Source organism: Gallinula chloropus (assembly GCF_964237585.1).
Source record: "Gallinula chloropus genome assembly, chromosome: 2".
Classification (NCBI taxonomy): domain Eukaryota; kingdom Metazoa; phylum Chordata; class Aves; order Gruiformes; family Rallidae; genus Gallinula; species Gallinula chloropus.
The window spans coordinates 163,813,113-163,865,286 of NC_140086.1; the positions used below are offsets into that span (position 1 = coordinate 163,813,113).

At 54.0% G+C, this 52,174-nt stretch overlaps 1 protein-coding gene across 1 annotated transcript; it reads right to left on the bottom strand.

The window, feature by feature from the left end:
* Nucleotides 1-2,014: 2,014 nt before the first annotated feature.
* On the bottom strand, nucleotides 2,015-40,426 carry SMARCD3 (SWI/SNF related BAF chromatin remodeling complex subunit D3). The gene is made up of 13 exons (XM_084260127.1): nucleotides 40,288-40,426; nucleotides 29,480-29,697; nucleotides 26,398-26,440; nucleotides 19,950-20,072; nucleotides 15,144-15,266; nucleotides 13,312-13,407; nucleotides 12,778-12,879; nucleotides 11,797-11,958; nucleotides 9,398-9,495; nucleotides 7,986-8,121; nucleotides 5,160-5,282; nucleotides 2,516-2,617; nucleotides 2,015-2,404 (listed from the first exon to the last, which is right to left on the bottom strand). The coding sequence occupies exons 1-13, from the start codon at nucleotides 40,363-40,365 to the stop codon at nucleotides 2,351-2,353; spliced, it is 1,458 nt and encodes a 485-aa protein (XP_084116253.1). The 5' UTR covers nucleotides 40,366-40,426; the 3' UTR covers nucleotides 2,015-2,350.
* Nucleotides 40,427-52,174: the final 11,748 nt, after the last annotated feature.

The window sequence follows — 52,174 nt, forward strand, 5'->3', positions numbered from 1 at the left end:
GCAGGGACACCAACCTCCAGGCCTGGAGCTACACAAGGGTGCCCAGGGCCCCAGCCAACCTGGCCTGGAACACCCCCAGGGACGGGGCACCCACCCCCTCTCTGGGCAGCCCCTTCCAGCCCCTCACCACTCTCTCTGCACAGAACTTCCCCCCAGTCTCTCCTCTCCCCCTTCCCTCCTCCAGCTTCACTCCAGCCCCTTGTCCTGCCAGTCTCTGCCCTTCCCAAGAGCTGATTCCCCTCCTGTTCCTGGGGTCACTTCAGGGACGGGGAGGCTGCACTGAGGTCCCCCCACAGCCTTCTCTCCTCCAGCTGCTCTGCTCACCACGTACAGCACACGTTTCACACATGGACAGCATGCAGACACCTGACACAGCAGCAGAACACACATGGAAGCACAGTAGCAGGTGACCCCCAGGTTCCCCTCATCACGCTCTCTTGCTCGTAGTCCAATCAGTGGAGTCCTAAAGTGAGTCAGATTTCCAGTCACTCAGTGCCTGGCAGCCTCACAGCCCCTCACTGAGCTCAGTTTAAGGCTGCAGGAGTTCCTGGTTTGCTTTAAAAAGAGGTTTTAACACAAGGGAGTGTAAACAAACCATTCCTGGCACCAGGCATCAGGCAGAGAGGTACAGGTGAGGTTCTCCTGATGCCAGGAGCTCTGCAGGGTGCTGCTGCCATCACATGAATGGCACTTCTCCAGGACACAGTGGAGAGAGTAAAAGCCATGGCACTGCTCATGTGGAAGCAGAGGGGTTGAATAAAGGAGGGGGAAGAGAAGATTCTCTCTCTCCTGTGGCTGAAGAAACTTTTAAATTTAACTCAGACAGAACCTGGCAAAGGCAGCAGGAGGGAAAGGACAACACTGCAGCACAAGGCATTATGCAGAACCATCTCCTCTCTGTGCCACCTATGGACTCCATTCTCTTTCCATGGAAGTGAAAGGAAGAGGAAAAGGAGTAACCTAGAGGGGGATTCTGGACACCACATCTTCTGTACAAAGGCTTTTGGAGCTGGTTTTTGGACTAGAAACCATGTTGGGCCATGAATTACAAACTAGTCTATGCACTACAGAAAATGAGGGGGTGGGAGGAGGATTTAATAAAGATTTCCCTGCTCCCAAGTAACTATGGTGTGAATTCCCTTAGGCTGGATTTGTTGGACATTTACAAAGAAGGTGGTTTCCAGGGGACACGTTCTCTGTGCTGTTTAAAGCTGATAGTGCTTTAGAACTCAACAGCATCCTCTGTAACCAGGGTGTTATCATGTATGGGGGGGTTAAACAATTAATAGCAAGAGGTGGTTCACCTCTGATCAAGTGGTGAGACCAGTCCAGGGACTCTGGTAGCATCTGGGAGGAAAAACGGCCACCTTAGAGGAGTTAAGCTTCTTGCATTCTGCACCAACTGAACAGTTAGTGAAGTTACTTTCAGCACACAGAGAAACAGTTAAGAAATCTCCTGTTTCCCACCTGTGCCTGCTGTCAGCAGCTGGTCTGCTCAGGACAGGAATCAGCAAAGCACCACCAAGTTATCTGCATCCTCTCCAAATGCCTCATTTCTTGCCTCAGCTTTGCTGATACCACTGATACTAATGGTGCCTAAAAAGGTCTTATCCCAGGGCTAACCCTCCTCCTCTCAGCACAGCACATTCACCATGCCCACCCAGTGACATCCAGTCTACCTTTCACTGCAGGGGCAGGGGAAAGAGGAAGTGTTTGGAGTGTGCAGATGAGATATCCTGACTCTGTGTCCTCCTTCCAGAGGGGCTCTTCATTCCCCGAATGAAAGTCCTCCTAGTTTGCTCTTTCACAAGGTGAGATGGCTTCTTGGCACTGCTCCAGCTGGAATAAAACCTCCATTGGTGAATACAAAGCATTCCACAGCTATGGTAACAACTATCTTGCCTAACTCCAGAGAAGTTGCTCTCTGAGACTCTTGGGTAGCACAGGATAAGAACTCCATTTAGTTCTCTAACCCTGGAGTCTCCTATTCCCACCCATCCCAGCCTCCCCCATCGATGCCACCCAGGATTCTCTGCACAGCCCATCAGGAGGTGCTGTGTGGTGTCTGAACTCCCCACTAGAGCTGAATGATGTGTGCTGATGAATGAACCTTTAATCTTCTACAACACTGACACTCGTGCGGCGCCGTCTCCGGGCTGGGGTGGTTTGAGGCACCATCCCCTGGGCAAGGTTTTCAAGGGTCACTCTAAAGCTGGTGTTCTGACTGGTGGGTGGCTGGCACGTCCTCACCCAGTCAGGAAGCAGGTCCATGTGTTAACAGTGAGCTGGGTAACACTGACAAGTCCACTGGTCTGGTGGTGGTGATGCCAACGGGGTCCCTGAGCGGGGTCTATGTGTTGCGCACGCCCAGGGACTGCTCCAGCTCCTGACGGCGCTGCTGGATCTGCGAGGGACAGAGAAGCTCTGCAGCTCAGCACACCCAATTGTCCAGTGACAGGAGGAATAATGTGTAAGCCAGGAGTTATCCCCAGCAGTGGGGGGAACTCCTTCCTACCTTGCAGTAGAAATATCTGCTCACAGCCTCTTGGGACCACGGCTCGTGGTAGAATTCAGCTCTGCGTTCCTCCTCTGGGTTCCCAACCACATCAGTCATCACCTGTGGGGAAAACATCCTCCACTGCAGCTATTCTGCCACCTAGAGACACATTCACACCTACCTAGAGCCAAAAGGTACCTACAGGAGCACATCTGAAGTGTTCAGGGCTGTTCTCTGCAGCCCAAAGCAAAGGGACAGGGACTGGCACGTGTGCTCACCACCAAAACAAGACAGGGGCAGGTCAAATGTGACCTGTGAACAGCTCCCAACCTCTGCTCCTCACCCGTGCCAAGGAATGATTCTGGACACCAGCAGCTGCCCAAGCCAAGTGCCAGGATCTCCAGTGATTTAACATCATGCACAGTCTAGTTCCAGTCCCCAAGAGAGGTTCCCCTGCGCTGGGTGTTTCACCAGCCTGTGTGTTCAGAGAGTGACCCACGCACAGGGGAACAGCTCGTCCCATCAGGTGGAAGAACCACAACTCCATGCCAGTGTGGCCCTTATCCCAAAGCAGGCCTTACCTGGACTCTAAGGAACCTTCTGAAAGGGTTAAGAAAGAGTAACTATTGGAATGCAAAGAACAGAAACTCCCAGGAATTCCAGAGCAGCCAAGGTTCTGAGCTGATTTCTCAGCCTCCCCACAACCAGCAAGATTTGAGAAAGCATCAAATTGTTGAAGGATTTGGTGGCTGGGACCAGCTGGAAAAGTGCCCTGAGGGACAAAGGAGATGGACAGAGCTGGCACCCCTTTGAGGATGACTGAAGGAGTTCTGAATTCCCATGTGTAAGAAGCTGGGCCAGGAAGAGGAGAGACTGGCCTGGCTCAGTCAGGACCTCCTGGCCAGATTAAAATGTAAAAGTAAATAAAATGCCCAGGGAGTGGATCCAGGGACGTGTATCTGGGATGCTGGGGAGGTGCTGGATGCCCCATCCCTGGGGGTGTTCAGGGCCAGGTTGGCTGGGGCCCTGGGCACCCTTGTGTAGCTCCAGGGCTGGAGGTTGGTGTCCCTGCCTGTGGCAGGGGGTTGGAGCTCTGGGACCCTCGGGGTCCCTCCCAACCCAGACCAGGCTGGGATTCTGGGATTCTCTGATGCTGCCTGGGGTGAAGGGATGGGCTCAGGAAAGCTAAGACAAAGCTGGAGCTGAATTTGGCAAGAGATGCAAACAATAATAAGGGCTTTTACAGCTCTGCTGGCCAGAAAAGGAAGATGAGAGAAAAGGTTCCACCCAGACCCCTGTCATTCAGACAGGAGAACCAGTGGCAACCAGTACAGAGAAGGCTCAGGTAATTAGTGACCTTCCTTTGCCTCAGTTTTCAGTGGTGATCTCTCTTCCCACATCTCCCACCCTCAGGGGTGAAAGAAGTCCTTCCTGCTGCATGAGAAGATCAGGCTTGAGAACACCTGAGGCACCTGAAGTCCAGAACCTGAAGAGATGCATCCCACAGCCCTGGGAGAACTGGCTGGTGTAGTCACTAAGGCACCTTCCAGCATCTTGGGAAGGTCACAGCAGTGAGGGGAAGTCCCTGGGAAATGGGAACAGGGAAACATCAGACTCCTTTTTACAGAGGGTAAGGAGGAGCCTGGGAACCCAGGGTGAGGAGGACCCAGCCTCACCTCTGTGCCCAGTAACAGGATGGAACAGATCCTTCTGGAAGACATGTCAGAAGATAGGGAAGGCAGGGAGGTGACTAGAGACACCCAGTGTGGCTTCCCCAAAGGCAAACTGGGTGTGACTAACCCAGTGGCCCCCTGTGATGGAGTGACTGCACGGTGGGCAGGGGAAAAGCAAGAGGGGTCAGGGCAGCCCTCAGCACCAACACCAGACAGAGGGTCACAGGGCTGGGAGCAGCCCTGCAGAGGAGGATTTGGGGATACTGGTGGACATAAAAAATGAGATATGGCCTGGGAATGTGTGCTTGCAGCCAAGAAAGCCAACTGTATCCTGGTCAGGGAGGGGATGCTGCCCCCCTCCTCTGCTTCTGTGAGACATGGAGCTGTGGGAGCAGGTCCAGAGGAGGCTAAGAAGATGATCCCAGGGCTGGAGCACCTCTGCTATGGAAACAGGCTGAGAGAGCTGGGATTGCTCAGACCAGAGAAGGCCCTGGGAGACCTTACTGGAGCCTTTCAACAATTCAAGGGGTCTTCTAAGAAAGACTGAGAGGAGCTGCAGCGACAGGACAAGGGCCAGTGGGTTCAAGATGAAAGAGGGTAGGTTTAGATTAGATCTAAGAAAGAAAAGTGAACTCCTTCACATTCAGTTTGTTATGTATCTCAAAGCTAAGCTCAGATGCACCAGAGACTCTGGTGTCACTGGGGGTGCAGTGCAGTGTAATAAGTCAGAGAGGGGTTTTTCATTCTGTGCTGAGTCTGTTCTGCCTGTGACTCTGACTGTGGAATGGTCTCTCCCTGCCCTTATCTCCACTCCTGAACCTCTCAGGATCTATTTTCTCCCCTGTCCAGCTGAAAAGGACAGTGATGGAGTGGCTTTGGTGGGTGTCTGACCCCAGGCAGGGTGAAGGCACCACAACACTCTATGTACATGGAGATAAAATCCTTACATCCCAGTCCCACTCTTCATTTCTCTTACAACCTGAGCTCACCTTAAGATCCCTGCTTTGGGACCGAAGAAGGTCTTGGATGTATCCCTTGGGATCTTTGGAGAAGCTCAGCATGAAATCACGTTGGATTTTTAACTGATTTATGGACTCAATTGTCTCATGAATCTGAAAGGAGAAACAAAGCAGATGTTACTTGATTCTTCCCATGACCCTGTGCTCAGCCCCACTGGCGTCTGCACTTCTGGTCATGTACAAAGCTGGCAGCTCCACCCAGCAGCCTTGTGCAGGTCCCCAGGGTGTTTCTCCCTTCAAAGAGGGAGTTAACTGCAATGACAGCTTGGTTCCACTGGTGCTTCTGCACTAGGAGTGTGCCCAGGATGCTTCTCTGCAGCGCTGGACGTGCTACATGTGATGCTGAAGAGCTGAGTCAGGTCACTGAGCAGTGCAGTCATCTCCTGGGTGCAGTCAGGCTTATGCAGTCATTTGCTGGGGATAATCAGGCTTTCTGCCCAGTCTGGGACTCTTCAGAAAGCTGCTACCTTAAAGACATCAACCTGTCTTTAAGCAGTGCCCAGTGCAAGGAAGCAGTTGCTCTCCTGGCTGATCATCTCTGTATCTTCATGCCCTGCTGTGCGCCTGGAAACTTCCAGTGACTGATCAATAACACATGAGATGAGCTCACAGAAGGCATGGCTTCTGGACTGTGAAGCCTGTTCAAGCCACTGTCCTGGTTTGGTCAGGCTGGAGTTACCTTCTCCTGCAGCAGGGGTGGGATGCTGTGTTGGGTGTCAGGATGGGCAGTGCTGGTAACACCCTGATGGTTTCAGTTGTGTCACAGTCAAGGACTTTCCCAGCTCTTCCTATTTCTCTGTTCATGAGAAAGGAGGGGACCCAGCCAGGACAGGTGACCCAGGCTGGCCAAAGGGGTATCCCATGGCAGTGACACCCTGCTCAGTGTAAAGGGGGCTGGGGGGAGGAGCAGGGTGGCTCCAGGACACAGGGGTTTTGGGGGACGGTCGGGTCCCGGGACGGCTCTGGGTGGCTGGGCCTGAGCTGTGGGGTCGGTGGGAACCTGCACTGTGTGTCCCAGCTCTGCAGCCCTGTCAGCACTGTTAGATTTGACCTCTCTGCTGTTCCAGTGAACTCTGCTTATCCCAACCCACGGGCTTTGGCTTTCCTGGGTTTGGGGTTGTTATTTGCCCCTTCCTTTTCCCTTCCCTTCCCTCACACTCCCCCCTTCTCCCCCTCCTCTTCTCCTTTAAAGATCAGGCAGCTGTGTGGGTCTCGGCTCTCAGCTGGGGTAGAACCACCACAGTCACCATGGCTGCAGCAAGGAGCATGAGCAATGAGAACCCTGCAGTATGGAAGGGTTATAGAAAATAACTCATCTCTCTGAAATATTATGAAGTAAATGACCATTATCCAGCAGGGAAGGATGATGATCCCAAAGAGATGGTCCTATAACCATCCTGGATATATATTCATCCTGGATAACAAAATCCAGCTTGCTCATTGGGAGGACATTCAATGCATCATTCCCACACAGACACAGGGCAAAGCAAACCTGGGCTACCCTGTTCCCCTAAGATTCTACTTGGAGATTGTAAAGCCAGCATGTTTAACCTAAAGAACTCCTATATCCTGCCAAAAGAGCTGATGGGGCCAAGCACATGGGAGAAAAGAATCCTCCCCTGTTTGGGGTATGACACCATGGCCACTAGTGACCCCTGTGTGTTCCCAAGGCCACTATGGGCAGTGACTGCAGCAGCCCAGCCCTGTTTGCCCAGAAGCCACTTCAGCAAACACAGGGTGTTTGCAAAAGCTCAGAAAATGGGTGACACAGACATGGGAGAAGGTGGGAACTGAATCATCCTGTGCAGGCTGCACACAGGCTTATACAGGCTGGGAGCCAAACGGCTGCCCTGCTGCAAAGGCCCTTTCTCAAGAGCCACCACAAAGATGCTGCAGTAGGTACCAGGATCCACAGGACTTCTAGTGCCCAATCCCTCTTTAAATCTGCATGAGGACCAGAGCTTGACATCTTTTCTGCATCATAGGTAAACAAAAAGAACCTGGGCCTCACTGTCTACCCCCTAAATCACGTCTGGTCCATAATGTCCCACTGCTCCTGCCCTTGCACCCAGAAGCCACTCCTGTTTATCACTTACCAAGCCAAATCAGACTCCTGTTTATCACTTATCAAGCCAAATCAGACTCCTGTTTATCACTTATCAAGCCAAATCAGCCACTTACACATGGCAAACTCCACAATTTGAGCCCCCAGTGTGGCCTGCAGAGCTCAGTGCTGCTGTAGGACAGCAGAGCTCAGTGCTGCTGTAGGACAGGAGAGCTCAGTGCTGCTGTAGGACAGCAGAGCTCAGTGCTGCTGTAGGACAGCAGAGCTCAGTGCTGCTGTAGGACAGGTTCTGCTGTTTGGGATGCTCACAATCCTCTTTCAGTGACACTCAAAACGAATCTCCCAAACTGCTCCAAGGGGTTTTCCTGCCCTGCAGTTTCCACATCAGCACCTACTGCAGCTGCTCTGCAGCTGTGGATGCACAAAACACACCTGGAGCACCAGAGTGTCCAAGTTTTGCCTTAACAGCAATTTAGCAAGACACCATGGCCTGTCAGCAGAGTTACAAGCAGTTCAGATGGTTCTTCCCATTAGACTAGCTCTGAAACATTTCCATAACCTTGACAACTGTGTCAGACCATAGATCAGGTCCTGAGTGGGACTGACACTGCCCCCTGTGTATTCCCACTCCATGTGGCTGATTCACCCCTTGAAAGCACACCATGACCTCTGCTGTGTGACACACACAATGACAACAGGTGCCACGTGGTGCTTTACTCCTGGGCTAGTACCTTGTTGTCCAACGCTGTAATCTCCTGTTGGTTGGCTGTGGAGAGAAGAAAACTACTCATCTGTCCCTTCAGTGGGTCTTCAACTTCTACATCTATGTCATAACAAGCCGTCTTCTTCTGATCGTTGGGGTCAACACTATGGAGGAGGAAACAGACGATTATAAGAACTGCCATAAAGAATCAGAATAAACACCCATCCAGCCCAGAATACTCATCAGTAAAGCCTGTTGCAGATGCTGTGAGAGGAGTTTAAGCACAGGGTATCTTGATAAATTTGTGTATCATAATATATCCTCCCAAGGGTAGGATGAGGGGCAGCACTGCCTCACACAGCCTGGGCAATCCACTCAGGGTAAGGAACTACTTCTTATCTTTATCACTGACCTGGGTGAAGGGATGGGATGTTCCCTCAGTGGGTTTGAGGGGGACACTGAGCTGGGGGAAGTCTTGATCTGCCTGAGGGTGGGGAGGCTCCTCAGAGGGACCTGACCAGGCTGGATCCATGGGCTGAGCCCAAGGGGATGAGGTTCAAGCAGGCCAAGGGCAGAGTCCTGCCCATGGGACACAACAACCCCCTGCAGCTCCAGGCTGGGGAGACTGTCTGGAGAGCTGTCAGGAGAGCAGGACCTGGGGGTGTTGGGTGGCTGCAGGCTGCCCACGAGCCAGCAGTGTGCCCAGGGGCCAGGAAGGCCAAGGGCAGCCTGGCTTGTGTCAGCAATAGTGTGGCCAGTGGGGCTGGGGAGGGGATTGTGCCCCTGGGCTGGGCACTGGGGAGGCTGCAGCTGGAGTGCTGGGTCCAGTTGTGGGCTCCTCAGCACCAGAAGGACAGGGAGGTCCTGGAGCGAGTGCAGAGAAGGGCAACCAGGCTGGGGAAGGGGCTGGAGGGCAAATCCTCTGAGGAGCGGCTGAGGGAGCTGGGGGTGCTGAGCCTGGAGCAGAGGAGGCTGAGGGGAGCCCTTCTCCCCCCTGCCCTGCCCTGCCCTGCCCTGGCAGGAGGGTGCAGAGAGGTGGGCGATGGTCTCTGCAGCCAGGGGCCAGGAGCTGGGAGGAGGGGCAATGGGCTCAAGCTGCCCCAGGGCAGGGTCAGCTCAGCTGGGAGGGCAAAGTTCTTCCCTGGCAGAGTTGTGGGGCTGTGGCACAGGCTGCCCAGGGAGGGGCTGAGTCCCCAGCCCTGGGGGTGTTGAACAGAGGGGAGATGAGGTGCTCAGGGATCTGGGTCAGCACAGGACAGGGACAGTTGGACTGGATGGGCTCAAAGGGCTTTTCCAGCCCTGTGACTCTGGGATCCTGTGACACAGAGAATGAACCCACAGCTCAGCCCAGGGTGTGGGAGTTACACACACAGGCTTCTGGCCCCTGTTCCTGCAGCTGTTCCTGTACCTCCTGTGGTGAGTGTTGCCTGGGCAGCTTACCTGATGATGTGGTTTATCACGATGGGGTCTGGAGGCAGCAGCAGGTTCGTGAGTCGCTGAGGGATCTCGGAGAACTTTAGCCGTGGGCAGTCAAAGATCTGGAACACAGGAAGGAAGCAATTGTCATCCTGTGCTGATTAATATCTTCATCAGCGACCTTGATGAGGGAACAGCATCCACCCTCAGCAAGTGCTGAGGATCCAGAGCTGGGAGGAGTGGTGACAGGCAGGACACTGAGCTGCCATCCAGAGAGACCTGGCCAGGCTGGGAGCTGGGCAGGGAGAGACCAGCTGGGGTTCAACAACAGCCAGAGGAGAGTCTGGCCCCTGGGAAGGGATAACTGCTGGGATCAGGACAGGCTGGGGGAGCTGCTGGAGAGGAGCTCTGGGGAGAAGGACCTGGGGGTGCTGGTGGGTGACAGGGTGGCCATGAGCCAGCAGAGTGTCCTGGGGCTGAGAGAGACAATGGGATCCTGGGGGCATCAGGAAGAGTGTGGGCAGCAGGTGACAGGAGGGGATCCTCCCCCTCTGCTCTGCCCTGGCCAGGCCCCACCTGGAGTGTTGTGTCCAGGTCTGGGCTCCCTGGGATCAACCAGCCAGGGATCTCCTGGAGAGAGTCCAGAGGAGGGACAGAGATGCTGAAGGGGCTGGAGCATCTCCCCTGGGAGGAAAGGCTGAGGGAGCTGGGGCTGTTCAGCCTGCAGAGAAGAGCCTGAGAGGGGATCTGATCAATGGGAATCAATAGCTGAAGGGTGGGAGCCAGGGGGCCATGGGCAGCCTCTGCTCAGTGTCTGTGGGGACAGGACAAGGGGCGATGGGCTCAAGTTGGAGCCCAGGGAGTTCCCCCCAATGTGGGGAAGAACTTCTTGCTGGTGAGGGTGAGGGAGCCCTGGGACAGGCTGCCCAGGGGGTGTGGAGTCTCCTTCTCTGGAGAGATTCCAGCCCCTGTCCTGGGGACCCTGCTTGGGCAGGGGTGGGATCCCATGGGCTCTGGGGTCCCTTCCCACCCCTGTGATCCTGTGATTCTGTGATTCTATACCCACGTTGGGCACTGGTGATGTCCTGCTGCAAGGAGTTCCAAAGTTTAACAGCACTACCATTCCTTCTGTTTGGTTTTAACTTACTCCCTGGCTGTTTCAGCTGGGGGCCTCCAATTATTCACCAGAAAAAACAGGAATTATTCCTTCTTCCTCTTTTCCATTCCACTCATGATTTTTCCAATCCTGTTCTCCTCCCCTTTTCCATCTCCCCTTCAGACTAGCACAAACAGATTGAGGCTAAATTGGCAATAGATGAATAGAGACTGGAAACAGAGCAAACAGCTTGGTCATTTGGCCAAAAATCCTTCTATGGTTTAACATAGAATTTTCACTAGGTATGACAAAGACTGCATCTGTAAATCTTCCAAACCCAAAAAGACAGGAGAGCAACTATGTAATCCAGATCCCTTTGGTTCCATAATCCTAAAAACACCCCTGAATCTCTCCATTATTTTACTGTATTTTGTGTTTTCAAGTGTGGAAAAGCCCAGTGCTGCCTTTGTTTCTTTCAAGCATCAGTCCCTTTCAAGTGCTGCAGGACAAATTAGTAACAAAGAAGCCCAAAAGCTTTTAAAAAAAAAAAAAAGCTTAAAAAGAAAAGTAGGAGACAACTTTCATTTCAGGAGTGACTTTCTGAAGCATTAGTTGTTTATTCTAACAGCCAGCACTCTCCCTGGACAGGGGTATGTGACAAACCTGACCTGCAGGTGAGCCCAAAGCTACAGGAACACAAAGCTAATGAAGACAGTGATGGCTCAGATAACATTCCCTTCCCAAAACAAATCTAATCATGTCTAGAGGAAAGGTGGAGCTGCCTTTAAAGAGCCTCCTTGGGCAATTCCAGAGGTCACTGTGAAAGACAGAGAGTCTTTATGTTCTGCTTTCAAAACATCACTAGATCACTGAGGGCATCCTCTAACCTGGAGAGGACTTAGGCAAGAAGAACCCTGCTAATTAGATCTTCCCTGGCTTCTGCCCCTCATGAATGGGGAGGGAGAAAAGGGGTTTACATGGGATCAGGCAACCAGAATCATCAGGTTATTTCCTGTTTCTTAGTAAAAAGTGACACATCTCAGGGAAGAAACAGAAAATCAATGCAGAGAAAGGGAGAAAGGCCTCCTTGCTGAAAGGCCACCATTCATGTGGGAGCACAGGACCCCCAGACGTGGGGTTGTGACAACACTGGCACAGGGGGAGGATGCTTATTGTATTAGTTGTAGTGCTGACAGCCATTCAGTAGGGAAGATACTGCAGATCATTAAGGGAAGAGACAAACATCAGTCATTTTCCTCCCCCCATTTGAAGGTGGATGTTACAGTTTGCCTTTAAAGAGTCAGACTTTGTCCAAAAAAGGAGTTACCTGCTGGAAGTACTTGTCACAGTTGATGTACTCCTTGTCATGGGAGTCCTGCAGCTTGTTTGTTTTGATGTACTGCCAGAGAGCCTGGATGATGGCTGAGCGGGTCTGCGTGTGGATCCCCAGCAAGCGGGCCAACCGCGGGTCCAGCTTGAACTGGGGAGGCTGGAAGAGGAAGAGGAGATGGAGAGATGAAGAGCTGTCAGGCAGAGCAGGACCTGGGGGTGCTGGGTGGCTGCAGGGTGCCCAGGAGCCAGCAGTGTGCCCAGGGGCCAGGAAGGCCAAGGGCAGCCTGGCTTGTGCCAGCAATAGTGTGGCCAGTGGGGCTGGGGAGGGGATTGTGCCCCTGGGCTGGGCACTGGGGAGGCTGCAGCTGGAGTGCTGGGTCCAGTTGTGGGCTCCTCAGCACCAGAAGGACAGGGAGGTCCTGGAGCGAGTGCAGAGAAGGGCAACCAGGCTGGGGAAGGGGCTGGAGGGCAAATCCTCTGAGGAGCGGCTGAGGGAGCTGGGGGTGCTGAGCCTGGAGCAGAGGAGGCTGAGGGGAGCCCTTCTCCCCCCTGCCCTGCCCTGCCCTGCCAGGAGGGTGCAGAGAGGTGGGCGATGGTCTCTGCAGCCAGGGGCCAGGAGCTGGGAGGAGGGGCAATGGGCTCAAGCTGCCCCAGGGCAGGGTCAGCTCAGCTGGGAGGGCAAAGTTCCTCCCTGGCAGAGTTGTGGGGCTGTGGCACAGGCTGCCCAGGGAGGGGCTGAGTCCCCAGCCCTGGGGGTGTTGAACAGAGGGGAGATGAGGTGCTCAGGGCTCTGGTTCAGCTCAGGATGGGAATGGTTGGACTGGATGGGCTCAAAGGGCTTTTCCAACCTGGTGGCTCTGTGATTCTGCATTGTTTTTCACTGTATGTGACAGGGTGAAGTGGCACTGTGTCCCCATGGAGAGGTGTATTTTGTCCTGGACAGGTGTACTTCCCAGGCTACAGGAAGGGCACTCACCTGGTAGTCCAGCATGAGGAGCAATGTGCACCGCACGCTGACGTCTCCGGGTCTCTTCACCTGGAACCCGTCCGTTTCCTGGGTTGTGGGAGTTCTGTGCCACTGCCAAAGGGAGAAGAAACAAGACAGGCTGTTTTCCACTGATCCATCGAGGTGCCTGTTCCCCAGTGTGCCAGGCCAGGGTAAGACAAGATACCTGAAGATCCTGCAGTTTAAAAACCCAACCAAACCTCAACCCCCTCTTGCACTAACTGAGCTCTAGTGCACAGCCTGTCCTGCTGTGAGGATATTTCACTTGTTAGGAGAAATGTGCACTTTATTTCTCCTCATTTCACACATGCTGCTGTAAAATGTGCACTGCATCCCTGCTGCACCCCTGCTCTGAGGCTGCACAGACTCTGTTAGCAAACATTCCTCAAAAGAATGAAGTTTTGAAAACACTGAGAACACCTTAAATGAGGCAAGGAATGGAACTTACACAGCACACAGCTGCTGCTCTGGGCTTGGGCTACAGAGGCTCTGTGTCCTCCTTACCTCCACAAGGTGGTTGTCAGGTCCATAAAGGTCTTTGTCCAGTTCAATGACCAAACTCTTAAAAAAAGACGAAAACTTGCGTTTCTGTTTGCTCAGCTGCAGGAGAGACAGAGATGGTTAAGGCTGCACACACTGGCTGCTGGGCTCTGCTTCCTTCTCAGGCTCCTTCTCCCTTTCTCTTAACTCCCACACAGAGTGATCAATCTAATTGAGTTTTCCCTCACAAATACAGGGGGAAATCTCAGCAGTGGTGAAAATCGTGCAAAATTAATGGGGATTTCCCTCACTCTCTCAAAGTTACTGGGAACGACTGGTTTGTAGTGGGGACACAGCTCTTAGGAGAGCAGGTCCAGAGGAGGACACAAAGATGATCTGAGAGCTGGAGCACCTCTGCTATGGAGATGGGTGGGAGGGGTGGGGGTGTTGAGTCTGGAGAAGGGGAGACCTGGCTGCAGCCTCCCAAGACTCATGAGAAGGATGGGGAGGGGCTTTGTGCCCAGCCTGGAGTGACTGGTCAAGGGGCAGCGGTTTTAAATGGGAAGATGGCAGGTTGAGGATGTAAGGAAGGGATTTTTAATGAGGAGGGGGGAGGCGCTGGCCCAGGGTGCCCAGAGAAGCTGGGGCTGCCCTGGGATCCCTGGCAGGGCTCAAGGCCGGGTTGGATGGGGCTGGGGGCACCCTGGGCTGGGGGGTTGAAATGAGATGGGTTTTGAGGTCCCTTCCAACCCAAACCAGTCTGTGACTCCAAGGCCACTGTATACTTGTATTTTGAGAGCCTGGGCTTTCTGATGAATGCTGATTACTGCTCTGGTTTATCAGGACAGTAATTCTTACAGGTCAGTCATAGTTCTTCCTTTCCCATCTTTCCTTTCCATCCCATCATCAGCGTCCCCTGTTCACCACCCAGCTCACACTATCTCAGTCAGTAGCTGGGAGGTCCATCATCACATAACCTGACTTCCCATAGAAAACAGGCCACAGGATTTCAACTCCTCTCTTCTTATTTACAGCATAAAATCCTTTAGAAATACATCTTCCTTTGATTAACTACTTGCTAGCAGTTGGGAAGCTGTTCAGTTCCAGGGCAGAGGATCTTTCTTTGTTACAATACAGGCTCTAACTTCTAAGCTGAACTTGTCCAATCTCCAGATGCTGCATTTTGTCACCACTTCATCCTCCAGCAAGATCACAACTCTGATTCATGCCCAGTTACCTCCAGACAGACAGAGCTGCCTTGAAAGCCCTGTCCTCTCCATACAGGCATGTTCTCCAGCTGTTTCTCCTATTCCCTATTGGGAATTCTATCCAAACAGCTGACACTTTTATTAGGGAAGTCCAGCCTTCCCCAAGGAAAGCAAAGCTAAACCCATGGCTGAGGAACTCAAAGTGATAGAACTTGTCTTCCACCCTTGCTCAGGGCACCTGTGCATCCTCTTGTCCTCCCCAGGAGTATGAATTACTCACTCCTCTTGTTACCCTGCTCTTCACAAGATGCAATGCCTGCTGTAGGGCTGAATCCTGCCCAATCTTTTAAGGGAATCCTCTCAGGCCTGTTATCTCCACCTCCTCCTTCCTGTGCTGTCTGTTCCACCTCCTGCTGCTCTTCCCACCCCTCCCCAACATTCCCACTATGGCCTCATCCATCCCTCTGCCTGGACATGGTGCCATCCCAGCAGCACTAAGCCAAGGCTGCCACTCAGAGATGTCTGAGCTGATGCCCTGGACAAAGTCCCCACCCACAGGCCAGTCCCCAGCTCCCTGCCAGCCCCAGTGAAGCCCAGGCCAGTCCCCAGCTCCCTGCCAGCCCCAGTGAAGCCCAGGTGAGGCCATACATCATCCAGAAGCTTCCCCTCCACGCGCAGCTCCCAGGAGGCAATGCTGCCATCAGAGTCCTCAGCGTCAGACTTGGCAGGGTTGAACGTGTTGGAGATGTAAAGCCTCAGTTTCCTCTTTTGCTGTTAGACACAGAAAAGAAAAGCACACATCAAATTTAACCCCAGGGCCTGAGGAAGACAGAGGGAAGGTGACAGCTACACATTCAGTGGAGAACCAGCATGTTTAGCACAGTGGTAACGCAGCCAGTGAAGGCTTTGGGACACAAGTCTTATTGAGGAGCAGCTGAGGGACCTGGGACTGTTCAGTCTGGAGAAGCAGAAGCTCAGGGGAGACCTTATTGTTCTCTACAACTACCTGAGAGGAGGTTGTGGTGAGCTGGGGCTCAGCCTCTTCTCACAGATACCCAGCAACAGGACCAGAGGGAACGGCTGTGAGTTGGGCCAGGGGAGGCTCAGGTTAGAAAGGAGGAGAAATTCCTTCTCCAAAGAGTGGCTGGGTGCTGGAAGGGGCTGCCCAGGGAGGTGCTGGAGTCACCATCCCTTGGGGTGTTCAAGGAAAGGTTGGATGAGGGACTTAGGGATATGGCTTAGTAAGTGATGTGGGTGGTAAGGGGACAGTTGGACTGGATGATCTTGGAGGTCTTTTCCAACCTTAATGATTCTGTGATTCTGTGGTTACAGCACAGATCTAAAAGCTGTTCTCATCTTTGTCCAGTGGCCAGGTTGGCTGGGGCCCTGGGCAACCTTGTGTAGCTCCAGGCCTGGAGGTTGGTGTCCCTGCTTGTGGCAGGGGGTTGGAGCTCTGGGACCCTTGGGGTCCCTCCCAGCCCAGCCCAGGCTGGGATTCTGGGATTCTATGATCTCCAGGATGCTTTCAGGGAAGTTGTGCCTGGTACTTCAAACAAATTAACCAAGTTATCAGCAGACAGTCTGCTGGCAAAGAAACCCAGCCACCGATCCTGGGAACAGCACTGTGTTCAAAGCTCTCCCTGCACAGCTTAGGGTGGATTTCTATCCACCTCAAACTGCACAAACCCTCCTGCATAAAGCACAGGGCAGATTAACATCTGGGTTTCTGTCTTTGCCTACAGAGCAACTGCTTCGTGGTCTCACAGAAACATTTCAGGCAGGAACAAACCCAACAGTGGAAGATAAAGCAGCCTGGAGACTGGAAACCAAGAGACAAAAGAACAGTGACCAGGGACAACAAGTGTTCAAGTCTGAGCATTATAAAGGAATCAAATCAAACAGAGATTGTCGAGCTCAGAATATAAGGGTATCACTCACCCAGAGCAGCAGAAAAAGATTCAAACTTTGCAGAAGAAACAAAATGAGTTGGTATTTCATGTCAACAAGAGACAGACAAGGACTTCAAAATGCCCAACCCAAAGCAGGAGAGTCAGAGACCTGGCAGAATGTGCAAAGTATCAGAGAGATGGGAAGGCACCACCCAGTGTTTACTGAGGTCAAGATGCACCAACACGTGAGAAACACCTGCAGACAGTCCTATAAACCCTTCCAAAAGAACCCAAAAAGGTAAAACAAATGTTACAGAGGAACAAAACTAAGCACAGTATGGAAAAGGACCTGTAAAACCAGCTAGGGAAGCCTATTGATTAGACATGGACAGGATAGAGCTGGGTGGAAAGGAACCTAGAGTAGGGTCCTGCACCCAGGGAGGATGACCCCAAGCACCAGTACAGGTAGGGGGGGCCTGCTGGGAAGAGAAAGACCTGGCAGTGCTGGTGACAAGTTCTCCATGAGCCAGCAGTGTGTCCTCATGACCAAGAGGTCAGTGGTGTCCTTGGGGGCATCAAGAAGAGCATGGCCAGTGTGCTGAGGGAGGTCAGTCTCCCCCTCTCCTGCTGAGGCCACCTCTGGAGTGCTGTGTCCAGTGCTGGGCTCCCCAGTTGAAGACAGAGAGAGAACTACTGGAGAGGGCCCAGTGGTGGGCTACAGGGATGATGAGGGGCTGGAGCATCTCTGGTGTGAGGAAAGGCTGAGATGGGTCTGGTTAGCCTGGAAAAGACTGAGAGGGAATCTCATCAATGTTTCTTGATGACCCATAATTAAAGCCTCAGGATGAAAATAATCTGAGTCTTAAAATTCTGTTTATGTCCACAACTGACCAGTTTTATCAGGGTCAGACAAAGGACAGGACACTTTTTAGAGCATGATTTATCTATATTCTGTTAAATATCCACTTCTGCATGCAAAGAACTGAGCCCTGAACTCCATTGCCTACACTCACTGAATCTCTTGGTGCTAAAGCAATCGCTGAGTGACCAGCTCACATACAAATAAATCCATGCTTAGCCAATTAAATCCCACTCCTGAAGTCCACCATGGCCCTAGATGTCCAGGTTTTCAGTAAGGCATTCTTCTTTAATGACATCTACCCACCTGGAACAGAGCCATAGGGTTTCAGTTCCCTTCAGGCCGTGGGGGTTGCTATATCTGTACCTCTGGCCACAGACCTGTCTGCCTGACACCATCCAAAACTGCCCTTTCTGGAATCCTGAGGGTGTGAGCAGGTGGGTCTCCCACAAAGGCAGTGCCAGGGCTCTTGCTGTGAGTGGCATGCAGCAAATGCTGCTCTGTGGATGAGGAATTTTGAGACCCTGGCCATAGATGTTGTCCAAGAACAAAGGGTGACAGAGGAAAACACACCACGAGCCAGGAGGCAGAGAAAGGACAAGGCAGGATCCAGGCCAGTGGCTGACAGGGGCTGCTGACAGTGGTAAAGTGAGCTGGCAGGTGGTGAAGGCTGTTCTCCCCCCCTCCAACCCACCTCACAGCCCCAAGGTCTCCTTGCTTCCTGAGGAATCCCACAGTTGTCACAGTTTCACCAGTGCAGCTGCTCACAGAAGGTCCATGTGGAATCAAGAAGCCCAGTGTATTTTGTGCCCTGTCCTCAACCAAAAATGGGTTTGAAATCCTTCCCCCTACACATTCTGCAGAAGAATTAGTCCTCTGACAGGAAAAGGCAGCTTAGGCAACCCTAGAACATAAACCTGGGGTTCCCAAAGACTGTTCCCAGCTGCAGCTCAGTCATTGAGACCAATGTGATACCCACAGTCACAGAGGTAATTCCAAGCAATCCAGCATATTCCCACATTCCAGCACACACTTCAGACACAGTTAAGCTTTTCCCAGTTTGGGAACCCCCTGTTTTAAGGCAAATACTCCAAAATGACAAGAGCTTTGGTAAGAGACTGAAATGCTGAGGTAACTTTCATTAGTATGACCAGTGCTCCAACTACAATAAACCCCCCTGACACAGAACAAGCCAGACTCAGCCAGGCTCAGCTCTGTTCTGACAGGTCCTGAATCTCACAGCTGCTACTTGCTGAGTCGAGACATGAATTTGAGAAACATCTGCTTGATCACTCTTCAGATGTTAACTAGCTGAGTGACACGTAAAACCCGTGTCCTCAGCACTGTATGGAGACAGAATCCTCTGCCCATGTTTCTCCTCCCCATCACAAGCCCTGAATCTCTTGTACAGCTCAGAGCTGGAGCCTCATGCCCTGCTCAATGCCCTTGTTAAAGAGTTTATCACAGAATAAACAAGGTTCCTGCAGGTTTATGAGTGGGAGTCTAAGTCTCCAATTGCTTTGAAACACAGCAAAGCTCCCAGCTGGTTTAAACCAAAGGTGTAAGAAACCAAGACACTCTTCTTTCTGAGAGTGCAAGCTACTCTATACAACAGTTTTTGATTGCAAACTCGTGATTCAAACCATCCAAACTTCAGATTCCTACCTATAAAATAGGTATGTTAATAGAACTTCCTTTCCCCCTTTTTTTTTCCTGTTTCTTATATATCAATTGGAAAAACATCAGTGGTAAAAGCTTTCTACATCTCATCAGATACCTGCACAGTGACAAACAGCATGGAACCTTTGTTTTAGCTGGGCTGATACCCATCGGTGTGGCACAGACAGGAATGGCAGCTTTACTTCATAGCAAGCACACAGCCACAACACTCTTCATACTACAGGATTTACTATATGAATGAACATGAACATTCCACACAGTCACCAGAACTCAAATGAGAACTGAAAATCAATTCTTCACAATGAGACAGACCAAACACTGCCGGGCTGTGACGCTGCCATGCTTGGAGACATTCAAAGCAACAGGGCCCAGACAACCCTGCTTTGAGGAGGCTGAACTAGGTGACTCCCACAGTTTCATCGTGCCCAAACCTCTCCATGATTCAGCTGAGCAGACCCAGAACACTGAGGAATAAGACCATTTCAGCAGGACATGATGAACAGGGAAGTGGTGGACTTCCTCTGATAGAGCTGCAGAAAATGTTACCCACACTTTTCTTACACGAATCCTCCTGTTCCAGGCTATGCAAACGTGTGTGTTTGTGCTGAATCTTTAATGATCTTTCTGTAATTCTTCCCATTCTGTGTTCTGTTATCCCACAAATTTGCCTTTTGACTGAATCCTAACTGGAAATTTAACACATCCCTTCAGCACACCCCTCCACTCTCTTATTTTCTTCTTCTTTTTTAAGTGATTCTAATCATTCTAACACAAAGCTGAAAAAGGCAGTGTTTATTTATCCAGAGGCTGTTACTCTGCTTATCAATGGCCTTCAGAAGCCAGAGCTAGTAACATACACAGTATTTTCTCCACCACTTTTCCACACACGCTGCTCCCCGGCTGCTGCTTCTGAGCGGGTTCAAACTATGTCTGTTAACAGGGCTTCCACCTGAAAGATCATCCCCCTATTTAATACAAGGACTGTTTCCACCCCCTAACCCCATCCCAGCCTTGCTGAGGACATACCTTCATCGGCCTCTTCAGCGCCTCCTGGATGTCCACTCGCTTCCGCATGATGGTCTGGTCCAGCTTGCGCTCGAAGGCCAGGAGATCCATGTAGGCCTGGGACTCAGGAACCAGCTCCCGGATCTGAGAAGGAAGCAAGGAACATCCAAGCACTGGGAGTGAGACTCTGTTCCCGTTCCAGAGCAGTGACAGTGCCAGTTACACCTCCCCAGCCCCCAGACAGACGTGCTCAGGAGGAGCTAGGCCTAGCTAGGCCTAGGAGGGTGGTTCTCAATTACCACAGCGGGTCTCTGAGGCTTTGACTGAAGAGCTGGAGCACAGAACTAAACTGAAACGAACCCAAGAAGATCACAGCTGGGTCCACGAGGCCTGAAACACAGCTGCTTTCTTCCTAAGTGAGGCTTAGCCACAAGCAGGCTGGGAGGCACTGCCCCAGGAATTCGGAGTATGGCAAATCTGGGCTTTTTAAGTTAAAAAAGTGCTGGTTCTCTCAAAAGGATAAATAAAGGGCTCGTGTTCATGTGGATTCTTTAAAGACAAGTGTTACCCACTGTCAGCAAAAACATTTAGGAAGGCAACCTTTGTTGAAGGTGAAATTGATCTTCACATCAAAGAAGAGATGACACTTCCAGGGAACTCCTTCACACCAGCGCTTCAAGATGAGGTGTCAGCCTGGGAACTGACAACTTCTACAGGTATTTTACTACATTAGCTAAACCACATTAGTTACATTAACAACCCCCCTTCAGATTTCCCCTTTTCCAGAGAAGTTAGCAGAGGTGGTATGAAGCAGGTTAGAAGGAAGACCTAGAGAGCTGAGCTTGGGAACGGGCAAGTACACCCTTAAAAGAACAAGTCAGCTCTTAATTGGGAATAATTAATGCAGGCAAACCATAACTGAAAGGAACTGTAAGTTATCACATTAAATTTACTGGACTACTGGACTGTGATACTTATATATATCTCCTATATATATAGCTACTTGTGTGATATTCACTCTAGCTTTCACCTACATAACTGAAATACTTAACTTGGAATACTTCCATAGGAATGAAAAGGTAGTTATCTTCCTGTTTTGCTTGAGAAGTCTGCTGTTTTAATTTGGTGTCTTACCTGTGTGAGAGACACCAGGCACATACCTGTTCACTGTGTTCCACAAGGACATCATCCCAAGAGTCCAGCTAGCCTGGGATTGTGTCTCTGGCTGCATCTGAAAGCTGCTGCTTGCTAGTACCTACAACAGCCTGTAGCACAGTATTCCAGACCCTCAATAGGTGTGTGAAGTACCACCTCCTTCTGCTCATTTTGAACCTGCCATCTTCAGCTGATGCCATCTCCTTGCAGAGCTGGAGCAGCAGTGGGCAGACATTCCCTTCCCCACCCCACTCATACCTCTTACAGGTTTTTATCATCCCTTTCTTAGTATTTTTCTTTTCCAGCCTGAAGAAGAATGATTCCTCCTCCCTGTGTCTGGACTGACCAAGACTATCAAACACAGGTCTCTCTCAGCCTTTTCCCTTTGTTTGTTGTGTTGAGATGTTGGAACACCCCCTCTGTTCACAGAGGAACTGACACTCTGGAGAAGCAGCAGCCACAGAGCCAAAAACTCTCTTCAGCTTGAGCTGAACCTCTGTATTTTTACCTACTTGTATCCCTTCACAAAGCCTTGGTGTCCACAGGATAATAAAAGAAGATGAACATTTCTAAGAGCAAAGCATGAGGAGCAAGCATTGCCCCAGAGACATCAAGGAGCTGCCAGACAGCTTGGGGAATACACAGCTAAACACCACCTCCTCCCCACAATGAGCACAAATCCTGGGACCCAACAAAACACCCCAGGACATTTATCCTGTCCCACACAGAACAAAAAGGCTCCTCAGTTCCTTCCACACGAAGGGAATCAATGATGCTGGACTGCACTTGCTTTGTACTCTTCTCTGGGTATGTGCTGTGGTCACAATAAAGATGGAGCACTGGGGTATATCAAAGGTCAGTCCCCTGGCTGCAGAGACCATCGCCCACCTCTCTGCACCCTCCTGCCAGGGCAGGGCAGGGCAGGGCAGGGCAGGGGGGAGAAGGGCTCCCCTCAGCCTCCTCTGCTCCAGGCTCAGCACCCCCAGCTCCCTCAGCCGCTCCTCGCAAGCTTTGCTGCTCTCCAGCCCCTTCCCCAGCCTGGCTGCCCTTCTCTGGACACGCTCCAGGACCTCCAGCTCCTGCTGGGAGTCAGGGGCCCACAACTGGACCCAGCACTCCAGCTGCAGCCTCCCCAGTGCCCAGCCCAGGGGCACAAGCCCCTCCCCAGCCCCACTGGCCACACTATTGCTGGCACAAGCCAGGCTGCCCTTGGCCTTCCTGGCCCCTGGGCACACTGCTGGCTCCTGGGCAGCCTGCAGCCACCCAGCACCCCCAGGTCCTGCTCTGCCTGACAGACAGGCAGTGGATCCAATCAGTGTGCATTCCAGTGACACATGGGACATACAGCTGGAAAGGGAACTGAAAAATGGGGATTGGGACAGGAGCAATATGTGGTGAAGAACTGGCACAGGAGAAAGGTATCAAGCAGGAAACGCCTCACAGACCGTTTTTGAACCTAATTTTAGTTCTATGTCTTCATTAACAGCTCCAGCACAAAGAGAAGTGTGCTGGCAGAAGTTAATGATGACAGATTGGAGTGGCATGGTCAATACAGGCAGAGCCAGTACAGGGAATGTGAGGAAGATGAGAACTGTGGAACAGAAAGGGGATGAAATACAGGATCACAAAGCCCAGCATCGTGTTCCTCAGAGCCTGTACCCGCTATGCTGCTCTAGCAGGTGAGCACATCAGCTGCAGACAATAGAAAGCAGAAATCCTTGTGAGTGTTGGTCAGTCACAGGGTGATTCTGTGCTGTGTGAATGTGGCAAGGCCTTAACAAAGACAATGTGATCCCAGTCTGCATCCCTGGCTATTTCCAGCAGAGATGAAAATGCCCCAGTGGCACTCCAGCACTGGTGACACTGGTGATCTGTAATACCATCGATGGTTCTGGTCTCCTGGTAAGTAGATTTAGAGAGGTTTGGAAGAGGTGAGTTTAACCTGGAATAGGTACAACAAAGAACTGTGAGGGCCAGAATTATGGGGAGCTCGTCTTCCTTGGCAAACTAAAAGCCTTGCCCCAGCTAGCAAAAGGAAAGGAAAAATAGCTGCTGGATCTCAAGTAAAGTATCTCATAGGTAAGGAGCCTATGAGCCTCCTCCTGAGGCACGGCTTCGATGGCAGAGGTGACCAGAGAGGATGTCCAGGAGGTCCCATGCAGCCCCATAACCCTCTCTCCTGCATAAGGCAATTTTCAAGAGTAGAACAGCTTGAATATCTTGCCCTCCCCTTCCCAGCTCCCAGGAAACACAGGGCAAAGCCTGCAGAAAGTCTCTGGCTGACAGATGCTGAGTGGCTGGAGAATATTCCAGGAGCAGCTCTGGGAATCTGAGAATTCTCAGCTGGGGTTCCACATGTACATCCCCCAGCCAGTGGGGCAAACCTCCCCCTGCACAGGGCAGGCTGCACACAGCATTCCCCATCCCAGGAATGGTGAGACCAAGGAGGTTCTCAGACACTGCCTGCAGCCTCCTGGGGTGCCTTAGTCCAGATGTAACATCCCAGCACTCCAGCTGCACCCATAAACACCCCACTGCAGGCAGAGCTCTGTGCTGCCTCATCACTCCAGCAGTTCGAGTTACTGGCTGACAGCAACAAAGGTGCTGAAAGACAAGAGACTCGGTGCCAGCGTGGTGCCAGCATCTGTGCAGCTTGATGACATACTCAGGATCATAGAAACATGGAATCTCCCAAGCTGGGAGGGACCCCAAAGGCCCCTGGAATCCCACTCTTGGCTCCACACAGCCCAGCCAAGTGTGGCACTGAGGGCATCATCTAGACTCTTATCACCCTCAGCCCAGCTCAGGGCTGGGACCCCTTCCCTGGGGAGCCTGTGCCAGCGTCCGACCCCCCATCTCAGCACAGAACCTCTTCCTGACCCCCGGCCTGACCCTCCCCTGGCAGCTTCACGCCGTCCCCTGGGGTTCTGTCCCTGCTCCCCAAAGAGAGGAGAGGGATCGGTGCTGCCCCTTTGCTCCTCTCAGCAGGAAGCCACAGAACCCATGAGGTCTCCCCTCAGCCTCCTCTTCTCCAAGCTAAGCAGCCCCAGGGCCTTCAGCCTCTCCTTGGGAGGCTTCCCCTCCAGACCTTCCCCATCCTCGCTGCCTCCTCCAGACACTCCCACAGGTCCCTGTCCCTCTTGTCCTGTGGTGCCCAAACCTGCCCCAGGACTGGAGGTGAGGCCGCCCCAGCGCAGGGCAGAGCATGTCAATCCCTCCCTGGACCTGCTGTGCCAGGCTGGATGCACCCCAGGGTACAGTCAGCCCTCCTGGCTGCCTGGGCACGCTGCTGGCTCATGGGTAACCCCTTGTTGACCCCCAAATCCCTCTCACACGGCTCCCCTCCAGCACCTGACCCCCCAGGCTGGATGCTCAGCCAGGGCTGCCCCTTCCCAGAGCCAGAACCCAGCCCTTGCCCCCATTAAACTCCACGCTGTTGGTGACCGCCCAGCTCTCTGATCTGCCCAGCTCACTCTGTAAGGCCTCTCCACCCTCAACGGAGTCAGCAGCTCCTCCCAATTTGGTGCCATCTGCAGATTTACTGAAGTCACCCTCTGGGCCTGAGTCCAGGTCGTTAAAAAGAGCTGGGCCTAGAATGGAACCCTGGGGAACCCCACTAGTGACCAGCTGCCAGCCAGATGTATCACCCTTTGGGGCTGACCCTGCAGCCAGCTGCCCACCCACAGCTGAATGACAACAGGCACAAGCTGGAGGTTGAACCCGAGTATGAGGAAAAACATCTTCACCTCCTGAGGGTGTCCAAGCACTGGGACAGGCTGCCCACAGAGGTTGTGGGAAACAAGCCAAACCTGCCTGGACACTGTCAGGTGCGACCTGCTAGAGGTGGCCCTGCTTTAGCAGGGGGGTTGGACTAGATGGTCTCCAAAGTCCCTGGAACCCCCCTCAATCTGTGATTCTGTGAATAAAGCTCCACCTATTAAAGACTTATCATTCATTATCATTTCATAAACAGAGGCACAAGTCTTCTGTTGCCAGAGTAGTTTCTTTCCCTCTGTTCTGAGACCTTTTTATCTTAGAAAAGCACCAGGCAAAGATTAACAAAGCAGCGCCTTGAAATGGAGCCGTGTTTAGAGCGACAGCCAGACCATAATGGACGTAGGATGTACAACTGTCTGGGAAAACAATTTGTGTGGGACAGACAGAACTGACAGCACAAGAAAAGGAGCTTCCCTTTTAAGGAAGCACACGCTCCAAGCAGAGAAGAAATGAGGCGTTAACACCATGGAGGCTACCAGAGCTTCACAGGGGTGAATTTAATGGAGGCTCAGTACTTTCCAGACAGCAGCATGAGAGAACCAACGGCTAACCTATCAGAGGCTATGTGGGTGGCAGGGATTGCAAGAAAAGAGGTGATAATATGACATCCAGAGCACCAAAGTGGGCTCAGCTCCTCAGGTGACTGGCAGTAGGTACCCACGGAATGTCAGAATACCTGGAGGCTGCCAGCACAGATGGGCTTACACTATCAGTGGAGAGGTAGACTCGGAAAGGACATGGAGATTTACACACCTGTCAAAGGGCTCTGAGCCCCAAAAAAGCACCACAAGGCAAAGAAACTGGAACCAGGATGTGATGAGGGTGTGAGCTTTGAAGACTAAGGAAGCCTCCCTTTTGGGACCAAGGAGGTTGGGGGGAACTGTAGTGAGGAAACAAGAAGTGTGGGAATAGCAAGAGAGATGGGGAGCAGAGAGAAATTCCAGGGTTTAGAATGGAAAATTCAAGCATTGAGGATCAAGCACAGGTAGACACTGAAAGCCAGACACAAGCCCAAGGATGAAAGGATCAGCAACTCTCTGGACAATGCAGGCCCCTTGAACTCTGCTGTTTCCATGGGTTCGCTTCGGCCCTACGAGGACGCAGCTGCAGAACCCAGAACCTGGCAGCTGTACTGGGCCAGAGAGACCTGAGGACCAGCCCATCTCCTCCAGGCACAGCTGCGCTCTGAACCAGCTCTTGGCCAGCCTCAAAAACAGGCTCAAAACACGGGATATCCCTCAGACCCACCGGGCCCCAGGGCCCGCGGCCTAGCACCACCGTCCATCCAGCAAGCGGCAGTGCTGGCTCGGCTAACCCCGCCTGAGGAGAGGGCCTCACAGGCCGGGCTGTGCTCCACGCTCCTTCCCACCCCCAGCCCCAGCCCCAGCCTGGCTCTTCCAGACTTTCACCCACTGCCTACTTACTTTTTAATTAGATTTTTTTAAACAAAAAGTGAAAAGTCTTTTTCTAAAACCCCTCTAATTACACCAAGGCGCCGAACTGATTGTGAAGGGAATAGGAAATGAAAGCGACTCACCCTCTGAGGGAGAATTTTGTCAGCCATCTTCCTCCTCTTGGCACTGTACATTTTTTAAAGAAAAAAACACGTTACCATGGTGACAGATCTAGGAGTAACGAGGCCACCTGCTAAATTATCCTGACATCTCCACATGCTGGTGCACAGCTGTGCATGCATCAGCAAAAGGGGCTCACCCATGCCCAGGACCCAGGCCCCCTTCTCTCAGCAGCCTGGGGAGGTAGTTAGCTCAGAACAAATCAGGGCTGGCTGGTATGCATCTTGGACAGAAGTGTGTAAGTTCTTTGATCACAGCATCTTCTGCGGTGCAGCGTGTGCAAGTGCCTGTGCACGGGCTGGCTGTAGTCACAGACAGCACAGGCAGGACAGCACGGGCTGGCTGGCTGTAGATATGGAAAGCTCACACAGGACAGCAGCCCACACGTGTGGAAGTGTGTGTGGATCTACCTCTGCACACCCACGTGTGTGTGGATCTACCTCTGCACACCCACGTGGATGTGGCAGGGGGCCTGTAAACAGAGCATGAACTTGTTCCAGCAGATCCCATGCCCCAAATTAAGTGCTGATGAAAACACACATATATGTGTGGATTTCATCTTAGGGATGAAAACACACATATATACACACCCTTCTCTATGTACTCACACTTGGTTTACTGTCACATATTTGCATGAGTGATATGCCAAGGTAAGTAAGTATTCATCTTCATGCATGCACATGTGGGAAGATGTGTGTGTGCCAGCAGTGCATATATATATATATATAATTTGTATATCCATGCACAGTGCCTATATAAGCACATTTATTTATCTATGCTCTTAAAAACATACTTGTGTCCATAAAGATAAATGTATATGTGCCTAAGAATAGGTGCTGTCAGGAAGGTTGCCAAATACATTGTCTTTCAACTTCTTCGTCTTCTAGGAGCTGCCTGTGCCTACCAAGTCTGTCAGCTGGGTTTCTCTTACAGGGCCAAGAGAGAACCCAGGCCTTGTTCTTCACCTCTGTAATTTGTGAGGCCTTTTATCTGAGGCAGGAGATTAATCACTCCATCTGAGACAGACAAATGGGAGGAGGCGAAGCGCCTGCTGCCGCTCTGCCGTGTCAGGAGGATGCTCCTCCTTCCTGTTCTCACCCAGGAAGACTTCCACCAGCCACGGCCAGGTAAAAGCTGTTTCCACACACATTGATGAGGCATGCTCCCTTCCCAAAATACCACATTCTTAGCTTCTTCCTGGTCCCCAAGTAGGCAAACCCTGAGAAACTCTTTGTGCCTGGAGGTGCGAACCACATCCTTGCTTGGGGGCAGAAAATTCACAGTCACACCTAACTTCACAGGTGAACAACATCCCTCTGTAGAAGTGTAGGGACAATGGGACTGGAATGTTGTGTGGTATGAACTTCCAACACCTTCTACAGCTCACAAAGCCAAATTGCACTGAAACCCTTCACAGAGTCTGGGAGCGATGCCTGAGCAGTCCCTGCAGCCCCACCTGCAGCAACCCCAAAGCCTGGCAGTTAAAAAGCACTAACAAACCAACCAAAACCCCCAACACCTTGGGTCTCAAACAGGTTTTCCAAGAGTCTATTAGGGAAACAAGAATTTGTGTCTCCACCAGACCTGCCAGGAAAGGCCAGCTCCACCTTCCTGGCCTGTTTGTGCCACAGAACACAGGACTCAGTTACTCCTGGAACTGGATCCAAGGTGCCAGAAAAGTTTGCCTGAAAAAACAGGAAAATTTCAATTGGGAATAACAGGAGGTGGAAATGAATGAGGGGAAAGCATTTAACACATCACCTGGAGGGAAGGAATGGCAAAAGGAAGAGAAACCTTCCTGAGCACCTCTCTGGGGTGAGCTGGACTCACTGCAGTGGTGATTCCTGCTGCGTTCTGAACCAGGAGCACTGAAGTTAAGAGCTGGGGAGGGGTAACTTCTTCCTTCGGGGAATTAGGCCATCAACTTGTAGAAAATACTGTTCTCTAACCATCCCAGGACACTAATTAGTGACTAAAGTTCACCTCAGTTTCCCAGCAGCAGCAATTTTTCAGGGTGTATCTACTCTGAAGGGCAGGCATTGTTTGTGTGGCTTCCTGGGGTACCTCCTGGCAAGAGCTGTGGCATGTGTGTTTGGGTTTGTGCTGGGCAAGGCCCCCACAACACGTATGTACCTCTTGTGCTCAGGTGCTGCACTCACACACCTTCCCTCTGAACTCAATCTTCTTGTCACAGTGTATTGACCCTCTCAGAGCTGATGTCCTTGCCAGATGCATCCCAGACACAAGCACTCCCAAGTCAGGCTGGCTGAGCCAAGGCAAAATAACCTGGGCAGAGCAGGGCTCCTGAAGCCCTGGGCTTAGGCAGTCATGTTTTACCTACAGACCGGTACAGTAACCCCACCAGAATCCTGAGGCTATAAACAAACCTATAATGACTTTGCCAAAGGCAGCCCACCCAGCTGACAGCACCCAATGTATTTCTCAGGACCTGGCTGCCACTGGCACTCAGCACTGCACAAAGTGGGTGGATTTTAAAGAGAAAGTTCCTTTTAAAAAATACCTCTAATTCTATGGCAGCACTTTCTGTGCATATGGCTTTGCTTTATACAGAGGGATGTCTGTGACAGTGGCACATTCCATCACCACTCTCCTGAGTGGCCACACTACAAGTATTCACATGACCAACCCAAACTTTTTCCCCACTTGCCTCATCTCCAAACCATTTTGTTGGCCAATTGGGACTCAGAGAAACTACACAGAGTGGACAACAAATACAACAACAATTGTCCTGTGTTTGAAAAGTTCATTGAGTTTAAAGGCTGAATATAATGGCCAGGTTTATAGCCTGACACACCTGCACCAAAGCATCAACTGCAAAGCCAGACATCAGTGAAGATCAGTCTGTTCAAGCCCATTCACAAAGAAAGGGAAGAGTTAAATTTGCCAGTGTTCTTCCTGCTTTGAGACACTGGCAACACACAACCCTTCTATCTCCTTCCACTGACAGGTCTTACCCATTGCTAAAAAGATACTGGTTTTTCCTCCTCCAGCTGTCCTGCCTCCCCTTCTCCCTGGCACACTCACCTCCTGGTTCGGTTCTGAGTGGCTTGCTGCTGCTGCTGCACTTGCTGCTGCACCTGCTGCTGCTGGACCTGCTGCGGTGCAGCGCGTTTGCGGGTCGTTTCCATCACGGTCTGGGGCATCCCAGGTCGCACGGAGGGGCTGCCAACGTACGGGGGGCCTGGGGGACCCATGGGAGCCCCCTGATGGGGCATTCGGGCTCCTGAGGGCATCCCAGGTCGCTAGAGAAGAAGCAGAACACAAACACTGTTTGGTGCCTGTTTCTTGGGCTGCAGAGACATTGGCACATCCTCAGACCCCAGCTCGAGCGAGTTCCCATCCTGGCCATGCTGGGAAGCGCCCAGCAGCAACACTGTGAGCTCTGGGCTGGTGCTCCTGGGCATGGGAAAGAGGAATTCAGTGATACAGCAGACAGGAGACAGGGATGATGGAGAATACTCAGCTTGGGAGAACTCACAGAATCACCAGGTTGGAAAAGCCCTTTAAGCCCATCAAGTCCAACCACTCCCATCCTGTGCTGCCCCAGCTCCCTGAGCACCTCATCTCCCCTCTGTTCAACACCCCCAGGGCTGGGGACTCAGCCCCTCCCTGGGCAGCCTGTGCCACAGCCCCACAACTCTGCCAGGGAGGAACTTTGCCCTCCCAGCTGAGCTGACCCTGCCCTGGGGCAGCTTGAGCCCATTGCCCCTCCTCCCATCTCCTGTCCCCTGGCTGCAGAGACCATCGCCCACCTCTCTGCACCCTCCTGGCAGGGCAGGGCAGGGCAGGGCAGGGGGGAGAAGGGCTCCCCTCAGCCTCCTCTGCTCCAGGCTCAGCACCCCCAGCTCCCTCAGCCGCTCCTCAGAGGATTTGCCCTCCAGCCCCTTCCCCAGCCTGGTTGCCCTTCTCTGCACTCGCTCCAGGACCTCCCTGTCCTTCTGGTGCTGAGGAGCCCACAACTGGACCCAGCACTCCAGCTGCAGCCTCCCCAGTGCCCAGCCCAGGGGCACAAGCCCCTCCCCAGCCCCACTGGCCACACTATTGCTGGCACAAGCCAGGATGCCCTTGGCCTTCCTGGCCCCTGGGCACACTGCTGGCTCGTGGGCAGCCTGCAGCCACCCAGCACCCCCAGGTCCTGCTCTGCCTGACAGCTCTCCAGACAGTCTCCCCAGCCTGGAGCTGCAGGGGGTTGTTGTGTCCCATGGGCAGGACTCTGCCCTTGGCCTGCTTGAACCTCATCCCCTTGGGCTCAGCCCATGGATCCAGCCTGGTCAGGTCCCTCTGAGGAGCCTCCCCACCCTCAGGCAGATCAAGACTTCCCCCAGCTCAGTGTCCCCCTCAAACCCACTGAGGGAACATCCCATCCCTTCACCCAGGTCAGTGATAAACCCTCACCAGCTCACTGCTTACTAGGGGCCAAAAAAGGCACTAACAGAAGAAATGCCAGGGAAGGCAACAGAACCTCCCTGTGCCTCTCTGCAGGGCTTGGCTACGTGCTCAATGCTGGGGGCAGGTCTGGTTCCTGCAGCTCAGCACTGGCACAGAAGGTCTGGGAAAGGCACAGAGGATGGCAAGGAAATCTCTGAGATACAGAACTGCATCCGTGAAAGGGAAAGTGGAAATACTCTGATCTCCCCATCAGCAAAGAGGGAATCCCAGGGAATCTAAGAGGGCATTTACCAGAGCTCTGCAAAATCACGAGTGACCTGGAGAGGGCAGCTGGGGACTGACTGTTCACTGCCCCTGCCAGAGGAATAATCCATCAGCAGAGGAGATGCTCTCAACCAGAGGGCAGTTTGCAACAGAGGGGTGTTCAGGCTCTGGAGCCCCTTTCCAAAGGTGACAACAGCACGGGCAACACACCTGGCTCAGAAACTTCTCTGAGTCATTTTCACAGAATCACCAGGTTGGAAAAGCCCTTTGAGTCCATCCAGTCCAACCATCCCCATCCTGAGCTGCCCCAGCTCCCTGAGCACCTCATCTCCCCCCTGTTCAACACCCCCAGGGCTGGGGACTCAGCCCCTCCCTGGGCAGCCTGTGCCACAGCCCCACAGCTCTGCCAGGGAAGAACTTTGCCCTTGAGCAGTGGGGTCAGGAGGATGGGTCAGTCTGTTCAGTGGAGCCCAGGGACTGGGTAAGAGATGATGGGCACAAACTGGGACTCATGGTGAGGTGGAACTTCTTTGCTGGGAGGGTGGCAGAGCCCTGGGACCGGCTGCCCAGAGAGGTTGGGGAGTCTCCATAGAATCACAGAATCATAGAATGTTCTGGGCTGGGAGGGACCCCAAGGGTCCCAGAGCTCCAACCCCCTGCCACAGGCAGGGACACCAACCTCCAGGCCTGGAGCTACACAAGGGTGCCCAGGGCCCCAGCCAACCTGGCCTGGAACACCCCCAGGGACGGGGCACCCACCCCCTCTCTGGGCAGCCCCTTCCAGCCCCTCCCCACTCTCTCTGCACAGAACTTCCCCCCAGTCTCTCCTCTCCCCCTTCCCTCCTCCAGCTTCACTCCAGCCCCTTGTCCTGCCAGTCTCTGCCCTTCCCAAGAGCTGATTCCCCTCCTGTTCCTGGGGTCCCTTCAGGGACGGGGAGGCTGCACTGAGGTCCCCCCACAGCCTTCTCTTCTCCAGGCTGACCCAGCCCAGCTCCCTCAGCCTCTCTTCATCTCTGTAGACATTCAAAACCCGCCTGGATGCTGCCCTGTGCAGCCTCTCTAAGGGGACCCTGCTCTGGGGGGGCTGCACTAGGTGGTCTCCAGAGGTCTCTGCCAACCCCCATCATTCAGTGAGTCTACAATAAGCAAAAATTTAAGCAGCAGTTTATTTCATCTTCATCTCACCCTTTCATATTATTATATATTCTAGATACAATTCATACCAGCATCTCCGAATCCACCCCCAAAGCTACTGCAGTCCCCAAAGCCCCTGCTCAGTGCCCTCCCATTCCACCATTGCACTTGGACTTGATGATCTCAAAGGTCGTTTCCATCCAACCTGGTGATGCTGTGATCACAAGTCTCTGAAATCCCTCGCACTTGTGAGCAGGAAGGGCACAGGGGAAAGAAGGGGGATGAAGAACCAGTGGCTGTGTACAGACAGAGGAGGAAGGCTGAGGTGGGAAAGAGGGAGCCAAGCAGGCACATCCAGGGAGTATTCATGCAGGAAACGGCTGTGGGTGCAGACACCGAGCAGGAGGAGGCAGCAAACAGGCAGAACTGCAGCTCTGTGCAGGGCTGGGAAGCTCAGCTCAGCTCATCTCCCACCAACACCCAGAGCTGCTGGAACCCAGCAGCTCCCTGCAGCTCCACGGACTCCCCCAGCCCCTGACCAGAGGCAGCAGAAACAAACGGCCCCGAAAATGCCTCTCTGGAGCTTGTTTGAGAGATCTGTGTCACCTGCCAGTCCACACACACTGTCACCTTCCAGCAAGGAGCAGACCAGCGGGCCGGCTGTTGCCTGTCAATCAGCCAGGCATTTGACAGTCATTCTGAACAGGCAACTGTCTCATGTTCACCCCTTCTGGAGACTGGCCACAAGGACCAGGCTGCAGGCCCACTCCTCCTTCTAGAAAAGCCAGCTCACAGCCCAGAGAACAAGGTCAGCCAGGCAAAGCTGCTCTTGATCCACGTCTGGCACCTTTGAACTTCCTTCAGTCCCCTTTGTGAGGCATCAAATCAGAGACACAAAGACAAAACTGAGATAAAGGAGAGAGCTTCAGCAAAGCAATTCGCTCTCAGCCCTCACTCCACCTCGTCCCTTCCTCTCCCTTCTCATGTTCCTCTCTCTTTATCCTCTGTAGTTGAAATGTGACTCACCACACAGCTGCCACCTCCCTGCTGCAAGCCCACCAGCCCCCCAGGGTACAGAAATGCTGCCTCCAAACTCTCCAGAAGGAACACACAAGCAGCTCCTTAACCCATCTCAAAGCTGATTGTGCTCCCAAACACGTGTCCAAGACAACCCAGGGACAGACAAGACAGTGATTTTTTCACAAGACTAAAAAGCATTGATACCAAAGAATCCCAGACTCATAGGGGTGGGAAGGGCCCCCCAGAGCCCATGGGGTCCCACCCCTGCCCAAGCAGGGTCCCCAGGACAGGGGCTGGAATCTCTCCAGAGAAGGAGACTCCACACCCCTTGGGCAGCCTGTCCCAGGGCTCCCTCACCCTCACCAGCAAGAAGTTCTTCCCCACATTGGGGGGAACTCCCTGGGCTCCAACTTGAGCCCATCGCCCCTTGTCCTGTCCCCACAGACACTGAGCAGAGGCTGCCCATGGCCCCCTGAGTCCCACCCTTCAGCTATTGATCCCCATTGTGCAGAGAGAGTGGTGAGGGGCTGGAAGGGGCTGCCCAGAGAGGGGGTGGGTGCCCCGTCCCTGGGGGTGTTCCAGGCCAGGTTGGCTGGGGCCCTGGGCAACCTTGTGTAGCTCCAGGCCTGGAGGTTGGTGTCCCTGCCTGTGGCAGGGGGTTGGAGCTCTGGGACCCTTGGGGTCCCTCCCAGCCCAGACCCAACCTCTCTGCAAAGAACTTCCCCTCAATCTCTCCTCTCCCCCTTCCCTCCTCCAGCTTCACTCCAGCCCCTTGTCCTGCCAGTCTCTGCCCTTTAACAAGCCCATTCCCCTCCTGTTTGCACGCTCAGAGTCCCTTGGCTTCTCCAGGCTGCCCTACTCAAGCAGCTCCTTGTTCACCCAAACAGGGAGCACACGTGCAGCAAAGCAGGGACTCCCCTCCAAAGCCTGATCCCTGCCCACGTCCTGGCGCAGAGACCTGTGCAGACAGCTGCCTTAGGGGAGAGGAATGAACCACCCAAACAAGCCAGCTCACCAGGCTCTTCTCTAGCCTTTCTGGTGTCAGCTGATGTCTGTTCTGAGCAGGTAGTATTTATATCCAGGCTAATATAAAGATATTTTGAATTGGCAAAGTTGTACTGTCTCAAAACCCAGTACTCTCCTCACCTCACTCCTTCCAGCAGGGATGTCTACAAACTGATGTCTGGATGGAAGAAACAATCAGTATGACATGCTTAATTAAAACTGATCACCATTCAATTTGGGGAGAATATCTGCAGTTCTTCCCATTCTAACAAAACAAGTATCAATTCTGTAATATGCTGAACTATGAGTCCTTGAGGTGATTCAGTCCTTGTGTGCCTCAAAGAAGAGACAGACCACCAGCATCTCCCTCACCTTTGACAGATGTTTACTTCTTCAACCACTGCCCAAGAGCCTCCAGTGACAGAGATCACACAACCTTCCTCATCAGTCTCCATCTTCACATATTATAAAATGTAAAAAAGTTTCTCTTATTGATTCGGTCTCCACAGGCCTCCTCCTCCCACTGCCCCCTGAGCCACCCTTTGGTTTTGCTTGCTAGTCTCACAGATGACCCAAATTAGAAAAATACTCCTATAAGCATATGCCCCAGGTTCACAATTACTTGTGTATTATTCTCTGCCCTGTTTATTAATCAGACTAACAGTTTACTTGCTTTCTTGGTGGCTGCTGGCACACACTAGGCAGCTCACTCTGACATCCAAGCCTTCTCTCTGAGTAGATGCAGTTGATTTAAAACCCAGTGAATGAGGTGCACAATGTATGAAATTCACTGCCCACCCTCATTTCCCAATCACTGATAAATCCCTTAGACACTCCATGCACAGCTCTGGGACACCAGGCGTGTCTTTTTAGAGTCAGAGAGTTGCCTTGGTTGGAAGGGACCCTTTAGATGATCAAGTCCAACCATCACTCTAACCTGCCACCCACCACTAACCCTCAGCACCACTCTAACCATCTTTTAAATCCCTCCAGGGATGGAGACTCCACCACCTCCCTGGGGAGCTCATTCCAACGCCTGACAACTCGCTCTGGGAAGAAGTTCTTCCTGATATCCAATCTGAACCTTCCCTGGTCTAACTTGAAGCCATGTCCTCTTGTCCTGTCACTTGTCACTAGGGGGAACAGGTCAGCCCCTGCCTGTCCACAACCTCCCTTCAGGTAGTTGTAGAGAGCAATTAGATCTCCCCTCAATCTCCTCTCCTCCAGGCTAAACACCCCCAGCTCCCTCAGCCGCTCCTCATCACGTTTATTCCCCAGTGCCCTCACCAGCCTCACTGCCCTTCTCTGGACACACTCCCCCCATCTGCGGCGAGGGGCCCAAGCCTGGACACGCCACTCCAGGCTGGGCCTGGCCAGCACTGAGGGCCGGAGGACAGTTACTTCCCCAGCCCTACACACCACACTCCTCCTGACACAAGCCAGGATGCCCTTGGCCTTCCTGGCCCCTGGGCACACTGCTGGCTCGTGGGCAGCCGCAGTCACCCAACACCCCAGGTCCTTCTCCTCCAGCAGCTCCCCAGGCCCTGCCCCAGCCTGTAGTGCTGCGCAGGATCATTATGACCCAAATGTGAGACCCGGCACTTGGCTCTGTGGAACCTCACACCACTGGCCTTGGGCCACGGATCCAGCCTGGCCAGAGGCCTTGGCCTATCGATCCAGCCTGGCTATTGGCCTTGGCCCATAGATCCAGCCTGCCCAGAGGCCTTGGCCTATCGATCCAGCCTGCCCAGAGGCCTTGGCCTATCAATCCAGCCTGGCCAGCAGCCTTGGCCTCTTGACCCAGCCTGGCCAGAGCCCTTGGCCTATCGATCCAGCCTGGCCAGAGCCCTTGGCCTATCGACCCAGCCTGGCTATTGGCCTTGGCCCATAGATCCAGCCGGGCCAGAGCCCTTGGCCTATCAACCCAGCCTGGCCAGAGGCCTTGGCCTATCGATCCAGCCTGGCCAGAGCCCTTGGCCTATCGACCCAGCCTGGCCAGAGCCCTTGGCCTATCGACCCAGCCTGGCCAGAGCCCTTGGCCTATCGATCCAGCCTGGCCAGAGCCCTTGGCCCATAGATCCAGCCTGGCCAGAGCCCTTGGCCTATCGATCCAGCCTGGCCAGAGCCCTTGGCCCATAGATCCAGCCTGGCCAGAGGCCTTGGCCCATGGATCCATCCTGGCCAGATCCCTCTCTAGGACCTTCCTACCCTCAAGCAGATTGACACTCCTGCCTACCTTAGCATCACCTTCAAGATCACTAGGGGGACACTCAATCCCCATGCCCAGGCCATTAATAAAGGTGTTAAAGAGAACCAGGCCCAGCACAGAGCCCTAAGGACACCCTGCAGACCGGGTGCCAGCTGGATTTAGCTCCATTCACCACCACTCTCTGGGCCTGGCCATACAGCCAGTTTTTTACCCAAAGAGCCAGTTCTAACACTGGCAACAGGTTATTTATCACCATATTCCATATTTGCCTACGTGATGGCCTGCTTTTGTCACTGTCCTAACTGCCATTTCATATAACACATTTTCAGTACATAAAATCCTCAAACCAGATTCAAGAGGTAGATAACCAGACATAAAGAGGACCAGGGATACACAAATGAGTCACATAAGTGATACGGAGGTTTCTGTGAATTAGCAGTCCTGGTGTGTAACTAATAAACTGGAGAGATTAGCAGGAACCACGAAAAAACACATATTAGCAGAAAATAAATTTGGATAAGGACTTAAATTAACAGGAAGAGCTTCCTAAGCAGAGCACAGAGGACAAAGAACAAGATCACTATGGGGGAAAAATGTGATTTGAACTGACAGCAAGTATATTGTACACACAGATATGACTTGAGAGGTAAGGAAGGGATGTAGACCTTTAGAGGTGTATCTTGTATATAAAAGACAAGAAGATTGGTTTTGGAAAGCAGATAAAGTGGGAACAGAAAAAGGACACAAGCAGATTAAAAAGGTCAGAACAAGAAGACAAGAAAACGAACCTCTCAGCAGCTTCTCATGTGAAGATGACACAGGCAAGGTCAACAGGACAAGGCACCAAAAGGAAGACTGCTGCAATTGAGTCACAGGAGGACAGATGTCTGGATAAGAGCTTTGACAAGATCTGCACCACGGACCTTCTCAAGGCTGTGTGGGAAGATACCTGCTTGAGTAAGAGGGGAAAGGAAAAAAAGCAGGGGGGCAAGAACAAAACCAAAGGGAAACAAACACAACATCTATTGAAGGGATCCAGCCAGCAGAGAGGCCTCTGAGAGGGCCCAGAGGATGGAAGAAACTGAGGAAAGGAATGTCTTGCAGGAAGATTAATAACTCAGTTTGGGTCAACAAAACTTAAGGCAACAGCTGGACACCCCGAGGGAGATGTCATAAAGATAGCCTGAAATGTATTGCTGGACAGCTGAGAACACATCAATAAAGAGAGAAATAAACATAAAAGGTGTGATTAAAGCCATATTTATTCATAAAAGTGCTAGAAATAGAGCAGAGAGGAACAATAACAAAGGACAAAGTAAAGGTTGAAGCTTTTGGGGGAACAAAAAATATCTCTCACTTCCCACAACAACACTGTGCAAGACCTTGATGAACCCTGAGTAAACGAACTGTAAAAGTAACTAACTGGAAGGAATTGAACCTTTTAAGAAGGAGAACTGCTAACCAGAGCTGGAACAAACAATCAGGAACTCAGGCAGGACCAGAATGAAGTATCACACCTGATATTTTTCACCATTAAAAGATTCCAACTTTTTTAAGCACTAAGAGATTCCAGCTTCCATCCTGTTTGACTGGGACAAACAAGGCAGAAGGGATCTTCTGAGCTGGCAATGTGGGAAAGAACAAAGGCAAGATCAAGTGCACAAGAGCAAAGGGCGAAGTGACCTGAGCAAAGGAACGTGTGCTTCCAGAAAGATCAAGTGAATCCAAAAGCCAACCACCCTTAGGAAATCCTGCAAAGTTCATTGAAGTGGTCACACGGCAAAGGATGTTCTCAAAACATCCAACCTCTCTTTACCTATCCAGATTTGGGGGGAGTATTTAAAATAACCAAGTGAAATAATGTTATAATATATAAAATAATTAAAAGTTATAAAAAAAGAGAAATTAGGAGATATTTTTCACTGAAAATAGAGCAGAATCCGACTCCAAGGAATTCCAGTGAAGTTTGCCATATAACTTGATTTTTCAGTAAATTAATTCCTGTGCTGTCAAAGTGTGCATGGTGATAAAAGTCAACAGGCAGCAAGAGGAAAACTCAAGGTAACAACACATCCTCTTCTTCAGTAGGGTACAGGACCTGAGGAGATGAAACGAAGTTAGTTACAGGTTTTCTCCTCTCTTTAATAAAAGACCAACTATCTCTACATGTGTTTTGATCAAACCTGAGACAAGGGAGAAACTAAAGGAAAGAACAATGAAGGAAGGAAAAGTAGAACTAAGGGATGTAATCATGGAAAACAGGAGAGGGTCACACAAGAGGCGGTCAGGCAATAGCGTGACTGACAAGAAGCCCCAGCCTCTCTAACAAGTAGCCAATACTCCAGTACGATGCCACTAGAGGCAAAACTCCCAGGGCAGACAAGTCAGACTCTTACAGCATCCCAGGAAGGATGGGAACGAGTTCTGCTGTGTATTCACTCTGGGATAAGTGTGGAATTCCCATGCTTAGCAGGCCAGCACGCCGCTTTCACGTGAAGCCCACCTAGATGTGGGGAAGCAAAGTCACGTAGCTATTTCTGCCACTCTTCTCCATCCTCAAGGAAGACACCAGTGTGCAAACACCAACAGAAACCTCAGGAAAGGGAGAAGTCTCCCATACACCCCACCCTTCCCAACTCGCCCATGGTTCTGCCCGGCAACAGCCGTCCTGGGCCAGACCATCCCCACGAACCACCGTGTCCACACCAACACCACCGCTACGGACGCGTCACCTCCGCACAGCCACCAGCCTCCCAACAGCTCCTGCACACCAGCACCACGGGTCTCACAAGCACAGAACACCCCCTCAGAGTCCTCAGCCTCCCCAGTCCCACCGTATCCACGCCCTGCAGGACACACACCGGACACCACGCATCTGGAGCAAGCCCAAACTCTGGGGACAACTGCAGAGCCTGCCATGAGCTCCACAGACCTCTGACATCTTCACGCACCAGCCCCCACTTGATGTCTTCAAAAAGGTGTCACAGGAGGTGCCAGAAGCCTCACGAGAGAAAACAACTCGGTATTACCAGTAGCCAAACAACATCTGCATTCCTTGGGGGTCTTTAACAGCCTTATTTTCATTACAGGAGTATCAACACAAGAAACCCAAACGTTATAAATGGTGACTCAATCACTAGAGAGTCATTTAAAGATCATTTCTCATGGCAGCAAAACAGGGTCAGCATTTCCCCTTAAATGGAGATCAGAGACCTGGTTCTTAAACAAAAGCTTGGAGAAATGTTAAATACCTGAAGGATTGCTTTAATTAAGCATAGCACCCTGAAATTCTCTATGGGCGAGTTCCCATAGACTCTGCAGATCTGCAGAGCTAATCTTTTCAAGCCCCTGAAAGTCACCTGTTAAGTAGCCAGAGGATACACACAAGAGGCAAGACTGGAGACAAGAACCAGAGGCAGCACCACACGGCTTCACCAGGCTTTCATCAGAATTGTTTTCCCAAAACACAAGTTTGATTACAGAACAAAGTGTCCTACAAGCCCATTTGGGTCAGATCCAGTGCGGATCCTGCACCAGGATCGGGCTCAAAGGCAGGCGAGCCACCATTCCCAGAGAATCAAAGCAGAAATCACAGCCCACATCCCCCCAGCCACACGCCTGCATTATCAACGAAGCAGCGCATCTCCTGGGGGCTTTACAGCCCCCGGTGCTCTGCTGGCAAAAGGCAGTTAGTTACCAGCGCCCCAGGAGCACACGCACTGCAGGAGCAGATCCAGCCCAGCACAGAGCCTCCAGTTTCCACTCATCCCTCTATTCAGAGCCAGCCAGCTCACTAACTTTCCCGACTCACCACCCCATGGACCAGAAACTCAAAAAGTTTGCTTTTCGTAGCTTTGCGAGCCCCTCCTGTAACTTCGTCTGTAGCCATCGGGGTCTGCTCAGCCTCTCTCACTCTCTCTCTTCCTCTTTCTTTCCCTTTTTCTGCCTTTTTCTCCAACTCTCCCCTCTGAGTCCTGCTGGGCTCTCACACTTCTAATAGCGCGGAGTGGGGAGGGGGCCCCTTCAGGGCCTTGCTGACGGCCCACTCGCACGAAGCCTCAGCTGCTGCATTCCTCCACTGATAAGCCAGAAATAGTTTGTGCTGCCGGGTTCTCTCTCTCTGTGTGTGTGTTTACTCTGCAGGGACAGAAAATCCAGCTTTTTTAAACCTCTCTGTCCAAACAGCAGAGATAAGCAGGAGGCAAATTGAAAACAACCGTCTCGGCGTTTTCCAGCCTCCGCACCAAGGGGGATGGCAAATCCTGGGGCAAGGGGGAAGGGGGAGGGGGCGACCCCAGCAGTGAGAAACCTCAGCACCTCGCGGGGAGCGGTTTTCCCATTAGAAAATGCGGCAGGCGAGCAGTGAGAAACAATGGTTTTCCCTGGCTCCCACTGCTCCTCCTGCGCCGCGTTTCCAGGCCTGTTCCCCAGGGACCTGGCAGGCAGCACACAGAAACATTCACTGGCAGCTTTTCCAGCGTGCGAGACCCAGGACTAACCCCTCTGGACAAGGGAAACAGCAGGAGGCAGAGAGCTGGGAACAGGGAGGGACAGCCAGGGGAAAGAAAGAGTGTGAGAAGAGCGGGAGGAAGGGGGGGGGGGCAGCATGGCGACAGCGCAGCGCCTGCCCTGCTGCCGCGCTCCCAAGGCACCCCACAGCCTCTCCCGCGGGGTGACCGCCCTCGGGGTGCTGGGGTACCACCGTGACAGACCCATTAGAGACCCCAGGTGATTGGCAGACGCAAACTATTACCACCACAGCTGCCACCAGGCATCAGCAGCTCGCTGCTTATCACACAAAGCCCCGCGTGACACCGCCTGTCATCCCAGGGCGCTGCTGGGAACACGGAGCCCACCTGCCACCCCGGGGGCAGGGGATGGGAAGCAGCAGACCACCCCCTGCTGCAGCCCTGGGTGGCCACGGCCAGCGCAGCGCCCGGCGCTGGCAGCGCGGCGGCCATTCTGTGAGCAGCAGCGCGGGCTCCTCCATCATGGCAGCGCTGGCCTGGGGCACCCATCTGCTTACCGACAGCTCCTCGTGTGTCTGCCGCTTGCTGATGCTTCCCAGTCTGCCTAATACAGCAAGAGGCAAGATGTTGCCAGGTTACGAGGGGTTTATTCTATTCCTCTGCTTGACATCCTTGTCTACGGGCTGGGAGTTTTCTGGCAAGGCTGCGAACAGAGAATCAGACCTGGAAACACATTTCTGCCCTCAACCAGGAATAAAAACAAGCACGGAGGAGATACTGCATCAGCCAGGCGAACAGCGAGCGTTCTGCTCTTGGGCATAAAGGCAACTGCCTCCACTGAATTTTAGGGTGACCTCCACCACTGGTAGTGACTATTGCCGTGCAGCAATAACCGTACGAGTCTCGGCCGTTTTGGGAGGGTGTCCATTTTCCTCAGCTCCCCCTCTCAGCCCCTCAGAAGGTGTCCCTGCCTGTGGCAGGGCGGTTGGAGCTCTATGATCCTTGGGGTCCCTTCCAGCCCAGCCCATTCCATGATTCTGTGAATACGCCGGGCGCAGCAGCCCGGCTTTCTTCACTGCCTGAACAATCCCCAAGGTTCTAGCGGGCTTGGACTGACGGCACACATCAATCTTGTGTCAAACCGCTCCGTGCCGGCCGGGCTGGGCACAAGGTACCCAACCTGAAGGGTCTTTCCCTCCCTGGATGCTGCAGGTGCCAGCACGCCTGGCACGGCGCCCTCAGCCTGCATCTGCGGCTTTGTTTCCTGGCTCCAGGAGCAGAGAGACATGTTGGCTCCCATCTTGCGAGCCCTTTCCCATGCTCCCGGCAACACAACATGCCTGGATCTTAGGGGCCTGCGCCTGCCTCGCTCGCCCGAGCAGCGCCTGCTCCGCCCGCGGCCGGGCTCCCGGCACGGCCGGGCAGCTGCCCCCCGCTCCCTGCGCGCAGCGGCCCGGGCACAGCCCCGCAGCGCCCGGCCGGGAGGAGGCTGCGGGCGAGCAGCCGCCGCGGAGACCCCGCGGCGCGGGAAGGGGCCAGGGGCGGCGGGGCGCGGCTGCCGGCTGCGGCGCGCAGTCCCCCCTCGCGTCCCCCCGCGCTCCGCCGCCAGCACCAGCGGCACCGAACGGCAGCGGCGCGCCCGGCACGGGCAGGGCGTGCGCCGGCCGCGGGCCGGGCCGCGCCTCAGGGCGGGCGGGGGCCGCGTCGCACGCCCCGGGCCGGGCCGAGCCGAGCCGGGCCCAGCCGAGCCGGGCCGGGCCGGGCCGGGCCGGAGCGCAGCGGGGCCCCGCGGGCCCGAGCGCGGCGGCGCGCATGCCCGGCGCAGCTCCCGTGAAGGTCAGCGCGGCCTAGCGGGGGACGCGCGGGCGGGAGCGGCCTTAACCCCTTCGGCGCCGCGTCCGGGCGGCCGCTGACAGCGCGGCGGGGCCGCCGCCCCGGGCAGCGCGGCCGAGCCCGCCGGGGCGCTGGGAGAGGTGCGGGGCTGCTGGGCCCGAGGGCTGCGCCGAGGGGGGGGGCGGTGCTGCTCGCCCAGGGAGCTCGGTGCGGCGGGCAGGGCCGGGCCGCACCCCCCCCGGCATGAGACGGCTGCGGCGAGCGGCACTTGGCGGGCGCGTTGCGGCTCCCTGAGCACCTCATCTCCCCTCTGTTCAACACCCCCAGGGCTGGGGACTCAGCCCCTCCCTGGGCAGCCTGTGCCACAGCCCCACAACTCTGCCAGGGAGGAACTTTGCCCTCCCAGCTGAGCTGACCCTGCCCTGGGGCAGCTTGAGCCCATTGCCCCTCCTCCCAGCTCCTGGCCCCTGGCTGCAGAGACCATCGCCCACCTCTCTGCACCCTCCTGCCAGGGCAGGGCAGGGCAGGGCAGGGCAGGGGGGAGAAGGGCTCCCCTCAGCCTCCTCTGCTCCAGGCTCAGCACCCCCAGCTCCCTCAGCCGCTCCTCAGAGGATTTGCCCTCCAGCCCCTTCCCCAGCCTGGTTGCCCTTCTCTGCACTCGCTCCAGGACCTCCCTGTCCTTCTGGTGCTGAGGAGCCCACAACTGGACCCAGCACTCCAGCTGCAGCCTCCCCAGTGCCCAGCCCAGGGGCACAATCCCCTCCCCAGCCCCACTGGCCACACTATTGCTGGCACAAGCCAGGCTGCCCTTGGCCTTCCTGGCCCCTGGGCACACTGCTGGCTCGTGGGCAGCCTGCAGCCACCCAGCACCCCCAGGTCCTGCTCTGCCTGACAGCTCTCCAGACAGTCTCCCCAGCCTGGAGCTGCAGGGGGTTGTTGCCGTTAATGGCTCCTCTTTGTGTCCAGTGCTCATGCTCTGAGGCACAGCAGCCATACCCACCTTCATCTGCCCTTTGCCAGACTGAACAAGGGAAACTGGTACTTGGTCTCTGAAAACCAACTGCCCATCTCTCCCCATTCCATCCTCCTACTCCAGTTCATCCCAGTTAACCTGTCCAAAGAGGAGCAAACAGGACAGCTCTGGTTGTCTCCAGAAGGACACATCAGCTTCTCCCACCAGCACAAACTGCTACCAAACTGCTCGGTCCACAACTCCCCCCACAACATGCTGACAGGGACAATCCCAGGTTCTCCTGGAAGTGGAGTGACGTTCTGGGCTGTTTCTCCCCCTTAATCTCTGATGAGCCTCCAGTTTACAGCGCCAACGCCTGCTGCAAGGCCCAAAGAGCAGGACTATGGGCTCTGCTGTCACCAGGTTTCACCTGGTTTCTCCTTCTGCAGCCTTCAGAACCATCCAGGTCTTTCCCAGTTATTCTCCTCTGCTTCTGCTGCCTTTTTTGCATCATCACCACATTTAATTCCTGCACTTCCCACTTTTGTGCCACGGGTGTTACTGAGAATATTAAATTACACCAATAAAATCACCCAATCCCAGCCTGGGCTGGGCTGGGAGGGACCCCAAGGGTCCCAGAGCTCCAACCCCCTGCCACAGGCAGGGACACCAACCTCCAGGCCTGGAGCTACACAAGGCTGCCCAGGGCCCCAGCCAACCTGGCCTGGAACACCCCCAGGGACGGGGCACCCACCCCCTCTCTGGGCAGCCCCTTCCAGCCCCTCACCACTCTCTCTGCACAGAACTTCCCCCCAGTCTCTCCTCTCCCCCTTCCCTCCTCCAGCTCCACTCCAGCCCCTTGTCCTGTCATTGTCTATCCTTCTAACAAGCCCATTCCCCTCCTGTTCCTCTGCTCCCTGAGGCCAACCCTGAACTAACTGCAATTTTACTGCAGCCCTTTGTGCCTCCTCTGCAGAGTCCTTGCCTGCCTTGCGTTTATCTGTCTCTGAGTCCCAGCTCTTCAGGTACCATGGTATCACTTCACCCAAGTCTAGATAAATAAGACACACACAGTTCCCTCTGTGCAGAACAGGAGCTATCTGAGGGTTTAGTTGCTGTTTTTCTATCCCATCTACATCCTGCTCATGCCCAGTTATTTCCTCTTCAAAATTATCCTCGAGTCTTGCGTGGATTTAGGATCAGCCTAATGCCTGAAGCATCCCTGCCCTTCTGTGCTGCAGGGAAACCAGCAGGATTTCATGTTTATCAGGAAAAAAAAGTATTTGTAGAGCCCCTTTTGATTAATATAAATCATGCCAGAAACTATACCCTGCTCTCAGTAAAAACAATTTGAGAAGTATCTGTAGATTAATAATAAGCAAACCCAGTCTGGAGGCTGCAGAGCTACACAAGAGCTGAGCAACAGGCTTGGGAAGCACCAGGAGGCTGGAGAAAGCACATAACCAAAGAAGGGAAACAGAACCAGCTTGGCACAGACCAGCTAATAAATCCATCTCCCACCTCAACTAAACCAGCAGAACAATTAATAGGTGAGTAAAACCAGGTCAGACTCGGAGCAGAACGAACTGGGAGCAGCCAGTGAGCACAGAACCCTCCAGCGCCCCGCACGCCCGGCTGGCTCTTTGATGCTCCAGTTTGGCAAACACCCCCAAGAAGAGCCCAAGCTGATCTCACAGAATCTCAGATGGACCTTAAAGATTATCTAGTCCCAAGCCCCTGCCAGAACAGGGACCCCTCTCCCCAGCCCAGGGTGCCCCCAGCCCCATCCAACCCGGCCTAGAGCCCTGCCAGGGGTCCCGGGGCAGCCCCAGCTCCTCTGGGCACCCTGTGCCAGGGCCTCCCCCCTCCCCAGGAAGGATTTCTGCCCCCCAGCCCCTCTCCATCCCACTCCTGCAGCTGAAGGCCGTTCCCCTGGGCCTGGCCCTGGGCACCAGCCCCTCTCCAGCTCTCCTGGAGCCCCTCGAGAGCTGGGAAGGGGCTCGGAGCTCTCCCCAGCAGCAGCTTCTCCTCTCCGGGCTGAGCCAGCCCAGCTCTGCCAGCCTGGTTCAGAGCAGAGGGGCTCCATCCAGCCCTCCCATCACCTCCTGCCTCCTCAGACTGGCTTCCACAGCTCCGTGTCCCCCTTGTCCTGGGGACCCCCGAGCTGGGGCAGCGCTGCCGGGGGGTCTGTGTCCCCGAGCGGAGCCCAGGGGCAGCACCCCCTGTCCCAGCCCTGCTGGGGGTGCAGCCCAGGGCACGGGGGGTTTTGGGGCTCCCAGTGCACAGTGTGGGTCAGGTTGGGCTCCTCATCCTCTGACACTCCCAAATCCTCCTCCTCCTCCTCAGGGGTGCTGAGGCTGCCCACCCTGTGGTGCTGGGGACTGCCCTGACCCATGGGCAGGACTTTGCCCTTGCTGAACTTCATGCAGTTTGCTGCACCCACCTCTCCAGCCTGCCCAGCTTCCTCTGGACAACATCCCTGCCCTCCAGCATGTCAGCCCACCACACAGCTTGGTTTCAGCAGCAGCAGACGTGCTGAGGGTGCCCTTGATGCCACTGCCCATGTCACCACCAGAGATGCAGGTCCCAGTAGCGACCCCTGAGGAACACCCCTCCGAAGGGTACCTGAGCACAGCAAACATCAGAGGCTCTGGGAAGGGCAGCCAGGGGGAAAGGGCAAGTGCAACATGAATGAAATGTGGTGAAACATCCTCATGTGCCTGGAATTCTGAACAGGACCATGACTTGTATGGAATTGCCATGGAAAGTGAAAATTAACACAGGGTTATAAAGAAATTATTCCCAAGAGTGGCTCCTGAGGCCCTCAGGGATGGCTGCTACCCCAGAGTGTCCCTGCAGAGACCTAACAGAGGGAAATCCCGTGTCTGCAGCAGGTGAGGGGGTTTTCTGATCTTTAAACCTTCCCCTCACCCAGTACATCAACACGTGGATGAAACCAGGGGAATAACGGAACGCCAGGCACAGAGACACCGTGACAGCACTCGGGCTTCAGCTGGACAACAGCCTTCCAGCTACAGCTCTTCCTGAGCAACTGGCTGCTGTAAAAGAGGAAAGAACCGACTCCAGCACAGGACAGGGGTTTGTCCCCTTGTCTCCCAGCAGAGCTGGCAGCTCCCAGCTGAGAGCAGCGAGATGCTCTTGGTGGTGGGGCTGGGGAGCTGTGAAGTGTGTCCAGGGATGTGCTGCACACACACTCAGAGGGAAAACATCTCACAGAGTCACAGGATCCCAGAGTCACCGGGCTGGAAAAGCCCTTTGAGCCCATCCAGTCCAACCATCCCTGTCCTGTGCTGACCCAGCTCCCTGAGCACCTCATCTCCCCTCTGTTCAACACCCCCAGGGCTGGGGACTCAGCCCCTCCCTGGGCAGCCTGTGCCACAGCCCCACAACTCTGCCAGGGAAGAACTTTGCCCTCCCAGCTGAGCTGACCCTGCCCTGGGGCAGCTTGAGCCCATTGCCCCTCCGCCCAGCTCCTGGCCCCTGGCTGCAGAGACCATCGCCCACCTCTCTGCACCCTCCTGGCAGGGCAGGGCAGGGCAGGGGGGAGAAGGGCTCCCCTCAGCCTCCTCTGCTCCAGGCTCAGCACCCCCAGCTCCCTCAGCCGCTCCTCAGAGGATTTGCCCTCCAGCCCCTTCCCCAGCCTGGTTGCCCTTCTCTGCACTCGCTCCAGGACCTCCCTGTCCTTCTGGTGCTGAGGAGCCCACAACTGGACCCAGCACCCCAGCTGTGGTCTCATCTCTGGATGGCACAACATGTACATGGTGCTGTGAGTTACTAACTGGGCTGCAAAACAAACGTAGGAGAAATGTAGTTAAATCATTGTGGTGCTTTGGGAAATGAACAGAGCTTAGAGTGGCAGAGCTCAGGTAGCAGAGGGGGGGTGTGAGCTGAACTGTGCGGTGACACGAGTTGTGTGTGGTGCCTTGGGCTGTCCCACCTGTCACATCTCACACCCCTTCCCATTCCTGGTCCTGGGTTGTTCCTGGGCCCTGGGAGGCACAGACAAGGCTGCTCCAGCCTCTCCCACTGACAGATCAAGGTAAGGATGGGAATGGTGGCACAGAGCACCCACTCCCTGCCCCGCAGCGGGCTGGGCACACCAGCTGTCTGAGCTTCCTTTGAACAGCCTCCAAATCCCTGCTCCCTGCACCCCTGGCACCTGTTTCCTGATCAATTTATCCCCAGCCTGCAACTGGAAACCACAGAAACCAAACACTTGGGGGGGATTTGGACTGCCCTGCCCTCTCTGGGGGAAGCAGCAAGCTTCAGCCTTCAGAGAGATTCCCCAGCACTCCGATGCTCCACCAAGTTCATCCGTGTGACATGACACAGCAGCACTGGATGGGAGCTATAAATATGATGCCAAATAGTAAGACAGAAATCTCTGCTCAGGTTACAGGGAGAAGGGCTTTCTAAATCATTAGTGATGAGCCTGAGGCACCAAGGAAACCAGAACATTATTCCTTTAATTTCCTGGAGTTCTGGGATATCCATCTGGAGTATGATCCTCACCCAGTCCAGCCCAGCACAAAACAGACTCCAAAACCAAAGAACAGTCTATGGGATGGGAGGTCAGTCGCTGATATACCAACCAGAATCCCAGAATCCCAGTCTGGGCTGGGCTGGGAGGGACCCCAAGGGTCCCAGAGCTCCAACCCCCTGCCACAGGCAGGGCCACCAACCTCCAGGCCTGGAGCTACACAAGGTTGCCCAGGGCCCCAGCCAACCTGGCCTGGAACACCCCCAGGGACGGGGCACCCACCCCCTCTCTGGGCAGCCCCTTCCAGCCCCTCACCACTCTCTCTGCACAAAACTTCCCCCCAATATCTAATTTAACCCTTCTTCACTGGCAAGATTGACCATCAGGAATCCCAGCCTCCTGAGACCAGTAAGAGTCTGGAGCAGGGAAGACCTGCCCTCAGTGGAGGAAGATGAGGGTAGGGGATATTTAACCAACTGGACACCCAGCAGTGCACGAGACCCACAGGATGGACCTACAAGTGCTGAGGGAGCTGGTCTGCACCATTGTCAGATGTCTCTCGGTTACCTGTGAGGACTCCCAGGGTCTGGGAGCATCCTTGAGTACTGGAAGAAAGAAAACAGCACTTCCACCCTCACCAGGAGGCCTGAGGAGGAGGAACTGAGAAAAGCCAGGTCAGTCAGCCTCCTTTCACCCCTAGCATCCCCTCCTGGGGGCACAGAGGTGGCCTGGAGTAGTCAGCATGAACTGGTGAAGGAGAAATTGTACTGGTACACCAGGAGAGACCAGAGGATGCCTGTCTGGAAGTCAGCGTGGGGATGCTGTGAGCCAGCAGCGCTCCCTTGTCAACGCCACCCTGAGCTGCATTAGGAAGAACATTACCAGCAGGCCAAAGGAGGGGATCCCTCTCCTCTGTCTGCCACTGGTGAGACCACATCTGGAGCACTGTGTCCAGTTTGGGGTTCCCCAGTACAAGAAATCCATGGACATACTGGAGGATGTCACAAAGGTGGTGAAGGGATTGGAGCATCTGTCACCATGAGGCAGGGCTGGGAGAGCTTGGACTTTCTTAGCATGGAAGAGAGAAGGCTCAAGGTGCTCCTTGAGTATCTCAGGATCTATTTCCTCCCCTGTCCAGCTGAGAAGGGCAGTGACAGAGCAGCTTTGGTGGGCATCTGGCCCCCAGTCAGGGCCAATCACCACCACCCCCCCTCCCAGTTGTGATTCTGCTGGGGAAAGACTGAGCATTACAAGTAACTCAAGTACATCCCCAGTCACCATGCAGCAGATCCACATGCTGGGACGGAGGCTGACAGCAGAAACAAGGCAACAACCACCCCCTGGAACCCCCTTACCTGGCATCCCAGGTACAGAGCTGGCTGCTGCCTCTTTGCCAGCACAGCAGAATGCCAGGGGGCAGAGATGGGGAGAAGAATCGGGTCAGTTTGGGAGGAGGGATAGAAAATGCTCATTTTTTACCTTAGGAGGTCGGTATCAGGGGACAGAGCAGTAGGATAATGAAGGGAAATAATGTATTTCTCTTTGCTATCCCCTAATGAGGGGTTAGGAAGAAGCTGCTGGGATGAAAAGCAGGCTGCTGGTGAAAAAGCTTCAAACCAGAAGAACTCTGCTTGGCAATACCTGTCTGTAAGACACACAAACACACACAAAATGCTGCCTCTAGAATCAGCTTCCCAGCCCATCCCTTTGAAACTGTCCCTGTTCCACGGGTGCTGCTGCGTCCCACGGCTCACGTTGGACCAGTAACCACAAAGACCAGTAACCAGTAACAACTTCTGGCCCCTGCTAAGTGTGTCTGCTCCCTTGGAAGGGCAGGACAATGGGGTGAGAAGCAGCAGTGCCTCCTGTGTGTGTTTTCTGTCTGGGTCTCTGGGATGGTGAGCTGCTGCAGGCTGGGCTGTCAGTGCTGCTGCACAGCTCTGCGCCTCTCCTTTCAGGCACCAGAAAGCACTGCTGACATGCAGGCACTGTGTGTCCTGCTCCTCAGCTCTGTCTGTCCACTCCCTTGAAGGAATTAGTGTCAGGAGCCCTCTGATGCCTGCCTGCCCAGGGACAACACTGCCTTCCTGAAGGACAACTGCAGACAGGTCCTCAGGGCTGAGTAAGGATGGGCACCAGGCACACTGTCCACCGGCCTGGCACGGGAGCAGCATCACCCTGGGTGAAGCTCACTCCTCCTGTCAGCTGCAGGATCAGAGCTCCAGCCTCTGCTCCAGGTACAGGCAACAAAGGGCTGGGAGCTGGCGGGCTGTGCACACAGCCTCCTGCACAGCACATCTCCATGGGAACAGACACATGCCTTTCTGTTGCCGAGGAGACAGCCGCTGGTCCTGAGATGCTGCAGCATTTCAGCATCTTTAATATCACAGGGTGCCTCACAGAGGCACAATCACCTTCCCCCCACCAGTTAAACGTGCCAGTCGCTCTCCCCATTCCCTTTCAGAACCTGGTTTAAGGTTGGGATGTGCTGGGCCAGACGATTCCCAGGACCTGGGCTTGGTATCAACACTTAAAATGCCATTGTCGACCCAAACACCTCTCTGTGCCTGCAGACCTCTCCTCCTGTCGTTCTGTAACCCTTCTGATTCACTCTCCCTGGCCTCACCTGCCCTAAAACCAATTCCCCCCCTGCCACTGGTTTCCTGTGGCACTGATCTGCACCTGCAGGAAAGCTGCTTGGCAGAGCCAGTGTCCGTCTGTCCTCTCTCTTCCCCCACCTCCACCAGTTGTAAATGGAAAACAGGACTAAAATCCACAGGCTCCGGACACTGGAGGCCTCAGGGTGACTCTAGAGCAGCACAGGCACAGGGCTGATTCCTGCAGCACCCACCCCGTGCCCACCCAGCTTCCTGCTGCCCCTGTGCAGCAGCCTCACAGCTCCCTGAGCCTGCAGCAGCCCTGCAGCTCAGCCCCAGGAGCTCAGCCCCATTGAGCTCAGCTCCAGGAGCTCAGCCCCATTGAGCTCAGCAGCTCAGCCCCATTGAGCTCAGCCCCATTGAGCTCAGCCCCAGGAGCTCAGCCCCATTGAGCTCAGCAGCTCAGCCCCATTGAGCTCAGCCCCACTGAGCTCAGCCCCATTGAGCTCAACCCCATTGAGCTCAGCCCCATTGAGCTCAGCAGCTCAGCCCCAGGAGCTCAGCCCCATTGAGCTCAGCAGCTCAGCCCAAGGAGCACAGCCCAGCTCCATTGAGCTCAACCTGACAGCAGCCCTGCAGCTCAGCCCCACTGAGCTCAGCCCCAGGAGCTCGGCCCCATTGAGCTCAGCAGCTCAGCCCCAGGACCTTAGACCCAGGAGCTCAGCCCCATTGAGCTCAGCCCCATTGAGCTCAGCCCCCTCCAGCTCAGCCCTGCAGCCCTCACGCTGCTGCTGGGGTTGGACCTCAACAACCTGCCTGGTTTCCATGCCAACCCAAACCACCCCCGAGCTGAGGTGTCTTCACCACAGTGATAGTGAAGTGTTCAGTTCTCTGCTGTGGCAGGAAGCAGTGCTGCACAAGGGCAGCGCCCTGCACAGTCCAGAGCAGCAGGATCAGGATGGGAGGTACAGAATCGGCCTCCCCAGAGCAGCTCAAGGAGGGAAAGCAGAGGGGGAAACCCCAAAAAGGAGCCCCATGAGACAGGGCCATCTAACCAGCCACCACAGCAGCATGAAGTGCACATGGACCCTCCCTAAAACATCTGAGATCTCCCCATTCTTCAGCCAGACTGAGCAATGGATCTCAGAGGGTTTAATTATCATTTTCCCTTTCAGGTGCTGTTCCTGCCTGGCCCGTGAGAGATTTGCTTTTCAAGTTACCTACAAATCCCCCCCTGCCCTGCCCTGCCCTGCCCTGCCCTGCCAGGAGGGTGCAGAGAGGTGGGCGATGGTCTCTGCAGCCAGGGGCCAGGAGCTGGGAGGAGGGGCAATGGGCTCAAGCTGCCC

Excerpts from the sequence above, each read along its gene's own strand:
- SMARCD3 (XM_084260127.1), bottom strand. The coding sequence starts at position 40,365 with ATGGCTACAGACGAAGTTACAGGAGGGGCTCGCAAAGCTACGAAAAGC. Across the intron at positions 15,267-19,949 it reads CGCTGAAGAGGCCGATGAAG|CAAAAGAGGAAACTGAGGCT; the intron begins GTATGTCCTCAG and ends TGTGTCTAACAG. Across the intron at positions 13,408-15,143 it reads AGGGGAAGCTTCTGGATGAT|CTGAGCAAACAGAAACGCAA; the intron begins GTATGGCCTCAC and ends TCTCTCCTGCAG.